This window comes from Oxyura jamaicensis, chromosome 17, assembly GCF_011077185.1.
Source record: "Oxyura jamaicensis isolate SHBP4307 breed ruddy duck chromosome 17, BPBGC_Ojam_1.0, whole genome shotgun sequence".
NCBI classification, from domain to species: Eukaryota; Metazoa; Chordata; class Aves; order Anseriformes; family Anatidae; genus Oxyura; species Oxyura jamaicensis.
The window spans coordinates 8,659,378-8,728,742 of record NC_048909.1 but is presented as its reverse complement, the minus strand read 5'-3'; the positions used below and the strand labels follow the sequence as shown (position 1 = coordinate 8,728,742).

At 58.2% G+C, this 69,365-nt stretch overlaps 2 protein-coding genes across 9 annotated transcripts in view; both read right to left on the bottom strand.

Moving 5' to 3' along the window:
• Positions 1–6,430, bottom strand: part of SEC16A (SEC16 homolog A, endoplasmic reticulum export factor) — a 29,201-nt gene extending 22,771 nt beyond the window's left edge. For 4 of the 8 annotated variants that reach the window (XM_035341410.1, XM_035341416.1, XM_035341415.1 and 1 more), the window contains exons 1-2: positions 6,274–6,430; positions 1–2,614 (exon numbers count right to left, since the gene is read on the bottom strand). The exon at positions 1–2,614 is cut by the window's left edge and continues 1,229 nt beyond it. In XM_035341410.1, the coding sequence (XP_035197301.1) occupies positions 1–2,539 (2,539 nt within the window). In that variant the 5' untranslated portion in view covers positions 2,540–2,614; positions 6,274–6,430. Of the gene's footprint in view, positions 2,615–3,537; positions 3,671–4,327; positions 4,532–6,273 lie in introns of those variants that run through there. The other 4 variants (XM_035341418.1, XM_035341419.1, XM_035341412.1 and 1 more) reach the window with 3 other exon arrangements.
• Positions 6,431–10,945: 4,515 nt separating this feature from the next.
• Positions 10,946–50,741, bottom strand: NOTCH1 (notch receptor 1). Its single transcript, XM_035341672.1, is given in 35 exon segments — positions 10,946–13,703; positions 13,705–14,268; positions 14,593–14,690; positions 14,784–14,931; positions 15,263–15,558; positions 16,307–16,472; positions 16,749–16,839; positions 17,139–17,355; positions 17,956–18,104; positions 18,894–19,322; positions 20,024–20,595; positions 21,033–21,145; positions 21,247–21,504; positions 21,819–21,951; positions 22,132–22,316; positions 22,612–22,765; positions 22,934–23,135; positions 23,282–23,510; positions 23,897–24,049; positions 24,174–24,293; positions 25,151–25,264; positions 25,487–25,632; positions 25,734–25,926; positions 26,688–26,798; positions 27,132–27,365; positions 28,316–28,429; positions 29,107–29,220; positions 29,665–29,850; positions 29,956–30,111; positions 30,246–30,479; positions 30,643–30,765; positions 33,562–33,900; positions 34,208–34,470; positions 48,814–48,895; positions 50,458–50,741. Coding segments are annotated over 35 exon segments (7,653 nt in total). The 5' UTR covers positions 50,516–50,741; the 3' UTR covers positions 10,946–12,794.
• Positions 50,742–69,365: the final 18,624 nt, after the last annotated feature.

The following is a 69,365-nucleotide window of genomic DNA, read 5'->3' as shown; positions in this document are numbered from 1 at the left end:
AAGACAACAAACTTGCATAACCAGAACTTGCCTGAGACTGAAGTGCCTCCTCTTCTCCCATTTTGGGAGGATTCTCAAGATTTTCAGAAGATATATTTCCATCTTGGGAAGGGTGCACAGCAATATTCCCTGGTTTATTTGGCTGCTGATTAGGCAGGCCTTCTTCTGGTGGCTGAATGACTTCCACAGTCTGTTTGGCAGGTACGTACACCGCAGGAGCAGCAGGAGCTAGAAGAACATTTCCCCCAAAATTAGGTAATTCATTATGAGCCCACAAAGTTGTTGCTGGGCTATCACACTTCTTAATTGCTCCCTGAGCTCTTGTTGAAGACCTTCGCTCAGACAATGACTGCATATTTTCTGTAACAGATCCAGAGTGCAACATGTTTCCAGCTTCACCAGTAACTGCAAGAGGCAGTGGGTATACCTGAGGCATAAAAATAGTTTCCAGATTATCTGGTGGCTGTTCGAGATTGCCTGGTGATGCAGCTGGCACAGCTGTATTCTTCTTGGTATTCTTTTGGTTTGGGTGGTTCTCTCTTAACTCAACCACCATCTTTGCCTGGTCAATTTCTGCAGGTTTTATGCCAACTCCGTGGGACCTCACAGGTTCGAAAGAACTGTTCGCACTTGTCTGAAACACTCCTGTAGGCTTGGGAGGACTTGGAGTTGGAGGCTGGGAGAGGTTACTATGGTAGCCCTTGCTCAGGTTTACCTCACTTGAATCACCTCCCAGAGGAGAAGAGTCGATCTGTTTAAAGAAGCGAGCAGAAGATTCTTCATCAGGCTTCCCACTTTCTTGCTGAATAAACGTACCGACTTGCTCAGGAGGTCTCGCTGAGCTCGAAGCGCTCCTGTGGCTAATGCTGCTATAGTTTGAAGATACACTGTCGGGCCGGACAGGATGAGGTAAGGAATCAGGTGCCTCCAGATTTGGTCCTCCTTCAGCATGGCTCACAACAGCGTTCTTTGGAAGCATCTGACCTGGGAGGGGTCCATATCTGTACAGATCAGGGTGAGCAGAAGGCGATGAAGCAGTCATGTTGTGTGGCTCGCTTGGCAGCACTTCTTGATTCTGAACGCACTCCAGGTTCTCCACGTTTTCGTACTGTGACCCGCCGTTACCGGATGCATCACCTGCACACGCTTTGTCATCACCAATAAACATAGCGTGCTTGGCAGCCTGTGCCTCCTGCTGGCTTATCATTTTAGGGAAATACTGGACATCCATTCCTTTTTGTACCACCTCGTTGGCTGAACCTGTACCGATCTGCGCCTGAGACAAAACATTCGTTGCAACCCACTGGGGATGCACTGGCTGGTGATACAGGGGCGACGAATTTGGCTGACAAGCAAACTCGGTTTTCTCAACCACGTAATTTTTTTCAGATGAAAGTATTTCTTCATTTTCCGCCTCATCCCCTTTGAAAAACATAGAGACGGTTCCTGAATCTCGGTCTGCGGGAATAGGTCTGTTTGATGTTTCAGCCACACCTGGACATTGTTTTTTGGGGTTGTTTTCCTGAGCTGTGGGAATGGCAAAATTGGAGTCTTGCAAGGGTGGCTGTGGGTAAAACTGGTCCTGGTAAGTTTGATTTAACCAAGCATTAGTCATTTCTGCATTCTGCCTAAACACATTTCCAGGCTGGATGCTGTTGACGTGATGACCATTGTTTGCAGAGACATTTTTCCCATTCTTTTCACAACCGATGGATAAAGGCGCTTGCACGGGATTCTGTGGAATACCTTGATGTACAGGACCGTGCTGCAAATTCGTCTGCGGGGGAGGATGAGGAGGGCTGACTGAAGACTGAGAAATGTTATGAATGTCAGGCTGAGAAGACGGCTCAGAATGGGGCACAAAATTTCGAACCGGAGACTGCAGGTTACCTTGACCAGGTCTCCACTGAGACGCGGGCTGCTGAGGAGGTGGAGGGAAGACTGCTGCTGCAGCAGGTCCCGAAGGAACGTCGCTTGGATCTCTGTTAGCATCTTGCCTGCCTCCAGGTTTGTTTGACGTAGACACCATTCCAGGATGCACACCGAAAGAATTTTCAAGCGCTGCTCCTGTATTATAATGCAATGGTACCGCAGACCCATGGAGTCCCAGATCTGCGTTGGGATGTGCTTCTGTAGCGCTATTTATAACGTATCCTGGGGACGGTGAAGGAACTGGAACGTTAGAAAAGGTACTGGTGTTTATTCCTGGTTGAGATACAGGAGCTGACAAAGACGTATGCAGTCCGTGAGGATTGTCCCCTGCGTGTGATGGTGAAGGATGCAAAACAGCTGGCTGTGGAAACGCCGCCGGGGAAGAACTTGGCATGACCAACGCATTGCCCTTGGATGGATTATCTAAAGGGGAACCCTGGGGAGTTTGTCTGCCAAAGGCAAAAGGGTCTGTCACAGGCTGCACCGGGGCAGCTGCTGCATTTGCTCGTTTACTGAGCGAGGTGTTTCTCCAGTAAATGTTCCGGGCAAGGCCTGCAGGAGGTGGAGCTGCTGCTCCCGCTGGAACAGTCTGTGGAGGCTGCTGCATGATGGCCTTCCAGCAGGGTCAGATGCCAGATGAAAAGCTAGCACTGGATGCCGTAAACAGATTCCTTCTTCCACCCTGTTAAGGCAAAAAGATGTAGAGTCAGTTTGCTTTCTTGCAACACATGTAGCAAGCACTTCAGCAACTTGTATTTTAGAAACAAGATTACTCAAAAGACTTGGAATAAAAGATGCCTCTGTTCTCCAGAACCTAGGAGAAATTCACACTTAACATTGTATTTCTGAATCCAAGTACAGTGTCAGGGAAGCTTAAGGCTGAGTGGTAACTGCACATAGTTCAACAAACAGCTCCAAGTAAGAGTGACTGCACCACAGTTTGCTCCTGTACAAAATTTCAAATCTCAGACCCTCATAACAGCACCAATGGGATTTTACATTTCCCATTTGCATTTCCCAAATCTGTCTGAAGCAGAAGTACACTTCACAGAGTCAAGACACAGCAACAGCTGGTCTCCAACAGCATCCGCAATCGCCTTGGCAAGCTCAATTTAGTTAAGAAACACTGAGAAAATGTTAGAGACAATGCTTCCGCAGCTCAGCTGCTTAATGTGAATAGACCACGTTACAGGTAGAGTGAGAAGCACTCAAAGTACTCATCGGATGTTCTTCCCCTGAACAGAATGCACTTAGGGAAGAAAAGTATCATTTAGGGCAGCGGTGTTATTTATTTTGAGACTGGCAACTGTGTTTTCATCCCCAATATTCTCTCCTCCAGATGAGTGCTGCGTAACAGTAAAACAGCGTTTAAGAATAAAATACAATCAACTCCCCACCCATGAATCAATCACTACTCTCACTTTAGCCTTAGCAGGACTCTGGCACGGTGCCGCAGAGTTAAAGCTGCGCTGCCGGGAGGACAGGACGGGGACAGAAGTATTCCAACTCTGCCAACAAGAGCTCCAGACAACACCGGTCAGGAATTTGGTGCACATGAAGTTCAGTAATTAGAAACGTGTATTTTTCAATTTTATCATCCCTTACCATTCTGGGGGGGGAGGGCAGCTGACAAGATGAGTTCTTCACTACTTGTCCAGCTGAGCAAGGCTTTAGTAACACGCCATACTCTTGTTTTCTAATTGGATGTAATGAACTTGGTCTGTACCATGTAGGCTGCCATCAGTTCTTTCATACCAGATGCAGTTCTGTTGACACGAGACAGACAAAACCTGTGCAATTCTTTTTTTCTTATTTTAAAGATCAGCATCTTGTCAGTGACAGGAATAATCACTTGTTCCTAGTCAAGGCAGAATTTTCATAGCTATAGAGAAGTTTAAATGCAGAAAAAAATCTGGTTTTGGGTTTAAGAAAGACACACTGAGTAAACACCGCATAACTGTGTGCATTCCATGAAGACTTCCAAAGAAAAAACTCCTGTAAAAAGCATTCTGGCCAGCACACGCAGCACAATCTGTGCAGACTTTTTCAGCATCAGTACAGCTTAACCTCTACTGCTCATCACTGAGAACCCAGCAGCCTGATGTGTTATCGAGGCCCCTCTTCCAGGGGACCAGAAACATCAATCAGCAGGGACTGGCTCTCTCGTTTTCTCCTCCACATTTGTATATTTCATAGCCTTGGCTGACTGCGTCAATTCTTAAGCTTAGACTTCATAAACTCGTTAAAACTTTTCTCGTTAAAATGGGACCAGAAAGAGATTTCAACAGAAAAGCACTGAACAGAAAGCTTTGTTTGTTTCACGCATTACTTGCATTTGTATTTATTTTCTTAAAACCCACAACTGCCTGTTGAATTCGTCTCAAGGAACACTTACAGAAGGGTTTTAGTGCTGTGCAATCATTTCTCCTGTACTGACACCAAGGTGAAGCTTTTCCAGCTGTGCATGATTGCTGCCAACCAAGATGACACCAAGAAACCCTGCCTGGTCACCTCCCTCAGTTTCCACATGCTTAAGAAACCCCAGGGACATCTCTAAAGCTGTACTGGACGCCCCCATTTATTGTCCATCACGTTCTTCTGTGTATTAAAGGGCAAAAACTCCTCTCCCCTCCCTCTAAATAAACTAGTGCTTTTATGCAACACCTTGCAAAGTGGGAAGAACAATACGAAGGTAATAAAATCACCTGCAGGGACGGTTCCCTCTTGGACAGCACCAACTTCACTGGACAAAAGGTCAGTGGTTACCGAACACTTCAGTTATTAACAGAAAAATTATGTGAAGCCGTTGAGCACAAAAGCCAGCTGTTTTGTAACTTAAATGCCCACTTCCACATTTGTGATGTGGGCTTCACTGCTCACAGCATCTCATCAGACGTGCGCACACAACGCTCATGTTGGCCCCACTCTTGTAACAGCCTGAGCTAGTAATTAGCTAATTAGAGTCAGTGTAAAGTTCTACGTTTAAGCGCTGCCTTGCCATTCCTCTAACAAGACCTCTCACGGCGTTACAGAGGTTCAATACGAGGGCAGCAGGCTCCTTAGAGAAGTTAATATTAACAGGTTGCACTCGGCAGTGGAAGCATGCAGGATTTGAAGAATTAAGTCCAAATAAAATGAACGTGCCCATGTCAAGTAGGTTAAAAAGGAGATATCAGCTCCTAGACGCTGGCCCTCCCTGCCTCCAGTATTAACAGAAACGCTAATGTGTGTAAATGAGTAATAATTACATAACCTAAGAACAATCCATCTCTCTGCCTTATCTGGGTTGGAAATTCTTAACTTTCCGAAGGTTTATTAGCGGGTAATAAGGAGCAGCCTGCCAAACATCAGTCGCTAGAAACAACAACTGCAGAAGGTACTTCCAAGCACGTCAAGAAAACGTTACCAAAGAGGAGAAAAGCAATGAGAGCTACCCTCGAGACAGGGCCAGCAGTAAGTCCCACCTGACAGGCTCTGTGGTCATGACAGGTTTTAACTCCTCTGTGAGAACTTACCTATATGAATAATCGGGGGAAAAAATGTTTAATACCATCCCCATGTATGTATGCTAAATAAACTACTCTTAAACAACAAGTATGCCCACAAAGCAGGTTACAGAGCACTGATATTAACTCTCAAGTGTGCCCACACGTGTCTGTATGTACGTACACACAACTGTGCACGCGTGTGCCCATACCAAACAACAAACGTGTTCAGGTGCAGATATTCACAACAAACAGAAAGGAATAAATAGAACAAAGCACTGCAGTGCCAAAGACAGGAATAGCTGGGATATGTGACTTGTATAAAATCAGCATTTGGGCCGTTTGTTTTTATTTTTCCCGCTGCAGACAGCTGCACACCAGCACGCAGGCGGACGGCCCTGGGGCTGAGGGCATTCAGCACTCGCTGCTCCCTGCCAGCTTTCTTATAAGTGGGACCTACAGGTGAGAATGCTGTGCTGTGAGAAGAACCCTTCCAGCGCCAAAAAAATGAAAAAAATAAGACTTGTAGCCGGTAGAAATAGAATAAGCCAGCACCTTCCCGAGGCTCTGCCAGCCGCCGCGAGCCCCTCGCTCCAGCCCCAGCGTTTCGGGGGCCGTGCCACTGAGTCAGCGCCAGCCGCTGCCCCCGGAGCACGCACACCTCAATAATTTTGGTGTAGGGAAAATAAAAACCGCCCCCTCACCTCAGGAGAAGCGCCTCGCTACCAGCAATACGCGGTAACGACCGCCTCCAGCAGCACCCCGGCGGGCAGAGATCCCCCTCCCGGCCCCCCGCTCCCCCCGAGCCCCCCGTTCCCGGCTCCCCGGTCTCCCCCCCGCCGCCGCCCCGCGGTACCTGCCGCCAGCCGCCGCCGGAGCTCCCTCAGCGCCTGGCGCCGCCGCCGCCCCCCCTCAGCGCGGCCGCGGCCCCCCCGGCCGCCATCTTGGCACATCCGGCCCCCCGCTTCCTCCGCCGCCGCCGCTGCTGACGTGTCACGCCGCGCACGCGCAATGACGTCGCCGGTTCGTGCAGGGCGGGGCGCGCGCGCGCACGCGCTTGTTTATGAGGGCGGAAGCGGCCCCAGCATGGCCCGCCCCGCGGCACCGTGGCTCGGCGCAGGCGCAGCGCGGCTGCGGGCTGGGAGACCGCGGGTTCGAATCCCGGCTGGGGCGCCTCGCCGCGCGGCCAGGCGATCCAGCGGCTTCTCGCTGCTTTGAGGTCCTGCTCCTCCCGGCCTCGGCCGCGGGGGTCTCCCCCTTCTCGTCAGCGAAGCCCAAGCCGAGCCCGGCCCCTATGGGCAGGGCCCCCTGTGATCTCCCCTCAGGAGCCTGCGGTGCTGAAGGCGGCCGCCAGGGCGGGATAAAGGGCTGCGCTGGGGCCTTCTTCCCTCACGGCCTTCTTCCCTCCTGGCCTCCCTCTTTCTCTTCCTCCTGGCCCTCCTCCTTCCCTCCCTCCTTCCCCACTCAGCTCCTTTTCTGCCCACGGCTTCCTCCCGCTGCCCCCCGGCCTGAGGCCTGCTGAAGCACCCGAAGTTGTTTTGGGGGAGAACGAGGCAATTCAAGGAAACGCCTCTGTCCTTCGCATCCTTGACGTCCTGGCCTCACAAATAACATGTGGGCTTAATTTGTGAAGCGTGCCTAATTATGTGGAGGGGTGCTAATTGTGTGGGTGCGTGGATGGGTGGACAAGTGTCCGAAGTCTGTGGTGTCAAAGATGACACGGTTCAGCCCTTCTGCACGTAGCCACCTCCGTGCTGCATTAAATAAAAGACTTAAAAAGGCACTTCTCTAAAAAAAAGCATGTTCGGTGTTCTTTTATTTGAGATAAGATGGGAGCATAATATCGATCAGTGCAGGCCTCAAGATTTTACTCGGCTCTCCTTTGTGTTCCAGCGCTGCTCCGAGGGCCTGTTTCATGTGAACACAAAGCTTTTTGGGGTGGCATTGTTCGCACGTGAGAACGGTGTCTGTCATTTAGCAGAGTTTGTACACAAGCGGTGGTCACTGTGCCCACAGTGTCGCACTCCACGCCGAACAACGGGCCCCGAAGGGGAAAATACAAATGACCTAAACAAACATCTTAATCAAGGGTCATTATCAGTGCAAGAGCTGTTTCTGCACGCTTGATCATTAAAGCTGGGTAATATCCTCAAAGCCCAGTCCAAGCAGGGGGAGCAGCACTTTGATGCTGGTGTGGGAACCAGAGGCAGTGCTGTGATTTTTAAAGTGCCTTTCATCTCCCTCTTTTGTAGGAACATTCTTATAAAGCAGCTTGTCAAATACAATTTCCCTACACAGGCATGAATTGCAGATAAAGCCCTGGTGTCCCCTTGATATTTTCCCCAACAGGTGTCATCTGAGGAACCACGATTTTAATGAGCCTGATTGGCTTTTTAAATATATACACATTCTGTAAATACCATCATCAGCTTACACCTGTATCTATAGCTAGATATTTACATTGTATATCTAACCCTTTTTTACACACACAATGCAATACTAATGACAGGATCTCACCTTTTCTGTTCTCCTGCTAAATAAGTGACTGTAAAGAATTGTCACATTAGGGCATTTAATCCCTTTTTACCATGAAGCTTCCTAACTTACTTGCTGTACTTACGCAAACGCAGACAGCTCTGCACTGGAGTGACACGCTGCAAATAAAAAGGCATGTTGAAGGGAAGAGGACAGTACACACCTTTCTGTCCCCCTTCGTCATCTTCCTTGGGGTACAGCACAAGCGAGACTGACCTTTTGCTGTGAAGTTCTGATAACTCGGCCTTCGGGTTGCAGGCAACCGTAAATACAGCACCACCCCAGAGAGCTTACTATTAAAATGTTTCTTCTGAGTTTAGAAACAGGAACAATGTCTAAAGGAGAGTTTCTGTTATGAGAATTGGTAATCTGTATCAGGTTAGCCAACTCGGACAAGCTGAGTTTTATTTACTTGCTGGTTTAGTTGCTGTGCTTATTCAGGCTACCCCAACCACATTAACCGATGTGTAATTCGAGAGGCTGCACCTTAGATGAATTTGGCTCCTTTTGTACATTCTTCAGAGGGTGATTTGAGCTGCAGTAACAATTCTGCAATCAGGGTTCAAGCAGCTGTTAGCAACTGTCTGAGCAAACACCAATAGCCTGGAGGTAAAAGCAATACAGAGTAGCAATTTCTAAATGTCCCATCTAATTGAGCAGGAATAATGAAAACAAATAATTAAAAAAAAAAAAAAAAAAAAAAAAAAGCCCTCCAGCATGTAAATAAATAGTTCAGATGCACCCTCGTAGCAACAACATGTGTGCCATTGGAATAGCTCGGTTCTAATCTTGTTTTATGCAAACACTTCTGAACTCTTCCCTTGGCGTGGGATATAATTTTAGTGCTTCTCAGCCTTCCCCACCTGGAATCCTAAAACAACCGTGCCTGCCATGAGGCACTCACCTCTCGGCATCTTCTGTTGACATGAGGGCTTGCGATTCAGCTCCTGGCATCTTTACTGACACAAGGGCTTGAGATTATGGTTGGACAACATGAGTTGGTTGGAGGGGCCTGGAGAAATGCAAAACCTCCTGGACAGTTTGTGGGAAAGGTCTAAGTGTGGGGGGAGAAAAACATTCTCTGTGGAAGCCTTCTCTGACTTCTGGTTTTAATTATTTTGTGGCCAATTTATGAGTATATATTCACGTGCCAGTGCAGACCTTTTCCTTTTGCCCCTTTCAGCAAAATTTGCAGCATTCAGCCTTCTCTTTCCTCGTGCCGTCCCCCTGACTGACCCTCACGGATTCCACAGGCTGTGCAGCCACCTCACATCCTTCAGTGAGCCACGCGTTCAGCTGCCTCTCACAATGCCACCTTTTGCATATCCTCATAGCCCCTTTTCGTACCTGTTCCGGGCCAAATTCCTGCCTTGACCACGAGTGACCGGAGTGTTACACGCAGACAGGAGCAGGGGCAGGAGAAAGCTTTACTAAAGCCTCACACGTGCCCTGGTCTCGCTGCCAACCCCAAGGCCTGCCACGCTTGCTGACGGCCGTGGGCACAAGCTCTGGGATGTGTACGTGTGGGAGAAGCCTGGCAGGACAGGCTGCATGCGAGCATGCGGCTGGTTTTCATGGACACCACATGTTAAAACTGTGGTGAAGGCCGACAGCACCCTTCTAGCACTTCCCAGATGGGAGGTGATGAGACACAGCTGGGGAAAAGCATGTCTCACAAAAACCATCGCCAGGGTATCCCTAGTGGTAACGAAGCCCTTGCTGAAAAACCCCTGGCTTTTTTTTTTTTTTTTTTTTTTTTTCAGGGGGAAAAGGGTTTCTAAGTAAAAATTGCCCTTTCCACAATGTTTGCATGGAGTGCAGGCTGACAAATCGCCCCCCCCTTAAATCCAAAATTCACTGGTGCTGGATGGTGTGTAAGATGCTGTGGGGTGTCTGGGACTGGCAGAGAAACCTGAGCTCATTGAACGATGCAGATAGATGCTGGGGGCCACGAGCATTTGCTGCAGCAGCTGGTCTAGCTTCTGCAGACCGGCAGGGGACACTGGGGCAAAAAGTGCTCTGCTGGGGCTTCTGACCTGTTGTACAACAAATGTCTGAAGGCCCCGAATCCATCTGGGGCTGGGCATTCGGTACGTGTACATGCATGCCCGCTTCCTCCCCAGCTGCCGAGTGGAAAATACCAGCAGCATTCCAGGGGTACCGGGCTTATCTGGCTTGGGAGGAGGTCCGTGGCTCGGCTATTTATGTCCAGGTATTTGGGGACTTTGCAGTTGCATTTAGAATACAGGGTCCCTGTGGGAAAGAGAAAGGATTGAAATACACTGCCTTAAAGATCCGAGTGCAGCAAGCTCAGCGTTACGGCGTGACGGGCTTTGTGCACAGGAGTGGGACTCGCGCTCTGGTGCTGCTTCCCCTCGGCCGTGCCTTCAGACGCCTCCAGTCTGTGTCTGTGCAAGCAACCACATTTGAGAGCTCAGCCACATGCTCGGCTGTGTGATGTAGGAAGCGTGATACATAATTCTTATCACCACTCGTAGAGGGCTGTGTTTCTAGAGACCCCAAATAATTAAAGGCATGTGGCCGTGCTTTACCCTTCTCCCATCAGCTGGAGAGTTATCCTGAAAATCTGCTGCTAGTGATCAGGAGACAATGATTTTAAGTGACAGAAGAGTGCTTGGAATGGATGTGAAAGACACACGAAACATTTTCAGTGTTAGCCCATTGGGATCCTGACCTAACGGCAGAGGCAGCAGCAGACACTGGGGCACGCACAGCACCACGAAGGACCTGGAGGCCAAGCGCCTCGCAGAGCCCTTCCTGCCCTGCTCACACCGCACTTCTCACATCCACCAGAGTTTGGCACGAGGTAAGGAGAAAGCTTCATTGACCAAAGGCCCTCTCTGAGCTGTAACCTGGAGTACAACGTTAGGAAAGTGCCAGTTCTTTGTGCTGAGACAGCCCTGCAGCACTGAAGGACAGCGGGTATCAAGCCCAGATTTCAGTCGATTCGTAACAAAAACACTAAGTTCCAGTTTTAGTAAAATCTAGATGCTGAGAAGCACCATTTATTGCAAATCAGTTAACCAAAAAAAATACATCATTTTTGCAAACTACAACTTTGCATGTAGATAACTTTATTACAGAAGATATCTTTTCTTAAACTACACTCTAGTTTATAAAACATAGGAAGATTCAACACCACATGATGTTTTTATCACTCATTTTAGGGATGTCACAATAACGGTGGTCTGAAATGTTGCTAAGATGAGTGCTCAACAAAGCTTTGTGCCTTGAGAAATATCTGTTTTATTTGGCATTCTAATAAAAAGGAACGAGGAAAAGGAACCCTTTTCTTAGGTTTTCTGGATTAACTGCACTCTATTTGCCTGTCCCAAACACGTCTAGTCGTAGGGTGTCTGCTTGCCTTCGCACCCGAGCGAGTGACATTCCAACACCTCTATAAGGTGATATATTTATGATATATTTAAGACTTGCTCATTTAGATTTTTGAAACAAAATCCACCTTTTCTTAAAAAAAAAAAAAACAAAACATATTTACAAACATTAAATCTGCCACAGGCTTATACTATATTTTACATGATACACAGAACGAGTGCACATCAATATAAAAAAAGATGCATCACTCCAGACTAACAAGAACAAAATGTTAACGTTTCAAAGCACAGGCTCAGCTGTGCTGTCCTCGCCCCCTGCTCCGACAGCCCGGCATCCCGCGACACCCGGCCGTGCCCCTCGCCGAGCACCCAGCCAGGGAGCCGGGGGCACGGGCGAGCACGCGGTGGTGGCAGCGTTGCAATGCTTCGGAGTCTCGCTCAGGTTGTCTGCATTAATCGACACGCCTTCTTTAAGACAGGCAGGCCATCCTTAAAATAAGGATGCGGTTTACAAGTTTATATTGGCATTTATTTCTTAAACAGTTCCTCAAATGCAAACACAAAAACATCAACAAGAGAAAAAAAAAAACAGTAAAGATATTCAAAGTAAAATTAAGTCTCCTTTGTGTATAAACTCCACAGCTATGGGTTTGGTACATACTCCATAGTTATGGGTTTGCTGTCTTAGAAAGTTTGGCAGATACTCTTCTTTTTGGTGGGGAACAGTGTTCATGTTATGTAAGGTTGTTTGTTTGTTTGTTTTTTTAACCTTGGATCCCGTTCTTACAGGTCCATAATCCTGATTTTTTTTTTTTAAGATCATAAAAATCATTTAAATATATTTATATATATATATATATATATATAAAAAGAGAGAGAACAAAAATTTCTATTACCAAGGCAAATATACAACTATATAATACTGAAATTTAAACAAAGATTCATGACTGGTACCATAAAATGTCCTCTCAGATATAACAGCAAAGGAAACATTTTAAAGTACATTTTAAAAATCTGTCCATGCTTAATTTTTTTCCCCAAGAGGAGTGGTGTTTTTAGTCAATTCTTTTCTTTCTTACATCTCTTTCTGACTTGAAAGAGCAAAAAAATAAATTAATGGCATTTCAGAATCCCGAATGGTTGCTTAGAGCTTTACATAAACATTTTCTCTCAAAACAGCACAATGAACCCCCCAATCAAAAGAGAATGTCCTATAAAAACCTAATTTCTTGATTTCTTGAAACACAACTGGTGTCTCACATTGAGTTCTTAACAATAGAACATATAAATAAAAAGGCAGTGTTTTCATGTAAAATAAAAAGTACATAAATAAATACTAAAAAAAAAGGAATTAATTTGTCTTTTTATTCTCGTATAAAAACATATTTTAAAAGGATCCTTTAATAAAAGCATCCAACGTCCTGTTAAAAAAAAAAGATCTCCCTCCAGCTCCCACCGCGCGGCAGCGTCTCTGAAACCCGGCGTCTCACTTGAAGGCTTCGGGGATGTGTCCCAGCTGCGACTGCATGCTGGTCGGGGGGCTGGAGATGCCCTCGGACCAGTCGGACACATTGGAGTGAGGAGACGAGCTCGACCACTGGTCCGGAGACTCCGGAGACGGCGTTAGGAAGGGGTGGTCGGGCACCTGGAGCTGGTGGCTGGGGGTGTTGTCCAAGGGGGAGGAATAACTGTGCTGGGAGGGCGGCGTTAGGAACTGCGTGGTGGTCATGGGCTGCGCGAGGGAGGACGGCAGGGACGTGGGCAGCAGCTGCGAATCTTGCGGCAGGATGGTGTGCACCGCCATGGTGCTGCCGCTCACCGGCTGCAGGTCGGGCTGGCTCAGCTCGGTACCGAGGAAATTTTGGCCGATGTGGCCGCTGGCGTTGGAGCCGGCGCTGTGGTGCTGCTGCGGCTGCTGCGGCTGCGGCGGCGGCTGCGCGGGTTGCTGCGGGGGCTGCTGCGGCTGCATGCCGGGCTGCTGCAGCTGCTGCTGCTGGAGCTGTTGCAGCTGCTGGCTCTGCATCAGGTGAGGCTGGGAGGCCAGCCGGGTGTTGGGCATGGCCTGGTAGCTCATCATCTGCGACAAGCTGGTGGTGGGCAAGCCGTTGTGCAGGGAGGTCATCATGCCGTGCTGCAGGTTCTGCGGCTGCTGGTGCGCCCCCGGCTGCATGTTGCCCCTCAGGGGGTTGTACTGATTCTGCACCATGCCCGTCTGCAGCCTGCTCAGCCAGTCGCACTGCCCGTTCAGGCCGGCGGCTCCGCCGACGGAGAAATTCATCGGGGCGTTGCTCATGGCTGTGCTGGGGCTGGAGACGGGGAGGTGCGAGAGACGTGGCGGCACCGAGTCGAAGGCCATCCTGCTGGAGTTTCCCAGGGCCATATCCTGCTTCCCCCCCCATGTTGAGGTGGTTGATGCTCATGTGGGCATCGGGCATGCCTGGCAGATGATTCAGAGGCATGGAAGGGGACTGCTGAAATGGAGAGGTCATCAGCGGAGGAGAGGCAACATCTGACAGGTACCCGTGGGGCGACTCCAGGGAGTCCACGGGGGACAGCACGCTGGAGTTGTCAAGCAGACAGCCTTTTCCATCTTGCGACTTTTTCCTCCGGGCTTTCAGGTCTTTGGCATCCTTGCCGTTGCAGCTCAGGCCCTTGGTACTGGGCTTCCTGGCCTTCTTGCCCTGGACGGCGGGTTTCAGGTTGCCGATGTAGCTGTTGGGGGAGCAGAGCGGCGGGGACAGCGTGGGTGCCCCCAGGGGGCCGTTGTGCAGCGGCGGGCTCCGCACCAGGTTGTACTCGTCCAGCAGCCTCACGATGTCGTGGTGCATGCGCTCCTGCGCGATGTCCCGCGGGAGCCGGTCCATGTGGTCCGTGATGTCGCGGTTCGCAAAATGGTCCAGGAGGACTTTGGCCGTTTCGTAGCTCCCCTCTCTGGCCGCGAGGAACAGCGGGGTCTCCTCCTAGAAACCCAGCAGAGATGATTAGGTTCGCGTTCACAGATTCTCCTGGCTAACGCTTCAGCTGGGTGCAGAGGCTGTAACTACTCCTCCTCTTCTGAGGCTTTGCTGCTGCCTGTTTTTATCCTGCTGAGCCACGGCGTTGTACAGATACCAAACCGGGAGCCCCACAAGTGCCCCAGAACACGCAGGGGGATGGCTGCACTAACACTGTACCAAGCACTGCACAGGCCATCAGCATCACCCATAATACCAAATCCCACCTCGCTTCCTCGAGCTGAATACCGCACCCTGAGTCACAGCAGAACAACACGGTAAGCCCCCTACCTTATTGTTCTGCATGTCCTTGTTGGCACCGTTCTTCAGAAGGACGACTGCAGCTTCAATGTTATTCACGGCCGCTGCCCAGTGCAGTGCTGACTTGCCTAGAGAGGAAGGCCAGGAAACACACCGAGTGTTAGCGAGAGGGAAGGGGGCCAGAAAACAGCCCTTTTCTTCGTTTTAGTTGCCTGCAGTACCTAGATCATCCACGGCGTTGACGTCTGCGTGGCAGTTGATGAGATCCTCCAGCATGCCCTCCACAGCCAGGCGAGCAGCCAGGATCAGAGGGGTGGTCCCATCGTGCATGCGGGCGTCCAGATCGGTTGCCCTGTTCCTAATAAGGATCTGCCGGGACCAGGATCGAAGCAGGAGAAGCACAAACGTCAGGCAGGGCAGACAGCAGACACCCCAGAGACACCCACGGCTCAGAGCCCAAAAGCCCCTTCCCGTGGGCTGGTCCCTCCCGTCCCTTCCCTGCCCCGGGTGCACATCGGGAGGGCAGCCCAGGATTGCTGCCTCGTGGGATCAGGGTGGCTCTGGTTTTCCAGACTTCCACCACGTTCCTTGCTGGGGTGGGCTGGTGACACTGGGATACGATCAGCCTCGTGACCTTCCCAATGTGCAGCACACGTACTTTCTGCAGAAAACCGGCGCTGAAGGTGAGGGGATCGGTTACCTGGAAGACTCCTTGGGCATCGGCGGAGACGGCCGCGTGGAGAGGAGTCCTGCCCATGTTATCCTGGATGTTCGCGTCGGCGCTGGCTTCCAGCAGGCGCTTGGCAGCGTCGGAGCGGGAGTAGCGGGCGGCCAGGTGCAGCGCGGTCTCGCCCGTGCGGTCAGTCTGATTGTGCAGGCTGGCGCCTTGGTAAATGAAGTCCGAGATGACGGCGGGGGCATCGTCCTCCTCTTCGCTGTTGCCAGTCTCCAGCCCGCCTCCGCTGCACGAGGCGATCATGAGGGGGGTGAAGCCATCTGGAAAGCACGGGGGGGAAATTAGGCTTTTTTTGTACCTTTCTGTAATGCAGGCGGCTCAGCGAGATGTTCTGCCTGCAATAGATGCTTATTCTCATGGGTGCGTAAAGACCGAGTTCCTGACTGGCTCTGCACATCAAACGTGAATATCCTTCCTCTGATATGGATGTGAAATTCCTTAGTGGTTATCTCACCGCTCGCTGGTTTTCCTGTTTCATCTGCCAGCCTGCACACTGCAACGTGCAAGGTGCAATTTCTACGGGAGGCTGCTCAAAGCAAACTTCAGCGCACTACAGCGCAGCCTTAAATGTTTTCAGTATTTGAGAAGACAATTTCGCAGAGGTGAGGAAGACCAAATGTTTGAAATAATTTAGAAGTCCAGTAACTATTAACAGAGTTAAAAACCTGAAAAGAAAACCGTTAAATGTGCAGTTCGGAGGGAGGAGAGGAATCTTGGAGTGGCAGGGAGAGAAGCTGGAGGATTTAATAGGTGCTTTTCCTGTATCCTCTAGTTTCCCTCTCTGTGACTGAATAAAGAGATGTATGGAAAGCAAAATTTGTCAGGGTCCCTCTCTCATGCAGAACAGCAATCGTGCGATGCAGAGCGGTGAGCAGTGACCGTGACATGGGGCTGAGAGGGCAGGGACAGGAGCATTAGGAACAGAGCCGGGCAGGTCTGTCTGGGACTGCCCCTCTGCAGGCAGGCAGCGAGGATTTTGGATTAGCCGAGGCAAGGAATCCGCCTTACCGGGACCTCTCACGTTGACGTCCATGCAGTCTGCATCGATTTCACCCTGCGGTGGAGTAGGTGCCATGGAGGATATGCGGAGGTCGGCAGCATCCAGGTGCTGTTGGGTCCACTGCCTGTGGTCCGTCTGGTCATCTGAATCAGGCAGCATCGCCTGCTCCTCAAACTGAGGGAGGACAAAAGGGGATGAGCACCACGAAAAACACACGAGGCAGGTGTGGGAGGGGGGGGAGCTGAGCTGCAACATGGAAAATTCTGCAAGCCACAGAGGTGGGCTTGCCATACACGCAGGCTTGGAAAGCAGCTTTCAGAAGAGGTGAGCAGCACGGACCGGGCCCCGAAGGGGAATCCGTTCTGCTGCTTTCCCAGTGCTCTGCCCTTCTGTGCCACAGCCGAGTGAGTGACTACTTGCAGAACAGAGGAAATCCTGCAGGTAGCTTACCCTGAACTTCTTGGTGTCCAAGGTCTCCTCATCACCCCACTCATTTTGGTTGTCATCCATCAGTGTGCCATCTGAAGCATTTTTGAGGGGTCTTTAAAAATAAAACCATGCAAAAAATTAGCTCCTCTGTAGGAACTGATCCATCATGGGCTGTGCTTATTTATACACATGCACAGAAGAAGAATCAACAAGAAGATTTTGTATTTTTTCATATTTTACCAAGTGCAAATGGATCAAGAATCATTTAAAAACCTCCTCCAAACTAGAACGTGGTTTTCCCCATGCAGAACAATCCGAAACCCAATTTTTCTCCTCCCAGCTCCTCTGCTAGAGAGCCCCCAGACAGCCCCGCTCCGCTGTGTTTAACAGGCTAACACGCAAATTACTCACTTCAGTCCAACAGAATCCTCCCCAAGCGGCTCTCGTCGCTTCTTCTTGCTTGACTCTGTCACTTTGAAGCCCTCTGGGAACCAAAGCTGCCCATGCTCCCTGCGCCGCTTACGAGATACCAGTACTCCCACTCCAATGAAAGCAAGCAAGACCAGCACAGCTACCACCACGTACATAGGATACAGCTGGGAGTTCCTCGTGGGTTCAGCCGTTTCACCTGAAAAACAGTGGGGCACAAGGAGACGCTGAGACATTAAGCTGCATAGCAAACCAGTGACAGAGTGGGAATGAAGCAAAATTAGTTAATAAAGGTACCTAAGGCTGATCTAAATCAGCCCCCCCAAAATAAGGTCATTTTATACGCTATTAATCAGAATTGCAAACTATCGGCAAATTCTCCGCTGCACAAGCCAGCCTGCATCAGGAGACAGCTTTACTTTTTTCTCCTTTAAGGAAAAGGATTAGCAAACTTCAAATCATTGCGCTCGCATTGAGCTGTTAAGACAAAAGGATTTAGGGGGGATTTTCGAGATACAAACTTCAACTCCTTGCATGTCACTGATTGATTGGAGCTGGTTGGGCTGGGTTTTTTTAAAAAACTTTTATAGTGATAATGATTTTGAAATAAACCAGGAATAAGCAAAAATAAACAGTTTTTTTTTGTATCATTTTTAAAAACAGACTTAAAAACAAGGTGCAAGGTTTTAAAACCAGGCTGTGCTCAACTGTGGCATCTGAGCCAGCTGACAGAGAACGAAACACGGGTGAGACTGGGAGGTTTCAGTGCTCTCTCCCCCAGCCGACCAGCCCTGCTTACTTTTAACGGCTTCTATTTTGTAGGGTATGTTCAGGTTGCCAAGGGAGGCCAAGGCACCCAGGAACGCCGCCACGTCGGTTGCACTCTGGAAGCACTGGGAAGACGACTGGATGCACTGACGGTTATCAATTTCCAAGTAGACGATGGATCTGCGAGAAGAGTCAATGAGGAATGAGGTGCGATGATCACACTGCAAAGGCAGGCAAGACCCGTCTCCCTCCCCTCCTTAACCCCCCATCAGTGGGAATTAGAAGGTGGGAACCCATTTCCTCGCCTCTCCGTGGCTTCCCTGAGCTCACACTGGTGGTCTATTGGATTTATCTCAATGAACACGACAAAGCCTGACTCCTTATCCACGGGAATGCAGGGCAGTCTCTGCTTCACAGTGCTTTTAAGACTACCCAGACGCCAGAGTGCCTTAAATCACGCTGTTTGGGAGCCTTAAAACCTTTCACATCAGTTTCTCCGCTCGAACTCCTTTGGTTTTGGTGGCTTTTGATTGAGCCCACAGAGAGGGAGAAGGTTAGATCTATATGTTTATACCAGAGGTCTCCAAACACGGTTTGCAGCGATTGAGCTTTACAACAAAGCTCTAGGAAGCATTTCCCAGGGAGAAACTGAGGCTTAGCTTAATGACTTCCTGCAGTCAGACAGACGGTCAGGCCAGCCTGGGCTTCCAGGTCCCACCCAGCCCAGCCCGGCTCCCAACAATGCACAAGACTCCTTCAACCGTGAGAGTCGGCGCAGCATTGTATCAGCGATTCCTGAGCGATCGCTCGCTTTTCCCACATGAGAGCAAAATCCGGTTTCTATTCACACAGAAAGCAACATCTAAATACAATTATCTGGCCTACATCCTCTTCTTTATAGCGTGTTACTATTATCAACACACAAAACAAACGCTGCTCGGCGAAAAGGAACCCGCTGGTCCCCCTTACCCTCTGATGTCCATCTGGTCGAGCTCTCTCTTCTGCCTCCTGCCAGCCCGGGAGTAGAGGCTGGTCTTTACTTTGTTGATGACAGCACTGGGCATATCCGACCAGTCCTCTGTTGACCTCTTGATGTAATGCTTTTTCAGCTCCTCCTCGTTGCCGTAGTAGGGGAAGATCATGTACTCTCCCTTGGAGTTCTTCTTGAAGACGACGTTGGTGTGCAGCACGCGGCTCAGCTCCCGCAGGAAATTGAAGGAGTTGTTCTTCAGGTTCTCGGGGGTGATCAGCACCACCACCACCAGGGTGCCGTCTGCAAGCTTCTCCGGCATATTGTTGGCACAGTCCAGACCATCCCATTCGCACTCAAAGTTATTGCAGCCCTGGTCACAGTGCCCATCTGAGAAGTGGTCCTTGCAGTACTGATCATACAGAGGGCTGGGCAGGAGAAAAAGGAAGGCAGAAGAAGGAATTAGGCCAAGTACTGCGCATAGTACCTGTCTGCTAAGAAAATAATTTGTGCTTCACAAAGACCTCTCTTTTGGGTCAATACTCTTAATCCTAATGAACGTGAAAGCGATTTACATAGAAGGGATCTGTTCCATGCAGGACTGAAAAGCATTCACATCTGGGGTGATAGACAGCAGTTATGAAACTGTAAGTCACAATTTAGATGCCTGAAAATGGGAACAAATTACAGTGACTCAGAAAAGACGTGGGGACATGGAATAGTTACGTAGACCTGAATTTGTCTGGAAATCTGGGATCAAGTTCCTGCTGTTGCCAAAGACAACGTTTGGTAAATGCCTGGATGTTCATACCATGTTTTGTGGTTGGTCTTCTGTCTGAGCTCTTGCTACCCTGAAACTCCCCGTGTCACTACTGCGAGCTGCAAAATTCGCTTTTGTGGCACGCTGCAGGCCGTGGCAGGGAAGCCAAGCACAGAAAGCTTCCAAGCATACATAAAACTCTGTAAGACCACGGGCAAGCGTGGTCGCCTGAGATGCAGCCCCACGTGCAGGAGAAGAGAATGAAGAGAGCCAACAACAGGTCTGCACTGAGGAGCTTTAGCAGATACAACCAGAAGATCACAGAGATCGGGGCGTTAAAGCAAGAGGGTCAACGAGCAGGTCACTTACTTGCACTGCCCTTCGTACTTCTGGCAGTCGAACCCATCGTACAGGCAGCCCGCGTTATTGCACTGGGAGTCGCACTTGCCGTCGTTGAAGTACTTCCAGCACTGCAGCGACTGCGAGCAGTTCTTCCAGGGGTCGTTGAAGTTGAGGGAGCAGTCGCCCCCGTCCCAGCCGCAGGCGTGGTTGTTGCACTTGCCATCGCAGATCTTGTTGCCGGCATACCCCGCGCAAACCGCGATCTCGCACTTCTCCTCAATTTTGGGTGGGATGATGTCCTGCCCGAACCCACCTTGGAAATCGAAGTCGAGGATGTGGCAGTTGAGGCCGTTGAAGTTGGCAGGGCAGTTGCAGTGGTAATAGGGGGGAGCGTCGCTGAGGAACTCGCAGGTGCCCCCGTTGTAGCAGGGGTTGGAGGTGCAGGGGCTGCTGGCCGGGTACTGGCACTCGGGCCCCGTGAAGGCCGGTGCGCACATGCACTTGGAGCTCTTGTGGATGGAGATGCAGGTGCCGCCGTTCAGGCAGTGCAAGTTCCCGCAGGTGCGGGAGTCGTTCTCGCAGGTGGCACCCACGAAGCCCTGGGGAGGTGACAGCACAGAAGGAGTCAGAATAAAGCGAGGCTGCCCTGTGTCCTAAACCATGTGTGTGTTCTGGGAAACTGAGCGCAAACCAGGGGTGATCGGACAGAGCTGGCCAGGGCACAGCGCTGGTGCTTCCCCTGAAACTAGTGATGGGCAAGAATAATCTGGGATGTGAACCCCGTTAGAGCATCCCCCTGAAAATGATGGGAGCTCTTCTCCATAGCTGCCTGCTCCACCTTTATGTGGTGCAAATCATCATCCACCACATAGATGGCAAGGAGCCTGTCCTACAGAGCTGGGTGTCACAGTGCTGAGCCTCCTCCTCCTCCCTGACAGGCACCAGATCCCCATGGGGGTGAGGATTCCTCCTCTCTGCGACCTGCAGGGCCCATACGATGCCCCGCGCTCGGAGCTGGAGAGCAGCAGGTACCTACCGGGGGGCACTTGCAGATGAAGCCGCGGCCGGTGTTGCTGGCCACAGCGCAGGTTCCACCGTTCCTGCAGGGCTTGCCCTTGCATCCGTCCACCACGGTGTCGCAGCGACGCCCTGCAGAGGGAGAGGAGGGTGTAAGGGGCGGAGGGAGGCGTGCGAGGTGCTCGGGGTGGCCAGGCGCTGCAGGGAGCGAGCGGGAAGGACGCGGCGCTCACCTGCGTAGCCAGGCCGGCACTCGCATTTGTAGTCATTGACCCGCTGCACGCAGTTCTGGGTGCCGCGCGCGTCGCAGGGGTTGGACAGGCACTCGTTGACGTCTCCCTCGCAGCGCTCCCCTACAAAGCCAGGGGGGCAGATGCAGCTGTAGCCACCTACCCGATCCGTGCACTTGCCATTGTTAAAGCACTTGGGCCCCAGGGTGACAGGATCAAAGAAAGGGCTGCAGTCATCCACATTGATTTCACAGTGCACCCCTAGAGAAATGGGGGAACAACCCACACAGCTCATCAAACAGTATCGGGGTGCCCGGTGGTCCCTCGTGCGAACCTTCCCTGCAAAGGGGCTGAGCCTGACCAACTCAATGGCAGTCTGAGCCACCGCTCTGGCGGGAAGCACGCAGCACCGTGCAGCTCGTGTCCAAGGTTGCGTGGCCTTGATGGCTAAGCTCGCGAGCAAACACAATCCTCTATTGTTGCGTTTGCTTCTGCTAGCCTGAGCAGCTAATGAGCAGATACCGAGGATATCTGCATTCAACCCGCTAATGCCCCAGCCTGGGGAATTAATTTACCTTGGGTTCCTCTGGGGCAGGAGCATTTGTAGGTATTGATGAGATCGATGCAGGTTCCTCCATTCTGGCACGGGTGGGACAAGCACTCATTGATCTCCTCCGAGCAGTTAACTCCATGATAACCAGCCACGCACTACAAGGAGGGAAGAGGGGAGCAGTCAGAGATGTTCACCCAATTGCCACGCGGTGCCTGGGACATACAAACGGCTGCTCTATTCTTGCCCCTGGAGCTACCACATCCCCCAGAAAGGGCCCAGCGCAGCCCTTGCTGCCCTCTCCCTGCCCCATGGCACCACATGAGGACGGCACCCACCTCGCAGGAGTAGCCTCCCAGGTAATCCGTGCAGGTGGCTCCGTTCTGGCAGGGGTTTGGGGAGCACTCGTCCACCTGCTCCTCGCAGTAGCTGCCGGTGTAGCCGGCCTGGCAGCGGCAGAAGTGAGTGTTGCCGGTGTCCACACAGAGCCCCGAGTTCCTGCAGAGGTGTGCGACGTCGATACCTGCCGGGGAGAGCAGCGAGAGACACGGGGACCTCAGCGACACCCAGGCACTGCAGGGCCAAGTCCTGGCCACCCTTTGCGCCACGTGTCCCACTGGGAAATACAGCCCCTGGCGTGGTGGGTGCACATGACAGCAAACCCTGAGATCGCTCTGTGTTGTGCAAAGGTCCCCACTAAGAGATCCGAGCGTGGTCCCCACCAAGAGACCCCGCTTGGAGCCCAGCACGGGAGGCCTTGGGGACCCCCCAGCCCTGTGAGACCACACAGGGCTGCAGGAACGATGGCAGGGACGTACCTTGCTGCTTTGCAGCCACCTCGCAGGAGACGCTGGGGACGTCGCAGTAGAGCCCGGTCCAGCCGCTGTTGCACTCACAGCGGTACAGGTTGTTGGTCTGCCAGCATTTCCCCCCGTTCTTGCAGGGCGAGGAGTCGCACCAGCGCACCAGGTTCTGGGAGGGAAGAGCAGGGGATGGAGTCAGGACCCAGCTGGACTTCTACAGGACACAGACCCGGCCCTGCACCCTGGGCAGAGACCACAGAGACCCCCCAAATCCCCCCGCTTGGCATGCACTGAGAGAACCGGGGGCAGTGCCCATGACCACCCAAGCCTCCTCTACCTGGCAGTTGAGCCCGGTGTATCCCTGGGGACACGTGCACTTGTACGTCCCGTAGCTGTCCTGGCAGGTGCCCCCATTGAGGCACGGCTTGGAGTCGCACTCATTGATGTTGTGCTCGCAGTAGCTGCCCGTGAAGCCGGCCGGACAGAGGCAGGTGAAGGTGTTGATGCCATCCACACAGGTCCCGCCGTTGAAGCAGGAGCTGGGAACACAAACACAAATCCGTGTGAGCCAGTGCCCCTGGCTGACGTGCTCCATGCCAGACCCCAGCCCCAAAGCCCCTGCGGACCCGCAGGGCTCGCCTGGGGCCATAGGGCAGCACGGGGACCCCGTCGCACAAGGCAGTACCTCTCGGTGCAGTCGGGGGTGTTGTTCTCGCAGTGGATGCCGCTGAAGCCGGAGGGGCAGGTGCAGGTGTAGCTGTTGACGCAGTCGGTGCAGTTGGCCCCGTTCTTGCAGGGGTTGCTGGCGCACTCGTTGATGTCCTCCTCACACTTGGGGCCGCGGAAGCCGGCCAGGCACTCGCAGAAGAACGTGCCCACGCTGTCCGAGCAGGAGCCGCCGTTGTGGCACGGATCTGGACGGGAGAGGACGTGCACGTTACGATGCAGTGGGTCCAGCCCTGGTGTTGCCCACACACATGCCCCCCAACCACGCAGAGGGATGGGACAGAGGCCAGCCCAGCCCCAGCTGGGGACTGGGAACGCAGAGGGCACGTGGGACACGCTTGCTCACTGCCTGCACGTCACTGTCCCCCCCAGCCTCCTTCCTGCCAGCTACCACCTGGCCCGGATTGACGCAGCTCCATCGGGACGCAATGGAGACGTTCCCAAAGGAACGGGGCTGACCCAGACCCACACGGAGGGCTCCCTGTGCACGGGGCAGCTGCCCCCAACCCCAGGAGTGCAGGGGAAGCCGGGGGGCTCAGGGCTGGGCTAAAATCAAGATGCCCAAGGCTCTTACTGGGCTGGCAGTCGTCGATGTCGGTATCGCAGTTGCGGCCGGCGAAGCCCGCCCTGCAGAGGCAGCGGTAGCTGCCGTTGGTGTTCTGGCACGTGGCCCCGTTGCGGCAGGGGCTCTTCACACACTCGTTGATGTCAATCTCGCACGTCTGACCTGCGGACACAGCGGGTCGGGTACCGTGAGCTGGAGGCGCTGGCAGAAGCCCTGAGGACGGACACCTTGCCCCGAGCGCCCGCCGCAGCCTGCAGCAGGGCAGCGCCCCCGCAGCAGCTCCCACCTTGCCAGCCGGGCGGGCAGCCGCAGGAGAAGCTCTCGTAGTCCTCCGACTCCCGGCACTCGCCGCCGTTCTTGCAGGGGCCGCCGGCGCAGGGGGCCAGCACGTCCTCGCAGGTGGCACCTGTGCAGGCACAAGTGGCTGCTGATGCCCTCTCCCAAATAATGGGTAGCCCAAGTCCCCATGGTCCCCATTCACCCCCCTTAGGCTGCTGCCAGCTCTAGGCCCCCCCATCCCACCTTTGGGCAGCCTCCCCAGGGCTGTCTCCTCCATCCCTGAGCCCTTTGTGACCCCTGCCCCCCCACGAACCCTTTAAACACTTTAAATCTGGGCTTAAAGGGTCACCCGCTTCCTTTGGAAGGGACGCGCTGCTTGGGGTGGCTTTCCCCCCTTGCGCTCCCCCCTCTCAGCTGCTTTTCCTGTTTACGTCCAGCCAAGGGACACGTTCCCTCCGAACCCTTATCTTCCCTGTCAGCCAGTATCTCCCAAACTGGCCTTTGCTATTTTCCAGAGCCTTCCACTCCCTGCCTGCCCCTGTCGATCCCCCCCCGCCCCCCAGGGGTTTCTATGGCCACTGCCGAAGGCAGGAAACGGCTCAGAGCTTCCTGCAATTGTGCTCCGGCGGCCGCTCTGCGCGAGCGGAAGCGGGAGGACGGCAAACAGGAATCGGCTCAGCAGAACCCCCCCCGGCCCCCGGCCTCTGCTCGCTTTTTCCAGCAGGGGCACCGGGGCGGGCGAGCGAACGGGCCCCCTCCGGCAACGGGGAGGGTTCCTGGTGCCAATGCCCAAGGCGCAGGCTGTGGCCGAGCCCCTGCCACCACCTCGGTGCCCTGGAGGAGGAGGAGGAGGAAGGAGGAAGCTCTGCCCGGCTGCCTCCCGAAGCTCCTTGGTTTTTCCTCCAGCTGTGCTGTGGCACGGGGAGGTGGAGCCATGGGCAGCCCCACGGAAGAGCTGGGGGGCACGGGGTGCTGCCCCCTCACCTGTGTAGGGCAGGAGGCAGTTGCAGGTGTAGCCGGCCACGTCATCGATGCAGGTGCCCTGATTCAGGCAGGGGTTGGAAGCACATTCGTTGATATTGGTCTGGCAGTTGGGTCCTAGGAAGAAAAACAGAAATGCAGGTGCAAAACTGGCAGTGATGGAGGCGTGCTCACGGGACGGGAGCCTCCTGCTGTCAGCTCAAGCTGTGGGAGCCCAGAAGCTGCTGAAGGCCCCTGGGCTGATGGCACTGCCACGGCTCCCACACAGACCGGGCATCCCCGTCACCCCCACAGTGACATCTCCCAGGGCTGCCACCCACGCCCCGGCCACGTCCTTACCGCTGAACCCTTCCCTGCAGGTGCAGATGTAGCCGCTGGTCATGTCCTTGCAGGTGCCGCCGTTCATGCAGGGATTGGATTCACACTCGTTATTGTTGATGTCGCAGTTCGTCCCGCTCCAGCCCGGGTCGCAATCGCACCGGTACCTTTGGGGAAGAATTAAGAGCGTAAAGCAGGGGATCTGGGGTGACCCAACGTTGCTGGGTCACCCTTCGGTCACCCTGCAGCCCCCGTGCCCCCAGCCTACCCGTTCAGCCCGTCGTGGCATCTCCCGTGGATGCAGGGGTTGCTGTTGCACTCGTTCACTTCGGACAGGCACTTGGGGTCATGGAAACCCTCGGGACAGAGGCAAGTGAAGCCGTTGATGCCGTCCTTGCAGGTGCCCCCGTTGTGGCAGGGGTTGCTGGCGCACTCGTCGATGTTGATGTTGCACATGCGCCCTGGGGAAGGGGCAGCGAAGCGTTACCTCGTGCGAGGAGCCTCCTGGGGGCATGGAGCACGCGGCTCCCCTCCGGCCGTGCCGAGAGTGCCATCGGAGCTCGCATCTCCAGGCACACGTGTGCCAGCCACGTACGAGCAGGCCTGCCCCTGGTGTATGGTGATTTCACGCCGCTGCATCGCCCTCCTGGCTTAATGAAATGCAGCTGGGAGGGGGCCGTGCCATGGGCTGCTTTGCTCCAGGAGGGAATAGCGAAGGGAGCCAGTTTCAGCCCGTAACCCTACCTGCCGCGGCTGACAAAGGAAGGCTTTATTGAAGGCTCCTGGCCAGCAGGAGCACAAAGAGCCGTGCGGCCCTCGCTGCCGCGAGCGGGGAGCCAGCGGGGTCTGCTGCTATCAAAGCCACTGGCTTTTTCCAGCGGTGATCAAACAAACCAGTCAGACAAGGCAGCAACCCGATACCCATGGGAGTGGATGCACCAGGAGTCGAATTCACGGCACTGGAACCCCTTTGATTTTGGCCTGAGCTGGAATCGCCCATTTGGACATGCAGGGGGTCCGGGCTGGGGTGGGAGTGCGCGGGGCTCCTGGCAGCACCACCGGCTGTAGGAGGCTGGGGCAGGGCCTCCCTGGGACCTCGGTCACCCCGGCTGCTCCCCCCGCAGAAGTCCCCCACTGGAGGACAGCAGTGCCATCCCTGTGTCACCCCGAGCGTCCTGACTTGGGCCAGGCTGCAAGCGGCCACCGCCGTGCCTTCTCTCACCTGTGTAGCCCGGCTCGCAGGTGCACTCGTAGCCGTTGATCTTGTCGATGCACTTGCCGTAGTCGCAGGGGTTGCTGGCGCAGTCGTCCAGGTTGATCTCGCAGTTGGGCCCTTGAGGAGGAAAGCAGGGGCGTTAGGTGCTTGTGGGGCCCCGGCTCTGCTGACGAAGCACAACAAAACCCGCGGGCAGGCCCCGCCGCGCTGCTCCCCGCTCCACAACAAAGAGCCTCCCCCGCAGGCAGCTTCCAGGCTCCCGGCTGGGGCGCGGGCGCTAAACCGGGAAAACTCGTCCTGGCTGAGGACACCCCTGCCCCAGGCCGTCCCCGAAATCGGGGTGGCTGCTGGCGGTGGCCCAGGGCCTCCCCGAGCATCACGGTGAACCTGTCCAGGGATGGGACCAGGCACCTCGCTGGCACGGCTGCCCCGGCTGCTCCCCTTGCTCACCTGTGGTCCCCTTGAGGCACAAGCAGTTGTAGGCGTTGTTCCTGTCCTGGCAGGTCCCCCCGTTTTTGCAGGGCTGGCTCTGGCACTCGTTGATGTTGATGTCGCAGCGGTGGCCCGTGTAGCCAGGCTGGCAGAGGCAGGTGAAGGCGGCAATGCTGTCCTTGCAGGTCCCGTAGTGGCACGGGTCAGGGTCGCACTCGTCGATGTCGATCTCGCAGTGAGCGCCCGAGAAACCTGGGGCAAGACAGGGGGACGTGGGTGAGGATGGAGAGGTTGTGGGCTGAGGATGGAGGATGCAGGACGAGGATGGAGAGGATGCAGGGGGAGCACAGAGGGATGGAGGATGCGGGCTCAGGATGGGGGATGTTCCTGCCCACCCAAGGCGGATGCTGGGCAGCACCCACCCTCTCCACCAGTGCAGCAGGAACCCCCTGGGGATGGGGTGCAAGGGGGTTGGACCCCCCCTGGCTGTGGGGCCTTTCAGAGCCCGGCTCGCAGGCTTTGTCCCGGGGCGCACAATGACCTGCATTAAGCCAGCTCGGCTCAGGAGCGGGGCCCCGCGCTCGCCCGCGTCTCATCCCAGAGCGTGCGGGGGGGCCGGCCGCATGCACCCCCGAATAATCACCCCCCCCCCCCCCCCCAGCAGATCCTATTCTCCTGGCCTGCTCCCTCCCCGACGGGCTGGGGGTGGAGAGCCGAGGACAAAGTACAGCTTTGACTAGACCCCGCCAAGCCCACATAGCAGCTTTTCATCGGGGCTTGGCATTAGCAAGACACTAATTAGAGGCCATTCAGCTGGAAGATTTCTGGCGGGAGCTGCTCCACAAAAGAGCCACTGTTTGCCACCAGGGCTCGAGTCATCGTTCTGTGCAATCGCTCCTTGGGTTTCGGTCCGCGAGCCCCCGGAGCCCTGCACCTTGCGTCCCCATAGAGGCAGCTTTATTCCTTCCTTCCTTCCTTCCCCCTCGCCGCCGCCTGCCGCAGCGGCGGGGAGCGCAGCGGGACGGGTGCTGCGGGGCCACACCTCATTAGCGCCGGGCTCGTTACACCCGGTGCGGGGCTGGCTGGAAGCAGGGATTTGGGCACTTTCCTTGTTAATAACTCGTTATTGCGGTTTTACGGCACTTTACGGGGCAGAAGGGGGGGGTTTTCCTCGGAGGGGAGGGGGCGTGGGGACCCCTCACCTTCGGTGCACTCGCAGCTGTAGGTGTTGGGGCCGTCCACGCACTTGGCCCCGTTCTTGCAGGGGGTGCTGGCGCACTCGTCGATGTCGAACTGGCACAGGTGCCCGTTGAAGCCTGAAATGGAAGCAGAAATTGAGTCCCTGCGGCGTGGATGGCCAGACCTGCCGGGGGCTGCCCACTGCCCCCTCCCTGTGCCGGGCAAGTCCCGTGCGGGCCCCCCACATCCCAGCCGGGGCGCCGGGTTTCCATGGGGACGGCTGCGCGGGGCCCTGAATGCGGGGCTGCGACCCGCCATTGAGAGCATCTTATTTACATCTCTAGAGGAGCAAAGTCTCTGAACTTCAAAACCTCCTTTCACAGATTAACCGTCTCCCCATTCTCTGCTCCACCCCGTGACTTTGACACCGCATTCAAAGCGGCTGGCGAGGCCCCCCCCCCCCCCCCGGCCCCCCCGGCCCTCCTTCCCAAAGAGGGGCCTTTTCAAGTGCAAAGCCGAGGGGTTTAATCCTCCTTCCCCTCTCCCATGGCTTGGTGGAGCATCGCCTGCATGGCGCTCAGCCCCTCGCCAGAATGGGATAAACCTCCCCAAAAGCTTCCGCCGGCTCTGCACCGCGCTTCCCGCGCGCGGGGAGATGCTGCTGGCGGTGAGGTTTCACCACCAGCATCCCACATCGCCGCGCTGTGGGGAACGCAGCCCCTTTTTCCCAAGCTGCTGAGGATCCCGAGCAGCCGGCACCATCAGGTGCAGGACATGCGATGGCTCGGTTCCCACCACGCCAGACGCCACGTACCGGTGGGGCACTCGCAGTGGAACTCGTTGATCTTATCCAGGCAGTTGCCGTTGTGCAGGCAGGGGCTGCTGGCGCACTCGTCCGTGTTGATCTCGCAGTAAACGCCCTCGTACCCTGCGGACAGACCCACCACCCCGTCAGCTCGACGGCACAGGGTGTCCCCTCCACACGCAGGTTAAACCAGGAGCCACTGGGATTTTATACAGACAGCCCAGGAGCCGTGCTCCAGCTGGTGGGAGCCCACCCAGCCTTACGCACAAGTTTCTGGGTGGCTATCCACCAGGGATTCCTCCACTTAAGCCAGCAGGGTTGGCAAGAGGAAAGGTGCGGAGGGCTGGTGGTGCCCAGCTCCCCGCTCCCCTGTCCCCACGGGGATGCTGCACCAAGCAAAGTGCGCTTCTTTTCAGTGGTCCCCCCGGGCACGCCGGCCTCTCACAGCTCTGAGTGCAAATCGATGCTGAGCTGATGCTCACAGGCACCTGGAGCCTTCCCCTGCCTGCACCCAGCACCAGGGCAGGGGGGCACACGTGGGGGCCATGGGGCCACCCGCCCACCTACCGGGCATGCAGATGCACTGGAACTCCCCGATCTGGTCCAGGCAGGTGGCGTCGTTCTGGCAGGGGTTGGAGAGGCACTCGTTGACGTCTATCTCGCAGCGAGGGCCCGAGTAGCCCTGCAGACACTGGCACTGGAAGGACCCCTGGGTGTTGATGCATTTCCCTGCGTGCTCGCATGGGTTGGCTCCTGCAAAACACAAGAGTTGCTTACAGGACGTGCTCCCAGCTGCAGGTGAGCTCCCTCCTCTGCTGCACGAGCTGCCCAGCCCCGGGGCCGGCACAAGGCACCCACCCAGCGAGCACTCATCCACGTCCTGGTTGCAGGCTGGCCCCATGTACCCCGAAGGACACGTGCAGATGGCTTTGCCGTTGACGGGGTTGGTGTCGCAGTTGGAGCCCTCGTTGCAGGGGTTGCTGATGCAGGCGTCATCGAGGTGGCACAGCAAACCTGGGGGAGTGAACGGCACGCGCACGTCAAGGTGCTGGGCACACAAACTGCCACGCACCGAGACCTCTGCCATTGTCGGCCAGGGGATGTTCGGGGAGCTGCCACCCCCGCACCCTGAGCACCAGGGGCCTCACCTGTGCGGCCGTGGGGACACTCGCAGTAGAAGGAGGCCACCCGGTCGTGGCAGGTGGCCCCCTGGAAGCAGGCGGCCATGGCGCAGTCGTCGATGTTCTCGCTGCAGTCCTCGCCCGTCCAGCCGTTGACGCAGACGCAGTTGTAGCCGCCGTGGTTGTTGTGGCAGGTGCCCCCGTTCTGGCAGGCGTTGGGCATCAGCTGGCACTCGTCCACATCCTCGGTGCAGTACTGGCCTGCGAGGGACAGGGACAGGGCTGTGAGGCTGGCATGGACCCACTCCCACCTGCTTGGTGAGCCACGCTCCTTGCACTGAGACGCGTGCTGCCACGCTCGGTGAAGCCACCTCCCCAGCCACGTCCCCAGCCCCCAGGACAGCCCTGCCACCCCCGGTGCTACCTGTCCACTCGGGCGGGCATTGGCAGTTGTAGGTGTTGACGCCGTCCACGCAGGTGCCCCCATTCCTGCAGTTGTTCCCCGGACAGTCGTCGATGTTCTCCTCGCAGTTCTGGCCCGCGAATCCTGCACGAAGGAGACAGCCGAGGTGACACCAACCTCCAGCCATGCCCCTGCCCTCGTCCCGTGCCCCTGTCCCAAGGGGGACAGCCCCGAAGCCCCCGCAGGGCTCCCTGCACCGAGCCTGGGGCTCGGGAGCTGCCCTCCCGCCGCCCTCCCCGCTGCAGCCGGTTGCTCATTAGCAGGCAGACAGCCCGCCAGGCGCTCTCCACCCTGCCGCCTTTGAAGCCAGCCGCCCGATTTCATCTCCAGCCCCATCCCGCCTCCTCCGGGGCTGCTTTCTGACAAGCACATTACCCTGGAAGGGAGCAATCATAGGGCCTGGCAAGGGGCTGCATCCCCTGCGTGGGGCAGACGGGCGTCCCCAGCACGGGGCGCGCCTGCCAAGGCCCCCGGCTCCGAGGATGCTCTCCCCGAGCGGCGGAGGCTCCGCTGGGGATGCCAACCCCGCCGACTCCGCGGCGAGCTGGGATGAAGCGGGGCTGCTCCCACCACCGCTCGCGGCAGCCAGCACTGAATCACCATGTTTTAATTTCGCATTTAAAGAGCCTAATAAGCAGTGCTTCCCCCAGAGGGGAATTCTTCGCTTCCAAGTCTCTGGCGGCGTGAATCACGGCCCCGCGCGCTGCGCTGATCCCGGCTCTCCTCGCTGCAGCCCGGCCGCTCAGCTTTGTTTTATCGCCTCCATCTGATGGCGCGGCACGCACTGAAGCCGCGCAGCCCCTGACCTCTCCTCATGTGCAGCAGAAACGAAACGGCCGGGTCCTTATCAGGAGATCTGTCGAGCCACCCTGTCCCCCTTGGACTGTCACTCGTCCTCGCTCCAGGGTTAGAACAAACGCAGGCCCTTGCTCTGGGGACCCCCCACACCCTCCCCAGTACACGAGCAGCAGCGGCAGTGATTTACGATCGCTGATAGGAGCCCAAAGCAGACAGCACTGCTCTGCCCCGTTTTTAAGCGGCTGGGCTGAGACCGAACAGCAACAACTGGCAACGTCCTGGCTACCAGGATTCACTCGTTCCGAACCACCTGAATGAGTAATTAGTACTGCAATTACTTTAAACTCCGGGTTACGATCTGCAGCGATGGCATGATAAACCAGACGAGATTGGTTTAACTTGAAGAAACCCGGCACAGCCGGGCCTCTCTGGAAATGAAAAGGGGACATTGTTTCGGACGGGGCGCGCTGCATACCAGCCTATCAATCACACTCTTATCATGAGAAACGGGCCCCCGGTTCCTCGTGCCTCTGCCAAAAGCCGAGGCAGCCCTCGCAGCGAGCCACGAGGTGCCGAGGGACCTCAAAGTCTCCCCGTTGGAGCCACCTTGCCTTTCCGAGGGGCCGTGCCACCCCGCGGGAGGCGAACCGGCTCGTGCAGCATGCAAATCTCCCTGCAGCCGCCTGCGAAGCCGCGGCTGGGTGTGAACGCGCCGGTTCCCCCCCCCCCGGCAGGGATGCTCCCCGGGGCGATTCCTCACCCTGCCGTGCCCGACACCCGGGCTGCTGGGGGTAAAAGTGCTTTGTCAGCGGTACGGCAGGGCAGGCCAGCGCCGCTCCTGCTGCCACCCGGCACCTGCCCAGCCCTGCGGCAGCGCCGCGCCGCCCTGCCCGCGCTGGGAGCTGCTCCCGTGGGAGCTGCTGGCTCGTGGCTCGTCCTGGAAGGAAAGGCTTCCTTCCCCGGGTCAGCCCCAGCACCTCGCTGCCTGTGAGGACGGGAGCTTTGCTGCAGCCTGGGCAAGCAGGCGTGGAGGGGAAGCAGGAGATCCTACAGGGCCCTGGGTATCTTTGATGGCTAAGTTACTACAGCCAGAAGCTTGGGAAGGGCGCTGAGCCTCCGGTTTCTGAGTCTGTCGAGGACCAAGATGACATTCCCCCACGCTACTTTGCTGTCTTGCATCTCTCCCCAGCACCACCAGCCCACACTGCTGGCAGGAGGCAGGTACCGGGATGGTGGTACCGGGATGCGGGTCCGTCTCTGCCAGCTGGGACACCCCGTCCCCACCTCGTGCAGAGGGATGCTCCACGCAGATGGGGCTCCCGTGGGAATGCTCAGCACCGCCCGGGGTGCAGAGCAGAAGAGCCGCTCACCCCTCATCCTGCCCCAACCCCTGCTGGGCTACGGGTGACACAAGGAGATAAAACAACCCCACGAGAAACTTCCCACCACTGCTCACAGCACCTCTCCCCGGGAGAGGGCACAGCTGGTGGGGCTGGCTCGGGTGACAAATTTGAGGACAAATTTGTCCTCCCAGCAAGCAAAGCCTGGGTTGAGCTCAGGCTGCACCGCGCTGCCCTGAGTGCAGCGAGCGGCTGGGCTGCTCCCGTGCTCGCCGGAGGGAGCAGCAGCGAGCACGGGCAGGGTCTCCCTTTCCCAAGCCTGCCTCCACTCAGAAACCTTCCAAAATAGCTATTCCGGGACAATTATTCCATTCTGGAAGTGGATTAAGCTAAAACGGAAAAAGGCACTCTTATTCTGGAATATGAGCATCCGCAGAGGGGCCTCTGCTGAAGCAGTTGTTTTGGAAGAGCTATTTTAGTGAATCACCGAGTATAAAAAGCCCCCAGCTGACCTCTCTGCTAAAGGCACGGCTGCCCAGCATCTCCCCAAACACACCCGGGCCGGCACTGCTCCGGCCACTTGGTTTTGTCACTCCCCAGAGCTGTGACGTGAGCAAAGGCTGGGCGCTACGTGCTTGGGGAAGCAAACTGGGGGGGGAAAAAAAAAGCTACAAAAGGGCCCCCGGTACCCTGGTTCCTGGTTCCCCAACCTCTTCGCAGGGAGCACCGTGCGGGCACCTACCTGGCAGACACGTGCACTCGTAGGTGGTGTCCCCGGTCTGGCGGCACGTCCCCCCGTTCTGGCAGGGCGAGGGGTTGCAGGGCACGTAGAGGTGCTCGCAGTTCTGGCCGGTGTAGGCCGGCTTGCAGGAGCACTGGTAGGTGCCCACCTCGTTGGTGCAGCTCCCACCGTTCTTGCAGACGGGCGGCGAGATGTTGCACTCGTTCACGTCCTGCTTGCAGTTGGCCCCGTGGAAGCCGGCCGTGCAGCGGCAGACGTAGTGGGCTTCGAAGGGGACGCACTGGCCCCCGTTGGCACAGGGGTTGGAGGCGCAGGGGTCGGCCTGCTGGCAGGTTTTACCTGGAGAGGGAGAGGGAGGATGCAAACCACGGCTCTTAGCGCTGGGAGTCCTGGCGCACAACCACGCTGTGTTCGTGTGGGTTGCAATTAATTCCCCCCACCTTTCCCCTTTTTACAACCCCCATCAGGGCAGGAGTTTCGCAGCTAACCAGCACCTCCACGCTCAGCGCTGCCAACCCTTTCCTCTCCTCCAGCAGCAGCACGGGAGGAAGCAGCAACCGGCGCCAGGAGCAGCTTTCCAGGAGCAAACCCCCCAGCGAGGGCTGTCCGTCCCCGGTCCCCCCGACGGCAACGCCGCCGGCCTCACCTGACCATCCCGGTGGGCAGCGGCACTTGTACTCGCTGAGCGTCAGCAGCTCGCAGGTGCCCCCGTTGCGGCAGGGGTTGTTGAGGCAGGCATTCTCGCGGGGCGTCAGGCAGAGCTCGTCGGTGAAGCCCAGGCGGCAGGCGCAGGTGTAGTCCACGGTGCTGCCGCGCACCACCGGGGTGCAGGTGCCGGCGTTTTTGCAGGGGGAGCTCAGGCAGGGGTTGGGCAGCTGGCACCGCTCGCCCACGTGGGCGCTGCTGCACCTGGGGATGGGGGAAAAAAGAGATTTCATTAGAGTGACCCGGGCCCGGGGGATCGGGGTGCCCGGTCGGGTACCGGCACCGGTTCCGGGAGCACGTGCGAGCCACGCGGGCACGCTGCCCGTGCCCGGCCCCGCAGCACGGCTGCTTTGGCGGTTTGAAGGCTCTACCCTGACGGCTCTGGGCCGAGCTGCACCTTGAGAGAAGAGGAAGATGAAAGAGGCGCCGGGAACAAAGGCTTCCCCCATCAAGGGGCCTGCACAGACTTGCAAAACCACAGTCTCCAGGGCCGACATCCTGCTTTCCAGCGCTAAGTGCTTTTTTCGCTCCCCCCCCCCTTGCTGAAGAGGAAACCAGGGCCCAGGGGGGGACGCGGCGGCTCACCCCACGCTTGCGGCAGGAGCACGGCAGAGCCGGGAGCACCGCACCCATCCCTGTCCCCCTGTGCAGACACCCCCAGACACAGCACAAGGGGAAGCCCGGCAGCCACCTCAGGGCTGAGCCGTGCAGGACGCCCGCGCTACATCGGCTCCTGTCTCTGCAGCGGGGTCCCTGCAGCTTTTACCCTCCCTGCATCCCCAGAAATCGGCCAAACGTGAACAAACGCGGGCTCGCCGTCGGCTGGTAGCAGGTGGGGCACATCCCAGCTCGGCGCAGCTGAGGTCTTTCCCCCAAGACAAACCCTCGCCAAGCTCCTGGCGGCCCCGCGTCTCCGCATGGGGGCCCTGAGAAAAGGCCCCGAGCGACGGCCACCGGCTCAGCCATCTGCCACCAGCAGCCACGAGGCAGGGACGGGGACACGGCGCACGAGGCCAAACCCCGCGGCGGTGGCTCCACGCCGCCTGGAGGGGCTGGGCAGGACGTGGGGCTGGGAAGGGATCACGTAGGGGGGGGGACCTGGCTCTGGGAAGGGGAGCACGGAGCCGAGCTGTGCGTGGGGAGACCGAGGGCAGCCGAATATTGAACGGAGAGCCCGGGGATGAGCCCTTCAGCACCTCCCTGGCACAAACCCTCTTGTGTTTGCGACGCTGCAGCCCCGTCCCGCAGCAGGGTGGCAATGCCACCACGCCACGCTCAGCCCCACGCCTGGCTGCCATGCTCATGCTGCCATCAGAGGCCTCGGGAGCAGAAATAAATGCAGGGTAATAAATAATAAGAGAGCTGATGCCTGGGGAAGGCGCTGCTCTGGCAGAGCTTTGGCAGGATGGGGCTGGGGCACCCGCTGCGTGCTTGCACCCTTGGCCACAGAGCTGGAGGCACCTCGTGTCCCCAAGGCACAACTCCCCCAGGGGCCCCAGGGACCATCCTGGACAAAACCACAGCCCCGTGCCCACACTACAGAGCGCCCGTCTGCAAAACCACAGCCCGAGGACCCCAAAGCCAGGACGCGGGGATCCCACGGGCAGCAAAACCCTCACCCGCCAGCCAGCCCCAGCCCTGGAGCCGCCGCACCGTGCCGCAGGCAGGACCACGTCCCTGCCCCGCTCCCCCTCTCCTCTCCTACTTCTTTTTTTCCTTTTTTTTTTCTTTTTTTTTTTTTTTTAACCCAATTCTGATTTCATTGTTGGGGATTGTGTGAGAATTTGTCAGGATTCGGAGACATTTTGAGTTAATGAGACGGCATTATCCGGGCCAAATGAAAAAGAAAATGCGTACAATAATAAATCAGGGCATCTGCTCGGCACACAAAGGGCGGCGGGGAGCAGGTGTGCATCCTAATGAGGGAGAGCAGCTGCCGGCGCCCGTGGACGGACGGACGGACCGACGATGCCCGGCTCGCCGGCGGCTCCGAGCCCGGGAGCGCCGCGGCCGTGGGGCGACGCCGGCGCTTCTGGGTGGCTGCGCGGGGGAATGCGAGGGCCGGGGGCTGCAGCAGCCTGAGAGGGGCCATTGTGCGGGGCCAGGCGAAGGCACGCCGCCGGCAAAGCGCTCGAGTGTGCAGTCATCTGTTAACCCCCCCCCCCTCCTGCGGGCCCCCGCCTGCCCGCACCACACACGCTTTTTTTCTTAAAACAATCCTCGGCCGGCCGGCGGACGGGGCGGCGGCGTCACGAGGTTCTCCGATGGGAGAGGGGGTAAGAAAAAAGAAATATATTTAAAAAAAAAATAAAAAGAAAAGAGGGAAAATAAAAGCGATGCCGGACAAAGAGCCCGGGGACAGCGCGGGAAGCGATGCTCTGCCCACGGGACCGCGGGGCCGAGGCCGGGTGCGCGGTGCCGTGGGGGAAGCCCTCCCACCCCATTAGGTTTTGGACCGTTTCCAATTCCAAACGCTGGCGGGAGGCGCTGGGAGCCTGCAGCCGGGAAGCCGGAGCAGGGCAGATCGCAGGCCGAGCTGCAGGACGGTGATTAGCAGGGAGGTTAATTAGCGATCCGAGGAACTCACCTGGGGAGGCGGGCGACCCCTGCCTGGAGGCAGGAGGGAGCTCTGGGGGCTTTTGCAGCGCTGCCTGGCTGCGCTGAGATGCACGCACACGCTTGTGTGACTTCCTTGGGGCCCCACAGGGCTCCCTCCTGACACCAGCCCCAGCTCTCACCGAGCCAAAACTTCCAGCCAGGCACGAGGAGACCAGGACGGGCGGGCTGGGGGGGTGCTGAGCACCAGATTTCCCTTCCGTGCAAGGGAAGCATTTCCAGGCACTCAGGAGCAGTGGTGCAGCCACCCTTCAGAAAACAACACAACACCGGCACCCTCGAAAGCCAGCCCTGGCCCTGTCACACCCCACGGAGGTCGCGCAGACGTCGTGCTGCTCCTGCCCCCCCGGCTGTGACAGCAGGTCTGGTACAAGGTCTGGTCCGAGGCAGGGCAGAGCACTGCTGGGGACGGATTTCACGGCCGCCAGCCCTTCCAGAAGCCTGGATCCAGGCGGTGCATGCAAAGCAAGAGATCAAACCCCAGGAGATGAAGGCAGCGAGCAGCTAGTGGCTGTTTTTCAGCTCTCCCAGGTCTGGGAAGCCCGGAGTCAGCAGCGCCGGGTCCAGCTCCCAGCCTCGCTCGGGCACGCAGCCTGGCTGCAAACCTCGTCACACCTCCACCTGCTTCAGGGGCTAAAAACCTCTCCTGACATCCTGCCCAGGGAGCAAAGCTTCGCTTTCTGCAAAAAAAAAAAAAAAACGCCTCGCTGGTGGTGCTGCCGGTGCAGGCTCAGCCCAGGGAGGGTCACCCCGTGGTTCCTCCTTTGGCATTTCCCAAGCAAGGGCTACCCGGTCCAAACCCAAAGCAGCTTCTGGAAATTAGCATAAGAGACATTAAAGCTAGGCTTTAATTAGAGATTTACGTGTTGGCAGAGGACGGGGCGGGTGCTTCGGCATCAAAACATCTCCGAAGGGCCATTGGAAACCGGCTTCAACCTGGCCGAGCTCCGTGGGTGCTCGGGAGCCTCCTGGAAGTCCCCGCTCCCACCCCTACAAACACCAGCGCTTCTCTGCCCTGAGCAGCAGCTGAGAAACGTTTCCGTTCACCCCCAGCCTGCTGGGGGTTGGAACACCCCAACCACAACCCTGGGCTTTTGGAAGGTGGCAGCGATGCACCGCGAGCTTCCCGGCAGAAGGAACGAGGTGGGGTGACGGCCTCACAACTCCTCCCATCCCAGTCCCAAGGGACCGGGGCTGTCACCTACACACCGGGCAGGACAGGGGACAGTGATCCAGTCCCCATCCCCACGGCTGGGGACGCTGAGTGTGCTCCTTGCAGGCACAAGCACGCTGATTTACACCGCCTGAGGGCCTGCAGCTCCTGCCCATCCCCAGGACTTTGTGCTTTGGGGGCGAGGCAGAGGCTGCAGGGGGAGGGGGATTCCCACCACGTTGGGCTGCTCCACGCCATCCCCCAGCACAGACTGCTGCGTGGAGGAGGCTCGGTTATACCACGCCAGGCTCCCGACCCAGCCATCTCCAGCACGATTCGCAGGCGACGCAAAGGGCGACGCGGAAAAGCCTCAGCCCGAGGGCAGGCAGCAAATCTCCTGGGACGGCCTGGGAATGGGAACAAGCGGCCCCAAACTCCCAGCCCGCTCCCAGCGCCGAGCCCAGGCCAAATCTGGATCTGCTCAGCGTGGGCACGTGCGTTTGTTGTGTCTGCTGGACATCCTCCGCGAGCCACGAACCACGGCAAAACGCTGCAGCGTTCCAGCAGGGCTCCAAAAAAAAACCGCCACGCCGCTCCCCGCGGTGCGAGCCGCACGCCGGGCTGGGGAGGGGGACAAGGGGAGGGGGGGGGGGACACCCGTCCTGCTCCCCCCCGTGCATCTCATCCCGCTGCCGCCCCTTTGTCCGCGGCGCGCGGGCTTTTCCCCAGCCCGCCAGCAACAGGTCCCGTCCCCGGCGCGCTCCCTCCGCAGCAATGCGGGCACTGCAAGCATCCCGAGGCAGATGTTCCTGCGACCTTTAACCCCCGCCTAATTCAAGGGGTTTTGCTGTTTTCCTTTCCGCGCTAAGCTGCCATCTGCCACCCCCGGCGCAGATGACGCTCGGGCGCTGCCGTAGCCCTCCCCGCCCCAGGCACGCTCGCGTCCCGCGGCTTTGTTCGAATTCGGGACGCGCCGGCCCCGCACGGTGCTTCCCTGAGCCTTGGGGGCCCGAGGACCGGGACCAGGCTGCAGGTAACCCCCCCCCCCACCCCGGGCTTAAAATGCACAAAAGAAACCAGAGCACGGCCCCCCAGATGCACGCAGGGGCTGTCCCCGTGTCCCTGTCCCCATCCCGCGGGCAGCCCCAGCAGGGAGAGGATGGAGGCTGCGGGGCCCCGCGTCCAGGCGGCCCCTTATCTGCGCTGCCATCGCGTAACCTCTTCCTCACCCTCATCTGCTGGAAGCATAAACGGCCGCGGTTGTTTTCCCCAAGGTAAAAGCACCGTGGGAAAGCCGAGGAGGGACGGCTCGGGTCTTTGCTCGAGCCCCGTTTTGGGGCGATTGGGATCACGGGGCCGGGCGAGTCCCCGCTGGGGCTGAGCAGGATGGAAATACCTCCAGGGAAGGGCCAGTGGAGCCCGGCAGCGCTTCAGTGAGCGCCCAGGGCTGGCCTTGTGTGGGAAGGGGGCCAGAAACCACCACCAGGACCTCGCGTGGTGCAGAGGGTCCCCATCCAGGGACCTGCGGAGCCGAAGGGGAAGCACGGCCGCCTGCTGCTGCACGCTTCCGTATGCAAACGGAGCAAACCCGGCAGGTACGGGCCCTACGTGCTAAGCCCATCAGCCGCCCGCGCAGAGGAGTCACTTTTCCAGTTGTGCCAGTGTTTTCTCGCCTGGCGCAGCCTGGAAGCAACTCCCCAGCTGCTCCCCGAGTTACAGCCCTCGCCCCGAGATCCGCTGCCACCACTGGGGACCCTCAGCCCCCACAGCTCCCACCCGGGCTGCTGCTCGGGGGGATACATCACCGTGCCACGGAGGGAAGGGAAGTGTTTCCACCTTTCTCCTGGTTTTATTTTCATGCTACCGGCTAAAGGAGAAAATCCTCCTGCTGGCAGCAAGCAGCTCCCAGCCACACTGCAGCGCCTGAGCTGTTGGGGCTGCCTTTCCTTGAGCTCCTCTGGCACGGAGCATGACCAGGGGCCGTGTGGGCGTAGGGCCGGCCACGGGACGGCTCCCCAGCAGCCTCATCCTCAGGAACACCCCGCCGAGCTCCCCGCAGGACGAGGGGAAGGAAAACCTCTCCCAAAGGCAAAGCAGAGCTCCACATCCCGCATCAGCTCCCACCTCACCCTCAGCTGCCGCCCCAGCACTGCTGCACGGCTCGGGGACCTGCGGCACCACGCAGCTGGCAGAGGATGGGCGCAGGGAGATTGGGGACATCACAGCTGCAGCGCGGAGGAGGCAAGGACGCTCCCTTTGCCCATGCAACCCCTCGGTGTCCACCCTCCGCTTCCACGCGGGCACGGCCGGGCTCGCGGCGCCGCTCCTGCAGCTCGCCCTGCGGTTCCTGGCACACGCACCCGGGAGGAAAGCAAAGGCTGCGCCGTGCTCCCAGGAGAGCCGGGGCAGAGCTGCCCGGCTCCTCCTCGCCCGGCTGGGACACGGCGTGCCGCGGCACCCAAAAGCAGCGCTGGGCTGAAGCGGCGGTTTCTTTACAAAGTCCCATCCAGGTCTGGCTTTATTAAACACGCCGGGACACCGGCCTGGGAAAAAAAACACAGAGTTTCACACAGGGAGGGTGGTTGGCAAAGCAGCGGGTTACTTCGAGTGACATCAGGTTAATAAAGCAAGAGCCGATCTACGGTCTCGTTTAATTAAAAAAAAAAGCATGCTGCAATCCAAAGTCTTTGATGTGTTTTGTTTTTTTTTGTTGTTCCAGTTCATTTTTGACCTAGCCCAAGCCATCTAATTGGGATTTTAAGACCCAGACTTTCATCTGGAGAGAAACTCAAGGAATTCCCAAAGCTGGATGCGCTCACGGACAGGAGCGGGGAGGGACGCGCTAGGGCCGCTGTTCCTCCTACCAGCACGGAGCAGTGAGAGGAAAAAAAATATATATGGCTTTGTTTCTTCAGCAGACATTAGTCAGGACAGTTTGGGAATCCAAGTTCCCATTGTAATGAAAAACAATCTAATCCCATTGCTAAGCACAGTGGCCGGGCTATTCACCCCGAGGTGAGCAGCTACCTGGGAAGGAGCCGCTTTTCAATGGGGCTTCATTCACAATGCACATGAAAGACGGCTGAGGAAGAGACCAAGACAAAACTCGCTTCATTCCCACCCTCAACAATGGGTACTACGAGCTTTTTGTTTTTTCCCCAGCTGATGCTTTTTATATCCTCTGCCGGTGTAACTCCGCACAACCCTATTGTTTGTGGGGCTCCACCACAGCAACCTGCTCGTCTCGGTCCGTGCTGGCGGCAACGTGCAGCTCCAGGACATCGCGAGGCTCCTTCAGCAGGGTGAGCTGGGAGGAAACGCAACGCAGCCTGCACCGGTGGCACCCCGGGGGAAACACAGCCCGAGCACACACCGCAACCGCGCCCAGCTTGGGTTTGATTGTAAAAGCCCCGGGGCAACCCTGAGCACGAGGCTGCCCTGCGTCCCCCGTCCCTTGGGGAGATGGAAGCCCTGGCACTCGTGGCAGTGCCGGTGTCACCACCGTGCTCAGCGATGACGAACGAACTCTCTTCCTTTCTTTTTTCCCCTCCCCAGCCAAGTTTTGGCTAAGCGCTGAGCTGCCCGATCTCCCCGTATATGGAGAACTCCCCCAGGAACACACGCGAGCCCTCCGTCCCGCTCCTCTAACCCTGGAAACAAAACCTGCGATTAGGATCTGAACAGCTACCGAGAGTTTAAACAACCTATATTTAGCTCTGATATTTAGAAATAGGAGGAGAGGAGGGGGTTTGACGGAGCCCAGCAGTGCCCCTACAGCGCAAAGCCCCGCTGAAAGCCAAAGCCGTGGTGCTGGAGCTGTTTTGGTGAGGTGGAGCAGACGGACAGACAGGAGGCAAAGAGGAGGACGGCCGGACAGTGACGGGTCCAGCCCCCCCCAAACTCACACCGCTTTCTCTCCGCAAGCAAAGCCCCCTGAAATAGTTATTAAGAACAACCCCCCTGCCCCTCGAAGCAACGCCGCAGAGGCTCGGAGCCCGCCCGAGCAGACGGGCATTCCCTGAGCCCGGCATCGCTGCCGCTGCCGAGTTTAACCAAGGAAACAGCAAGGAGGGAGGGGAAGGCGCTGCCTCCGACACCTTTTGCCGGCAGAAATCCCTGTGTCAACATGAAGCCCCATTGAGCCCGGGGGACAATAGGGGCGGCGCTGCCCTCCGGCCGGCGCCCGCATTCCTGCCCGGCGTCCCCTAGAAACCCCCTTTCATGAGGAGCAGCAGGCCCTGTGAAAGGGCCGTCTGTCGCCCTGCCTTTTGACTCCAAGGCCTGTGTCTAACATTTTAATAGGGGCTGGGGGCTGGGGGAAGGCCCCCCTGCTCGTCCCCCCACGGGGTCACTCTCCCAGCCCGCCCCGGTGCGCGGGGCTCTCCGTGCCGAGCGGCGCGAACCGGCAGCGCTGGGCATGCCTCTGTCGGCGGCCAACGTTCCTCCACTGGCCCAGGAGCGGCCGTTCAGTGCTTTAGCTGCCCACAAATGTCTTCAGGAGGGGCTTTTTGGGGGTTCTTCCGTGAAGGAGGCACCAGCCAGGCAGGACTCTCGGCAGCGGGGACTCACACAGCCGGTAATTCCCACCTTGACATCAATCACCTCCAGGAACACCCAACTCGTGCACAGCAATGCCAGCGGGGAGTATGAACTCCAGGAGGTCCCCATCGCCCTGCCGGCATCTCCTGGCACGGGACAGAGCCCCCGTGCTGTCCTGTTTCTCCCTCGGGAACAGCCGTAGGTGGACACGGAGCACCACGGCGCGCCAGGTGCCGTGGAGCTGGCAAGGCTCAGCCCTGCAGGCCCAGCCCGGGCCCGATCCTGCACAGCCCTGGTGGCCCAAGCAAAGCTTGGCGCCGCTGCCCGTGGCCACGCTGACTTTTCCTCAAGCCCAAAGCCGGAGGCTCTGCAGCCCCGGGCACCTCCCAGCTCCCAGCCCACCGCCACCTGGCCGCTCGCCTGCAGCGAGCCCCGTCTATTAAGCAAGGGCGACGTTATAGCGTCATTAAAACTTAATAAATCCATTTCCCATATAAATACCATTAAATTCAGATTTTGGGGAAGGGAATTAGGGTGAAAACTTGTTAAAAGAAAATGACTTAGGCGCAAATAAATTTCTGCAACTTGACTGAGCGTGAAAGTTTCCCATTAAAATGCAACTCCGCTCCCTTCGCTCGAAGTGTGCAGAAGCCTAATAACCAGGGCCTAAACATTAACTGTTTAACCGACTTTTTCCAATATTAACTCCAGGCTGCCGTGGGGGAAGGGGAGGACGTGATGGGTGAGAGCTGGAAGGAGGTGTTGCTGCTGTGCGACCCAGCCCTGAGCACACGCAGCCCGCGCCTCGCCGCCGCGATGCTCCCAGCAGCGGTGCCCAGACACACGAGTGTGCCGGGGGGGCTGCGAGCGCAGCACGAACCCGTGCAGGATGCTGCTTGGTCACAGGAGCCCCCCTGAGCCCCATGGTCTTGGTCATGATCCTGCACCGCTCCTGTTGAGCGCCTCGGGTGCCCAATTCGCCTCTGCTAGCCGCGTTCCTGTGCTGGGATGCATCGTGCAGAGACGGGTCTCGATGCTCAGATAGGCAAGAGCAGACGGGGGAAACTGAGGCACGCGGCAGCACTCACTCGACAGAAAACCCTGCGGGGTGAGCCCACCTGCTGGAGCTGTCCGTGGAGACCCTGCCGTGGGTCCAGCTGCTGCCGTGCACCGAGGAGAGCAGAACCCAGGCGAGGTGTGCACATATAAATGGGCACCAGTGCAGCTCAGGAGCCCCGCCAGCTGGAGCAGCACCCAGCAGCTCCACCCGCGAGCCTCGCAGGTGTCCAAGCGAAGAGCCAGGTGTCACCAGGCGGGCATCTCTCGCTGTCCCCTGGGAGCTGCCTTCATCTGGAGTTTCTGAGACCTGCTGGGGTGCTGCAGAGTTCCCAACGTCACACGCTACAGATGCGCACCCAGCCTCTGCTCCTGGGAGCCTCAACGCAAGAGCAGCATTTCGGCCGCTTATTCCACACGTTGCTTACCAGCATTTTTGGCCAACGCAACCAGCAGCCGTCCTGCCCCAGACCAAAGATGAACTCAGCCCTGGCATGGTGAGGGCCCAACACAGTGCCCACGGCTGGGGGTCCTTGGGATGGGGGTAACCCGCTGTTGCCAATCCCCACGGAGGTCTGACCCTGGTTCCAAAACAACAGGAGGCCAGCCCCACTGCGCTGCTCCATCCTGGGGGCAGCAGGAGCTGGGCAGTCCCTGGGGCTGGCCAGACACAGAGCCACGCTCCTGCCCTTACGCACCCCAAACTGCACGGAGGCACCTGCGGCACCAAGAGGAGCAGCCAGACCCCACCAAAGGCAGAGAGGTGGCTGGTTGGCCCCTGCTGGAGGCAGGAGACGCAACCAAGACCCCTCTGCAGGTCTCCTGGGACTTCTAAGGCCCATCCCAGAGACGCTTCCACTCCGTACCCACATGGTCTGAAACCATGGTCTTTGGGGACATGTTAACCGCGGAGAACTCTCCATCCAGATCCAGAGCTTACCAGCTGGTGGTAACTGCACCCCGAGGCTACTCCCTCGTTAAAAACACCGATGCTCTATAAATTTCACATTCCCCTCATGTACACACGCGGTTACCACTCAGGACACCAACAAACATGAGAAAAACGAGGGTCACCACACCTCCGGGCCTGGAAAGAGCAAGTTAATTTCCAAACAATGTTATTTTAAAACTTGCTAACTGCCTACTGATTATGTTATCCAAGCCCTTAATGGGTGAATAGCTTGGTCTTGCAATCACTTAGACGTGTCCCCTGCACGCTACATACAATAAACCATAACAGCCCCGGAGGTGAGGCCAGGGAGTGTGGCACCAGCTGGAACAAATGGGCATTTGTGACCACAGGAGACCACGTCGGTGTGAAGACCTCATCCGCTCTGGATCCTGGGGAGCCCCCGAGCATCTTCTTCTCAGGCACCGCTGGGGGCCCTACCAAGACATCTCCTCTGGTGCTGCCGACCCCTGCCCAAATGCAGGGCAACCCCTCCGGCCCAGAGAAATCCGTCACGGGTATCCAAGCCATGAGAAAAAATAAGCAAAACGGTCCAAATGGTAAAGTCCCAAGGCGAGTTATCAGCGGGCAGCGAGACCACCTGAGTCAACTGATAACCACGGCGGCGGGGAGGGACGCAAACAGATTCTTCTCGAAAAGAGCCACACAATGTCCCTGCTGTCCCGGTGACCTCACCAGCTGAGCTGCTCGGCTCAGTTTCTCTTCCACTGGAATTTGCAACAGGTGATGCTTTTGTGTTTTTAATCTCCCCTCTTACCCATTTCCACCTTGTTCTTTTCCGAGAATGAGATCAGACTTGAAACAGCCATCGAGAGTTCTCAACATGGCTGAATCACCGCTCGGCTACTTCTTTAAGAGCTTCCTCTGCTCGATTGTTCAACACTCCACCCTCTTCCTCTCCAGCGCGGAGACTGCATTTTTTCTTTGTTATTATTTCATGGAAATAACGTTGGGTTAAAGCACATGAGAAAAAAAATCAAACCAGAAGGAAACTTCCGCCCTTTACAACGAGATAACAATGACTGAGCAGTTGAATAACTTGAAGGGCACGGAGAGCTGCAGGACTCAGATCACTCCTCTGCCTTCCTGGTTGTCTCCAGAAAGAGTTTTGAGCTAAAATAATCACCTCTGGCTGCTGTGGTCCCTCTCTGAATGCTTCTTCCTGGCACAACCAGCCCTGGTCCACCGTCCCTGGAAGCTGGGGGTGCAGTGGGCACGGCTCAGGACCCATCTCCCCGACTGCACCACAGCACTACGCCGATTCATAAACAGAGGAAGTACTTTAGCAAACTGACTTTTCCCCCTTTTCAGTGCAAACCTAGCGATTAATTTAACTTATTCTTTTCCGTTGCAGACTGTTTGGCTTCTCTGCACAAGAGTATGACAACCCAGACACAGCTCCTCCGACTTTAACAGGGAAACGCTGGTGGAGCAGGGTTTGAAATTCAGCCCCCTTTCATGCCATCTGCTTTTAACTAGTGGAGCAAGGGAGGTCCTGGGAATAAAAGTCACATGGCACAGCCCTCTAAAACGAGCCCTGCTCATTTGCAGGGATGCCAGTCAAAAACACAGTTATCCAGCGGTCTAATTAGGAGCTACCACTAGAAGTCGGAACGATTTTTTTGGAAAACCTTCTCATTTCGTCTGGGAAAACGTCTCAGTCACAGGCGAGCGCCTTTTTGGAAAGCCACAGCTCACCAGCACCGCGAAACCACACTTCAAACACCGCAGCCGCCAGCCGCCGCCCCCGGTCCCGGCCATCCCTAAGGCAGACCTTGAAGAGCTACAGGTCTGTGCCAGTGCCACGCGTGGGACACCAAGCTTTGCCACGGCTCTTACAGCCCTGGCAGAGCCCGCTGCCCCTGCCAAGGTGGAAAGCAACTCCAAAGGCGGCTTAATTAGACCGCTGCTGCCGCAAGCCCTCCAGCCGATCAAATGCTCAGCGCTCCGCGTTCAATTAAAGCTCTGTGTGCCCCGACTGCCTGGCAAAGGGACAAGCAAGATAAGGCACCTGGAGCTTTACAAACCAGCACTGTAAAATAATAAAGGCTGAGAAAGCTCCTCGTTTCACACCGGTGACTTCCTTTCCGCCGCAGAACTGATAACTGGGGTTTGGAGTTTATCAGAGTCGTCTTCAAGTAACCCAGCTAGCTCTCCGCTGCGACAAGCGCCGGGACGCTCGTCCACTCGAGGAGCGTCTCCCTTGCACGCTATTTATTTCACTCCACTTTCTAATTGGATTTGTGGGGACAGCACAATGGGGCTTTATGGCCAAAACTTTGTTAAGTGCCAGGCTGAGCGGAGATGTGGCCTGCAGCCAAAATGGTGCATTTCACGCAGGCGCCAAAGGGCAGTGCCAGCTTTTCTGCGTCTGGTATCTGTGCTCTTGGCTCTGCTTTGTTTAAGAAGCTTGGAAGCAGAACTCCTCGTAAAGAGAGATTCAAACAAGTGAAAAGCGGGATTTTGCCAGCTGCTATCGGACACCTCGGAAAGTTGCATCTCGTCCAGTCTGCCAGCACCTCTAAAACTGCCTCCGTCGCCCACGAGATGCCACGGCACGGCACAAGCGCTGCACCACACCGAGAGCGCACCTCAGCTTCCTGCAGGGATAACTCGCACGTACTTGCGAAGCCATCCTGGTGTCTGCAGCCAAGGGAGAGGAGGTTGTTCACAGATAGCAATGAAGTTCTGTAGTTCTGCAAACCTAACTTTTTCTCTTAAAAAGAAAGGAAAAAAAAAAAAACACACCGGCAACCCAAGCCTACTTTGGAGGCTTCTCCTCCACACAGAGCTTGCACACATCAGATCTAATTAGATTCCATCACCATCTGCACATGAAATGTAAATCAGGAGTTGCAGAGACTTAAGAAAAAAAGGAAAGAATGACCACAAGGAAAAGGAGGGGTGTAAGGTTGGGGAGGGGGTGGAGGGTTGGGCATTCTGGGAAGCCATACATGATTAGTCACACAGCATTAATCTGCCTCCCCTAACAATAGCTGCCGAATTTCGACCGAATCCCAGCTGTCGCTCTTTGAATGAAAGAAAACAAGATTTAGAGCGTCAAGCGTTGGTAAGGGCTTCTGTGCAAAAAAAAGTGGCGTGCATTCATTAGTGGCTCACAAAAGGACCCAGCCTTTGTCCATTAAATTGCTCATGTGCCTGATTGATTTGCTGATTTATTTTCACCAAAGGGTTGGGGGGCTCAGCTTGGAGAAGGGGGCGGGAGGTGCCCGGCTACTGGGCAGAGTAACGGCACCCAGGCAGATTTGCAAAAAAGCAACACACATTGTCAAGGAACACTGCCATTCAACAGGTCGGGATTGGAAATGCCTTCGGGTTCCTCCACCGAGAGCTTCCTATTGGGAAATTTGGGGTGGGTGGGAACGTCTCCCTGCCTGCTCTCAGCTCAGGCCGTGTTTAACAGGCAGAGGGGAAATCTGGCCGGAAAACAGAGCCTTGCCCATTCAGATTTCTTTTATGGAATAGATTTAAAAAGGGAGCTGCAGCCTTATTCATTTCTCTTGCTTATTGTTCCCTGGGAGCCTGGAGTGAATCGGCCATCGCTGCGGTGGGTCGGTTGGTCCTTCAAAGAGTCCCAACGCTTCTCACATCCGTTTCCCCACAATCAGCTTGGAGAAGGATCCTGCCCGCGTGCCAGGACCCGTGGGTAGTGCCGGGCTGGACCGTGCCGTGGCACCGGCACCGTGGGGCCGCAGGAGAGCGCAGCCCCGCTCCGCCACCTGCCCCGTGGACACACGGATGTCCGTGGGGCAGCTCAAGCCACGCCACGCAACTTCTCTTGAACATTTATTGGAGAGGTACTGGAAACCACAACTGCCAGGGTGCCAGGGACTGAAGGGCAATGTTTTGGGGACCATGGGGAATAGCTGGAAGGCAGACAGCCTCCCTCCCCTCCTGACAGGCCCGCGAGCGCCGCGGGCTGGCCCTACCTCCTGCTCCATCAGCAGGGCAGTCTGCATAGGTTAACACCAGCAAAACATGGCCCTTTGCCCATGTTTTTCCACCCAGCTAGGAACAAAGACCGATCCTGCCAAACTCGCGGCGACTCCTACACAAGCAGGTTATTCTTGCCACTCAAGGAAAAGAAAACGCATGCTGCCCTATTAAATCCAGAGCCTTCAAAGCAAAGTCAACGCGCATGGCAATGCTTCGGTCGAGGGAGATGAAAATCCTCTGGCTCCTCCATACTTACTGGCACACCTCCGTCCCATTGAGGAAAGTTTCGCACTTGCCCCCGTTGAGGCAGGATTCGGCCAGCTGCGTGCATCGCAAACCTGCGAACAGAAGCAGAGCGTTAGCCACAGTGCAGGGCCCGGGGGCTGCAGGCCCCGGCACCCCCCGACACGGGGACGGGCTCACAGGGCTCGTGTCCTCCACACCGGGGGTGATGGGGGGCCTGCGCGGTCCTGGTACGAGAAAGACAGCCTAAAAATATCCTCGGGGTGTGCTGGCGCTGCCCTCGCCTTCATCAGGGCTGGGAGGGAAGCAGCGGGCCGGGCCCTGAGTGACAAACGCCATTTGGGAAAAACCATCCTGCCCGAGGGCCCGCGAGTTACCAGCAGCTCAGTCCCGAAATGAGTGGCTCCTCGCAACTCGCTCTGAGTAAAGGTTTCATTGTCTGGCCCTCGGAGCCGAGTTCTGCGCAGTTACCACAGCAACTCGCTGAAAAAGTACCAGAATCGCTTCCGATTTCCACCCCGGGCTCGCTCTTCCCCTTCTCTGTCCCCACCAGCTCCTCACGGTAACGGGCTCCGCCACGCTCGTGTGCAGCCCTCATAGTTTTGCACCGAGCGAACGCAGCCTCGCGCCGCCACAGCCCGAACCCAACTTCTCCCCGAGGGGCCCCGAGCCCGAGCTGCTGCCAGCCCGGGGCCACCCCACACCCTGGGGGCTCCCTCCCCAGCCCCCCCCCGGGCCCTGCTTTAGGGACACAGCAGGGAGCTGGGGGTGCACCCCGCTCCGGGATGGGGTCTCCTGAGGGACCCCCGTCAGGGTGTCCCCACTGATTGCGTTCCCCAAAGGCTCCTGCCCACCCCCCCAGCTCCGGTGGGGGTTTTGTGCTGCTCCCCGGGGGCTCTGCATGGCCCTTCCCCCGCCCCCCCCCGGCCGGGTCGGGATGGGACAGGACGGGCTGTGCCCCCCCTCGCCCCCGGCCCGCTGCCACCCCTCGGGGCCAGCCGCCCCCGACGGTCGCTCTGCACTTTTTGCGGCCACCAAACACCCGCGGGGTGGGGGGGGGGGAGGGGGCCGAGGGGCACCCGGCTGACTTTCAAGAAACAGGAAACCGAAAGAAAAAAAAATTTGCAAAACGGTCAAAAACTCTCGCGGAACAACAAGCAGGAGCGCGGCTGCTACGCGCACCTCTACGGAGCCGAGCCCCGTCCCGAGCTCCAGGCCCCCCCGCCCCCCGGCAGCCCGCAGCACCGAGCTCCGGCTCCCCCCGACGGCCCCGAGCCCTGCTGCCCCCCGACACCGAGCTCCGGCTCCCCCCGACGGCCCGGAGCTCCGGCTCCCCCCGGCCCCGAGCTCCTTCCCCCCCCCCTCCCGCGCCGCCGAGCTCCGGCTCCCCCCGACGGCCCCGCTCCTCGCGGTGCCCCGGCTCCGAGCTCCGGCTCCCCCCGACGGCCCCCGAGCGCCGCTCCCTTCCCGGGACACCGAGCCCCGGTCCCCCCCCCCGCACGGTTCCGTCCACCCCCGGGGACCCGGCCCCGCTTCCCTCGACGTCCCCGAGCCTCGGTGCCTCCCTCGGAGCCCAGCCCGCTGCCCGCACCCCCGGGGCCGCCCCCGCCGGGCTCCCCGGGGCTCTCGGGGCCAACTTCCTGCCCGCGGCCCTCACCTCGCGTCGGGGCGGGCAGCAGGGCCAGCAGGAGCCCGGTGGCCAGGAGCCGCTTCATCCCTCTCTGCTCCCACCGCTCACAGCCGCATAGATCCGAAGGGGGGGGTGGGGAGGAGGGCAGCTGGGGGGGGGCGCTCCGCCGGCCGAGCCGGGCCGGGCCGGGCCGAACCGAGGCGAACCGAGCCGAGCCGGTGCTCCGGGAGCCGCAGACACAGCGCGCCCCAGCGCCCAGCGAAGCCTCTCCGAGCGCCGGCGCCTCCCGCGGCTGCTCAGCCCCGGCGGGCCGGGCCGGGCCGGGCGGAGGGCGGAGGGGGGGGGCGGGACGGTGCGGGGCGGGACGGCGCGGCTCGGGCACGGCACGGCTCGGGACGGCAGGGGACGGCACGGGACGGCCCCTCCCTGCCCGGCCCTCGGGGGCACGGCGCTGGGAGCACCCTGAACGGAGAGGGGAGGGGGTCCCGGAGTGGGGTGGGGGTCTGGGGGAGCTTCGGGCACCCCTGTGCAGCCCCTTACCCCGTGCAACCCCCCCCCCCCCCCCCATGCAGCCTCCCCGTGCAGCCCTCTCCATGCAGCTCCCCTCAGTCCTCATGTAGCCCCCTCCCAGCACTTCTGCAGCCCCCCCGCACAGGCCCTTAAACAACCTCCGGACACCCCTGTGCAGCCCCCCCTCATCCCAATGCAGCCCCTCACCCCCATGAAGCCCTTCACCTCCATGCAGCTCTCGTCATGCAGCCCCCCTCAGTCCCCAGGCAGCCCCTTCCCAGCACTAGTGCAGCCCCCTCACAGACCCTTAACAACCTCCAGACACCCCTGCTCACCCCCAGTTGCAGCCCCCCAGCCCCCAGAGCTCTCAGCCCCCCCTCAGAGCCCACACGAGGACCCAGGCCCCCAGCCCGAGCCGCAGGGCAGTGCCCACCCGGCTGCACAGGGCTTGGGCTGAGCCTCCCCCGGGGGTCGCAGGCCCAGGAGAGCAGGGTGAGGGTGGGATTCCTGCTCCGACCCTGTGCAGGTGGGTGCAGGTCCACCGGGACGTTTCCCACCCGCGCCCCCCCCCGACCCGCACGCAGCTACCCATGGAGCGGGGCAGGATGTTGGGCCGTGAACTAAGGCACTCGCAGCCCTGGCCAGCCCCATGTGCTGCAGCAACAAACAAATAAATCAGGGGCACCAGAGAAGCCAAACCTGGGAGACAGCCCCGCAAATCCCCCACGCGTGCAGGCTCTGTGTGCCCTCAACCCGGTGCCCCCCGTGTCCCCCCCTATTGCTCCGCCAGGCTTGAGCCCTGCGTGCGGAGCTGCCCTGGAGCCTGTGGGATGGCAGCATGGGGATGTCCCAGCCGAAACCCAGCCAAGTCCTGGGCCTGGGGACAGTACCGGGTGCTGCCACCGCCACGGGCTGGCTGCGGGGCCTGCTCCCCCCTGCGGGGTCACCCCACGCAGCGCACGCGGTTCCCACCGCGTCCCGGCACTTCCAGCAAATTGAAACCAGGCCGCGAGCTCAGCAACCAAAACCCAGGCTCGAGCACTTAAATCTCCCGTTTGCACGTGTCGCCCTGCGGGGGAGACTGGGGGGGCTCAGTGCCTGCACCCACCCAGCACCTCCAGGAATGGCCGGGGTGCCAACGTGTGCCCTGTCCTTGTGGGGTTCGGGGTCCCCCTCACCGTGACACTGGTCCCCACTCTGTGGCACGCACTGGGTGCGTGCAGAGGTGGAGAATACAGGGGTAAAACACTGGGAGCACAAAGAATTTGGGAGTATTAAATCCCACAGGGACCCGGGGGCCTAAATCCTGTTCTGGCCCTGGTCCCCCCGGCCTCATATCCGAGCCGTGGCAGTAGGAGGCCATCAGGTGGCCCGTTTACAGCTGTGAAAGCTGCGGGACCGGGGACGTGCGGGGCTGGCTGCCCTGAGGCTCCAAGCATGGGAAAGAGGAAGAGGCGCGAGGGTCGGCAGCGGGTTAATGAGGGGGTGACACCGTCAGCTGTGCCTCTCCTCACAGGGCACCGCTCCGCCAGCCCCCGGGCTCATCCCGTCCCATGCCAGGCCTGGTGTTATCCCACCGCTTCCTGTTGTAAATTATTTCCAGAGCAAGTGTGAAACAATTAAACAAACCGAAGGGCAGAGTCTGCTCATTAGATCAAAGCCGCGAGCCCTGCAGCGTTCCTGCGCTGCTCTTTCCCCTTGTTTCCCTGCTGCCGCCTTTTGCTTGAGATCGGGCTGGGCTCTGCGGTGCCCTGCTCCGGGCAGGGGGAGCACGGAGCCACCTGGGGTTTGGGTGACACTGGGAGCTCGAGCCACCGTGTGAAACGTTAAATTGTCCCAGGACCGTGCCCTGTGCTTTATTCCGCTGGCTGGGCCATTGCGGTGTCCCAAGAGCTAAGAGCAAAACGATGTGAGAAGTTTGGTTTCGTGCCCGTCTTTATGGTCCTTCTCTAGCCTTGGTAGGGCAGTGGGTGTCCTTCAGTAGCATCCTACCTGCAGGCACGAGCAGGACGGCAGTGGCTGGGCAGCGGGATGCAGCCTGCGCCCTGACCAAGCGACGTCCCTGTGCCACCAGGACCGTGCCACCGCCTCCAGCCCTACACAGCTCGAGGTTCCCACCGCCCGGGCTTCTTTTGCCATGGGTATCTCCGTCCCGTTCCCCTCCATCTCACCCCTTTCTCTCTCCCCGCTCGGGATCTGGGAGCATCTCTGCTCTACCTGCCTGGAAATCGCGGCGGCACCTTGCCCGGGCTTGTTCCCCGCGTGCACAAAGCACCACGCGCTCGGCTTGGCTGCGCTCGGGAGCTTCCTTCCCAAAACTCCAGCGAGCCCCTCCCCCCCCCCCCCCCCAGCCCTGCTGGGCCATCGTGGCTGTGTCTGGGAGCACGGGGCCACCGAGGTCCCCTCTGTGTCCCACGCTGGGACAGCAGCGGGGTGGTGACACTGGCTGTTGAGCAGCGTGGTGGGATGTGGTGGCAGGGCCAGGTGGTGGGGACACCCATCCAGGCAGGGACTGTGGAGAACCCGGCACCAAATAGCTCTGGAGCAAGGCAGGATCTGGCCCGGACAACCACAAGCTTGTGGCCAAGCCTTGTCCCCTGCTTCCCTCTGCGGTGGGAAGGGTCTGCCGGGGGGCAGGCTGCGGGGAAATGCAAACAGCCCCGTGTGTGCAGCCACACGGCTGGGCTGGTTGGCTCCCTGAATGCAAAAGGTCAAATACAGATATTTACTGCCTTCAACCCGAGGGCCGGGGCAGGCTTTGCTCTGGAGGAGGCAAAGATTCCTCTGCGGCTTCTCCACGGATGGGGACACGAGTGTTGACACCTCCAGGTGCCCCGCTGCCACCCAGCACAGCCCTGCTGCGCATCCCAGTCGCTGCAGGGAACCTCCTCGAGCTCCCTCCTTCCACACACGTCTTCCACGGACTCCTACCAGCAAAAGGAAAACCAGGGAGGAAGGCGAAAGCCAGGGTATGCATAAATCTTTTTGCAATAAGAGGTGAATGTGACATAAATCCAAAGAAAGTTTTCACTTTGAGTGGTCTTTAGGGGTTAAAGGCAGCGGGATTTTAGGTACTTTTAAAAACAGTGTTCATAAAAGGCTTGAAAAGAAACCTTGGCAAATGGCCATATGATTAGTGATGTAAAAACATAAAACCTCCACACATGTTTAAAAGTTTTAATAAGTCAAAATTAAATGAGTGAAACTCTGGGAATATTTTTTTGTTACTGCAAGCTAAGAAAATTATGTCCGTTAAGCAAAACTTAATACAAATATAAACAGGTAATGCACATCTGTAAATTATTTTCATGTCTCCAGGGGCTGGAAAAAAACCTAAGTGAGACCAGCATTCTTATATATATTTTGCCTTGACAGCTCAGGAAAAAATTTGCCAAAAACCAGAGTTAGAGCACTGGGCTGGCGTGGGAAAGTTGGTTTAGTGAGAAATTTGCCCTAGGCTATTTAAATAAAAACAGGCGTTTTTTAATGGCAAATGCCTGCTAAATACAAGCAACACGCTTCCAATCGCCTGAGTAACTGGTGTGCCTATTCCTTCATGCCACTTTCATCTCTTTATCATCGCAATCAATATTTTGCTCTTATGCACGCAGCGCAATAAAAAGAAGACCGATAAGGCAGACAGCAAACTGGATCTTGCCTGCTCTCCCCGTGGTGCTTAGCTTGGCACTCCTCTGCCAGCTGATGTGGGGAACAGCAGGCAGCACGGAGGGCTCGCCCTCCTCGTGACGATACACGCACACGCACACTTGCTCCCGCTCTCGAAAAAAAAAAAAAAAAAAAGGCAATTTTAGTAATTAAGCATGAATCAAAGTGGGTAGGTCATCCTGGAAAGCCTAAGCAGATAAAAATACCACCGGTGGTGGAGCCTGTGATGTAAAACAGAGCCAAAGCTGCCCCGTAATGGGATTACGCTGCAATTCCCAGGGGCTCCAGGGAAATGAGGATGGATTTGCAAGAATGGGATAAGTCCCGATTCTTTTTTTTTTTTTTTTTTTTTTTTTTTTTAAAAAGCCGGGGGGGGGACTTTGGAGGGGCCCCCCCCCGACAGCCTGCTGCTGGCGGCGGTGACGGCACAGCCCGCGGCAGCACGTGCCCGCCGAGGACAACGTTCAGGGCTGTGGGTCCCGCCAGCCCCGGAGCCCCGTGGTGGCACGTGGCACACGGGGTGGCTGGGGACGGGAGGGGACAGCGGGGACAGCGAGCTCTTACTGCTACGGCCCTGCCCCGGCACAGCGGGTGCACCCGGGCATGGTCCCCGTGGGGTTTTCCTCCTCACGGGCTGCTGAAACTGGTTTGATTTGCAGGGTTGCTTCTGGCCATTATTTCTCGGTGTGTAAAGTGAGCTTAGGAACAATTACCCGCAGGATTAGCGACGGGCGGCGGGACATCCTGGAGGAGCAGATTTCCCTGCACGGCTTGTACCTGGGTGAAAGGTGCTGCTGCGCTATTGCGCTATAAAAATCTGTGTCACGTTTAAAATGAGATGCCTTTATGGGTCAGGAGGGGAGAGCAGGTGTTATGCAGGCGCCTCTCAGCCCATACCTGGCCTCTCTGTCCCCTGCGCTGCTCTTATCCGCCTCCATAAAACAACTGAAACATTCTCTGTTGTGTAAACAGAGGTGGATCGGGAGAGGGTTTATGGAGCTGCGGGTGACGGAGTGTGCCCGGCGCCCGGCCCCGTGCCGAAACGCAGCCGTGCGGGTGCCACGGTGCGGGCGCTCCTCCACCCCTCCGACTTCTGCTTTTCATCTCTCATTTGCTTTTCATTGCTCGTGTGCGTGAAGGGGCCAGGATCGGGCCTCCTGCGATATTTACATTTAATAATTGAAAACCATTGCTTGCAGCAGCGAAAACCCAAGCGTGATTCTCCGCGCAAGCCCAGGCACGATCCCGGCGCTGTGTTTCTGGACCGCCGAGCGGTGCCAGGCACATCTGAGTTACGCTGGCATCGCCGCAGTTTCGCTCGGCTCCGTGCGGCTGCGACTCACACGCCTCCTCCCCTGGGGCGAGGGCTCAGGGAAGACATCATACCATGTGGACACTCGCCTCGTGCAGGTTTCTGAGTATTTTGGGGTGCAGATATTGCTCCCGGAGACCCAGGCATGGGGGTGGCTCCTGGGGTCCTGGGATGGCACCAGGTGTCGCAGGTAGTTTCAGGGGCGGCTCGGTGCCAGCTCTGTTCTCACAGCAATGGGATTTGAGAATCGGGAGCTTGTGCAATGGGCTGAAGCCAGTGAAAATTCTTAAGTAATTAAAAATAGAGGGTAAAGAAGTGCTGTGTGCACCGCAGCCCTTCCCGCTCGCTCCATTACCTAGCACTCCCACCACCCCCTGTGTCCTTCCACGTGGAAAAGGAACATTTTGAGATGTTTCATTTGGCAGAGCGGCTGTAACGCAGATTTTCAGCCCCAAAAAAACACACCTGGAAATGACTGTGCATCTCCTGCGCTGCTGCAGGTCGGTGAGGCTGCCTCCCTCTATGGGCACCCGGCACGGCTGCGCACACCGCGCCCGGGCGCATGTGTCGGGCTGCCGTCGCGCAACGCTTCCCACCCAGCCCTGACCTTGGTGCCTCCGAGCAAAAACACCTCCTGGAGAGGGGCCAAGCACAATAGCCGGTTCCTTCTACTCCCTTCCTTCCCAGGCAGCCACATTATCACAGGGCTCGGCCGTGAATCAAAGCCAGGCACACGGGGATGGGGAACCACGAGGAATTGGCCCAAAGATGCCGTTTCCTCTCGGAGGAGTTGGGTGGCAGCAGGAGGAGGGGGCTCCTGGAAACCGTCTGCTTTATCGCAGGGTGCCCATCCTGGTGGGTCCCACGCCCAGAAGGGAGGGAGAGACCTCCAAAGCCCGCTTGGGTGCAACCAGGAGCCCCAGGAAAACCCCCTCGTGCCCATCGCACCCAAGCCCGGTGCCCCCTGTGCCCTCCCAATCCATGTTCCCGGTTCCACGGCAGCTCCCGGCTCCCTGTGCCCAGAGGCTTTGCCGTGCTGTAAGGCTTTGTGGTGCTGCGGCCGGAGCCAAAGGGTTTGGAGCAGTCCCAGAGCCCATTCCCTGACCTCTGTCCATGGGCAGCAGTAGATAAGCGATTTATTTCCTGGAAAATCATTGTGGGTTTGCTGTAGAATTAGGCCAAAAAAATAAATAAACCATGAAAAAATCCTGGGGTGCCTCAACCCTTTGGGGGAGACCCATCTCTTGGATGGATCCTCGCGTGGCCCTGCCTGGGTGGGGGCAGCATCCCAGTGTCTCCCACTGCCAATCCCCCCCCCCCCCCCCAGGCTTTTTTTGGGGGCAATTTTGCTCACTCAGCAGCCCAGGAATGACTGCGGCTGCGGGGCTGGATGGAGTCATCGCCTTCTCGTGCCCGCAGAGGAAAGCACCCCAGACACCGCCGTTTACCCTCGCTATTTCCTTGTGCTCCTCCTGCCTGCACCTCCCTGCTGCCCTTTGCCATCACCCCATGCTCTCTGCGGATCAGGGGCTCATGTCCCCACATCCAGGGACTGTCCCCAGTGCATTGGGTGTGGGGCAGGTGGCACGGGTCCCATCGTAGCCCCCGGCGGGTGCAGGTCCCCAGCACCGCGCTCCCGGCACGGGCCGGCACAGGCAGCGGCTGGGAACATCTGGCACGGAGGTGTGAAACCTCCCCGGCACTCGTGAGCTGCCACTTCAAAGCCCGGGTGACCTTTCAGATGCAGCCGCTCTTCCCGGGGCAGTGACTCACGGCCGGGAGGAAACGCCTGCCCTGTGGGGCCAGGCACACGGGGACGGGGACCTTGGTGGGGCGATGCTGCCGGCTGCCACCACTGGCTCCCCGCTGTCCCACGGCTACGGTGTCCTCAGCAGCACAAAGCCAGGCCGTGCTCCTCGCTGTGCCTGGACTTTGGAGCGTGTGAGCCGTGCCCACGTGCTGCCCAAGGGAGCGAGGTGCTGGCTCCCGAGTTGTGCCGAGCTGCCGCATGCTGCCTGCTCGCGTGCCCGGCTGGCAGCAGCACGGCACGACACGGGCTGGCGCAAGCAGGGGCTGCGCACCGTGGTCCCCCTGCGCTCCCCGACACAAAGGGACACGCCGTGGGTGGCTTGGTTGGGAGCACGGCTGCATGGGGGAAAGTGTCCCTGCCTTCGTGCTCCGAGAAAATGCCTTCTCTCCCATGGACGTCCAGCAGCAAAAATACATCAAAGCCTGTCTGATGGCAACGAGTAAACAGGAAGGGAGAGAAAGACAAACACGGCGACTTGCAAACGGCCGGGGGAGAAAAACAACTCGCTCTCCGGGAGGGAGGAGGTTTGCTGCAACCCCAGGGAGAAACGTGGCAAATGAGCCAAATGAGCCAAATGAGCCAAAAGGGCTGGGGAATGCCGGCTCCAAATGTTGCTGCGGGGAGGCTGAGCCCCACTGGGTTTGGGGGGGTCGGGGATGCCAGTGTGGATCCTGCTGCCCAGATGTGCTGGCACATTGTGCCCAGCACCCTGCGAGCACCCAGCAAAGTGGCTTTGGGAAACCTGGAGGAGATGGGGCCAAGCAGGATGGAGGCCGCGCTTGGTTTTGCTGCAGCAGCGGAGCACATCACGGCCGTGCCCTCGCCTGCCTTAACGCCGGTGCCTTGCAGGAGGCCAATTCCCAGGGCAGGGGTGCGCCAGGGTCTGGTTAATAGGATTAGGGGCCTCCTCGCCTGGTCATCCCATCCTAATCCTGCTGGGAGGGGAAAAGTCAGGCTGGGACAAAAGGCATCAGCCATCCGTGTCTGGCCGTCGCCCGCTGACCCCTGCGCAGGCGGCGGGGACGGGGCAGCGGCCGCAGACCCTCGCTGCCACCACGCGGGTGGTCACAGCCGCCGTCGGGTCCCTGCGTGTGCTGCGGCATCGGGGCCCCGAGCCTGCAGGACGCTGGGCACGGGAGCGAGTCTCTGGCACGGCTCCGCTGGGCGTCAGTGGGACGAGCCGATTCATCGCCTCGGAGCAGCTGCTGTCCAGCAAAGTTCCTGTTTTTCAGTGAAATCTCCAACTCCGTGCCTGGAAAAAAAACAAGCGAGAGTGGAGCAGGTGCCTGGCCCTGTGCAGGGTGGCTGCGAGGGCTTGGCCCTGGTTTTCTGTTGAAAACACGAACGCCGGAGCTGGGCCAGTCCGTGTGCACAAACCGGCAGAAGCTCCAAAAACTCCCCCCCCCCCCCCCCCCTAAAACAAAGCGAAAGAAAACAAAGCAAAAACTGAAATTAAGGGGTTGGGAGGGAGTCAAAACCTCCTGCCTTAGAGCACGAGCCAAACACAAAAGCTGGGAAAATTAAAACGCAGCTTTCCCTGGGCAGGGATTATCCCCCGTGTGCTCACTGCCCCCCCAGAAGCTGCCCACCGCCCCAGCTCCTGCACCCCCCCCGGGGTCCCAGCAGCCAGCACACCGCGCCGTCCCCATCCCCAAAAAATTGCAGCACCCAGGGGAGCCCACCCAGAGGGCTGGATGGCTCCGGGCTGTCCCTGTTTTAAGCACCTGGGGGTTACGAACACGTCTTTTAGGACGGGCACGATGCAGGAGCAAAGCCTGGTGCCTGGGGAAGGGGCGCGCATCCCCCCCCCCACAGCGCTCGCAGGCAGCCGGCACTGGAGAGCCTGGGGGCACCTCCTGCAAAATGGGCTTCAGCGACATGGACGTGGAGGAGCAGGGCCGTGGGGGAGCAGCAGGATCAGGATTGTGTCCCTCGCTGCCACCGCAGCCCCTCCTGGGGGGCCGGGTGCCTCTGCCCTGCGGGGGCAGGCGCGGGGGGGAAACGGCACCCGAACCACAACGGCTTGGCTCGAACCGGCGCGGCTTCGGTTTGCTGAGCGGGATGTTTTCAAATCTGCACTTAAGGGAGGAGGTTTGCCAACGGAAATATGTAACTGACTGTAAATAATGGCTTTTATCTGCTGGGGTTCCCGTGAAATGAATAAGCACCCAGGCAGCGGCGGGGCAGACGGAGCAGAGCGGCGCAGGTGACAGCGGAGGTGTTGGGTTACCGGCTCCCCGTCACCGCCGGAGCCCCCTGATGCCTTGTGACAGGTTCATAAGCTGAGAAATGCGATGCCCTGCAAGGTTCAGTAAATATTAGGACTACTCCTCCCTCTTTCTGGTGCGGGTTTAATTGCTAGGATAATTCAAAAGAGCACAAGGGGAAAAAAAACATCTGGGAAAATAGGACCTGTTAAATAGAATCCATTAATAACGAAATAATTGTTCCTCTGCATGTGATTCAGACAGCTGCCTAATTGTTAATTACCTCGATATGAGAATAACAGGTAATTACGAGGCTGCACTATGAGGAGCTTTATTTCTGCTTGCTTCTTTGCTTTCAGCGGATGCCGGCACTGGAGCGTGCCCCAGCAGGTCACGCCGGGACTCGGGGGAGAGCCGTGCCCCGGGGGGATCCTGCGGTGGGTGCAAGGTGGGCTCCGGGTCCCAGCCCCATCCCGGGGCTCTCGCTGCTCCTGGACCTGGAACCCAGAGCCCAGCCGTGTCCCTGGAGGCAGAGCCGGGGCTCTGCCTTGAGCCTCTGGGGCCAGGACCCGCTGCTGGGTTCCCTTCCCTGGAAATGGGAGGGTGAGAACACAGACAGGGACCACTGGAGGTGATGACAACGTCTGTGCAACTCGTGCCACCGCTGCTAACAATTTGCCAGAGCTGGTTTGGTGCAACCATCACCTCCGGCTTCCTCCAAAGAGGAGCTCCGGTGGCGAGATCGCCAAGCGAGGCAGCGGGCATGGAGAGAGCTGCCCGAGAGAAGAGGCCCCATGGACTGAATCCAGTGATGGATTCTGCTTCTTCAGTCCAGCGTGCTGCCTTGCACGGCGGATGTGCACACTTCAGGGGCCTGATCCGGAGGCGGTAAAGCCGATGCTGTTTCCCACGTGCGCAGGGAGCAGGTCATCCGTCAGCAGAGATCTCCGCAGGATGCAGAGCTGATATCAGCCCCGGGGAAGGCGACACGTTTTTGCTTAAGCAGCATGGCCAGCGAGCGCTGGAGAGCGTGAGGGGGCTCTGAGCTTGTCCCTGGCTCTGCTGCAGCCTCTGAGCACAGGCAGGGACAAATCTTTTTTGGGGAGGACATCACACCTTCATGCCTTGCTTTAGATAAGACCCCATGCTCGAGGCGTGTCCCCTGTGCACCGATGCAGGCTCCATGGCCCTTCCCATCACCCTGAGGTGCTTGCACCAGACTGGGCACCCTCTTGCAGAGCTGCTTGTGCCCAGCAGCTGCCCTGCAACTCCTCTTTGCCCTGGGAGGGAGAAGGCTCCGCTCTCCTGCTTGCGTTTTCTTGCAGCAGCAACGTGCAAGCAAAGAGCTCGGAGCCAGCGCGGGGCAGGACGTGCCCGGCCTCGAGGCGCTGGCCCTGGGCATGTCCTGCTGCCAGCGAAGCACTGGGAGGGAGGGAGGGAGGGATGCTCTCCTCATCCCCAGCTTCCTGCGGGCAAAAATAGCAGCGTAGGAAGCCCTGCGCCGCGGCCCCGGGTTCCTGTGCATCTGGTGTATTTATAGCGTGAATGGCCCCGTAACGCTCTGCCCTTCTGGCTCTCACCTGGGTTTTGGGGAGGAAATATCACCTCCCTCCCATGCCTTCAGCTCACGTCTGGCACACCAGCGAGGCCTCGGGCTTCCCGCGGGCTCTGAGTCAGTGAGGTCCCAGCGGTGAGCCCTACGTGACCGCGTCCCCCTGCGCTGCCGCAGGGCACGGGGACGGTGCCGGTCCCCGACACGGGCACCCCGACGGTGCAGCATGGTGGGAGGTGTGCCCGTGTGGATGCAGCCAGGGGGAATTCTCCAGGACAGAGATGAGCAAGGACCTCGCCAGGATCAAAGCCAGCACCCCCAGGCTGTTCTCCAAGCCCCCCAGGGCCGTGGTGGCTGTCCCCATGGCCAGGCGATGCCCACGAGCTGTGCGGTGCTGGTGAGGGCAGGGCTGGCCCAAATCACCTCCCACAGCGGTGGCAGTTTATTTTTCTAAGCAGACAGCCAAAGAGGCTAAATATATATTTTCCATTCAGATCCCTAAAGCAGTGATAGCTTGGAGCCTAAAAATAAATCCCTTTGGATTCTGCCTGCTCCAGAATTAGATTGCTGCTGGACCGAGCCCTCGCTCGGCTCCGTCCCACATGGAGACTTCTCTTTGTGCTCCCAGCCACGATGGGACGAGTGGGACAGGCTGGCCCCGCACCCCTCGCACCATTCCCAGCCCCGAAGTGCCATGGGGAGTGGGAGAAGGGCGCTTGTGACCAGCCCCCGTTGTTGTAAGAGCTCACATTTTCCATGGCTTTCCCTAGCCCACGGCACTGCTGCCGCAGCTCCAGATGCCCAGAAGCTCACAGCCCCGCTTTTGGCCCCCAGGATCCTGCCCCGAGGGTTTTGCCCATGCCCACGCCGGTCCGAACACTGGTGCCCAGGCTGGGAGCCCTGCAGCAGCCCCCACCAGACCTCGTCCCTCCCGCTGCTGCTGAAGTCGTAACCGTTAACGTCTCAGCGAAATAACTCATCCGAAAGAAACGGGAGAAAAAAAACACCCGAAACCCTGTAAAACTGAGCTCGTCGTCCTCCCGGGATGCAACATCTGAAATATTCCCACAACCTTTGCATAATGCATTGCTCATGTCAGACCTCGGGAGACAGAAATTAATAGCTAACAGCAAGCAGGCATGGCACACACGTGGGTTTCCTGCGCTCCGCACTCCCAGGGGCCGCGCTCTCCGGGGATCCTTTTCCTTTACATTCAGCTCCAATAATTCTCCTTTAAAAAACACGTGAATTAAAAGAGCATAGAGAAGTAAAAGAGCGTTTGTGCCAAACAGGAAATATTCAATAAATGTTTACGCTCCAGCACAATGGCGGGGTTTCGAAAGTTTTCTATGTATAGGTTTGAAGGTTGCAGGCACGGCGGGGGCGGTTCCCCCCCCTCACCTCCAGCCCTTGGACGAGCAGGAGCTGAGCTCGGGCTCTGCCTGCAGCAGCTCCCAGATGATGGGGATGGGATCTGGTGGCACCACTTCCCCGTTGGCACCCACAGGGTGACGGGACAGGAGCTACAGACTGTGCCATCAGCAGGGATGGTGCCTGCGCCGGGCTCCGCAGGGTTGCCCCGTGCCTCAGTTTCCCCACCGAGCTCCACCACCGGGATCCCCCTGCGGAAACGGGGCTGTGCTGAGCATCCCCCCCTCGCAGATCCGCTCCTTCTCGCTCCTTTCCCGGTCCCGTCAGCTTTTTCCAACCCTTCCTCCCCTCCCCCAAGAAAATGTTCAAAAAAAAAAAAAATAAAATAATAAAATAAAACAGCTCCATCTGGATGCTGTTTCCACCCAGGCACAGGCCCCGGGGCCGGGAGCCAAGAGTGCAGCGCCTGTGAACGGCAGACGTGGGAGCCGGGGAGGATGTGACGGGGAAGCTGTGAGAAAAGCCTGAGGTCGGCAAACCTTCGGCCTCGCCGTGGGATCCTGCTCTGCCTCGCGGGAGAGGGCTCCGCACCCGCAGGCGCGGGGCGACGCCAGCCCCCAGCCCGCGGAACGGCGGCGATCGGGGCTGGGGGACAGCGGGGAGAGGGGCAGGGGGATGGAGGGAGAAGGGACACCTCCTGACCACCGGCTCCATGCTGAGCAAGCCCTGCAGCGGGCCCCGTTTCCCTCCCCGGGAGCATCTCGCGGGGCCGTGGCTTTGGGGACGCCGCGTTGCTCCTCCGGCAAAACCGCGGTGTGCTCCCCAGCGCCGGCCGCGGGAGGGGACGGGCTGGCTTCCTGCTTCCCAGACTTCCCATGCCAGCACGTGTTATTTATGACCCTCAGGTTTTCAAATTAAACATAAATTATGGGAGGCCGGGGGCGAGCGGGGTCCTGCCGCGTGCTCAGGCACCGCTGGCTGCAGGGGCTGGGACGTGCGAGCCCGGCGCGGGAGGAGTTAAAGCTGCCTGGCGTGGGGAAGCCACCTCCATCCTCCAAAATACAATCGACCAGGAAATAAACAGGAGCTTGTGTTTGTTTCAGTTCACAAGTGAAAAATAAAAGGATTTCCTCTGGGCCCGGAGAGCCCGGGGTCCTGCAGCCCGGCCGCCGAGCTGCCTGCCGCCCTGCGCCCATTGTTCGCCCCGGCTTTGTGCCTTGGGGGGACATTGTTCCCTAACGTCCCCTCTGATAAAGGGGCTGGAAACGGCTCCCTGGCCGTGGCGAGAGCAAGATGGGGCTGCCCATGGGCTTGAACCAGAGACCCAAAGGCTCCGAGGGGGTCGTATCCTGCCCTGTGCCCTGGGACGTCCGTGGGTCACTTCCCCACCTGAGTGGGGCTGCACCCACGGGGACAAGGTGACCAAGGGTGGCAGGACAGGGCTTCGAAATCCCTCCCAGCACATTTCTTCCTTCCCTTTTTTATCAGCTGAATCTCACTGCGGCAGTAAAACCTCACGTTTCCCACTGTTCCGTGGTATGTGATGACTGCAGTGTCACAGCAACCGTACCGGATGAGCGGAAAGAAAATAAAGGCCAGGAAAACAACGCGGTGTGGGGACTTGTCGAGAGTCCCGAGCCCTGAGAGCCGCGTGGCTCCTGGCTGGCACAGACCCCTCGCGGGTGCTGAGCTCCTGGAAAGCCGCTGGAGTCGAGGGGAAACCTGCAGGCGCCGGCCGGCCCTTGGTCCGACCTCCTCTGAGCCTGGCTCGTGGAATGAAGTGGGCTGGAGAGGAGCCAGTAATGGGCGCAGGGCGTGAATTGGGGACGCACAAAAGGTGGCCCCTGGCACAGGGACGTCCCCGAGGTCTCCTGGCCATGTCCGTCCTTGCACAGCTGGCACAGGTAAATGGCATCACCTTTCCCCCTTGCTGGGAAAGCAAACCTACCTTATGGGCTTGCTCCATGCTTATGCCAGAGCTCTTGGGGGTGCTGCCTTCAATCCCCATCCCCTCGGGACTGGCACACAGGATTTGGGGTCAGAGTGCCGCGGGGGAGCAGCCCTGCGTGGCTGCTGAGCGAAAACCCCGTCTGCTCTGCACAACGGGGTGCTGCTGGCGGCTGGACCTGACCCGACCTGCTGCTGCTCCTCCCGGTGTCATGCCGGGGTGTTAAATCGGCATCAAAACCACAACCTGGAGCTGGGGGAGCTCCCACGGGACAGGGAAGGAGCGCTGCAGCCCCACACCGACAGCCGCGAGGGCAGTGAAGTGTCTCAGGCAGAGTAAATATAGTTCATATATATCTATATTTTTTTTTTCCTCGGGCTGATCCCGAGCCAGTTTGTACTCTGGCTTTGTTTTGTTTTGTGTTTTTGGCCGTGTTTTTTTTAAGCAGTTCTTGATGGCAGCCTCCCAGCCACACGTTGGGGCTGCTGAAAGCGCCTCGCTCTGCTGCGGCCGGGGCAGCAGCTTTCCTTGATGGCTCCCATCACCAGGCAGCCTCCGGCTTGGAAAAAGGCAACAATGCTACAACACTCAGAGGTTTTCCAGGGCTGAACTTGCCAAAACGGGGATTAAAAAAAAAAAATAGGATTTTTTTTTTTTCTTTTGGTTTTTGACAACTGTAAGCTAAAACCTCTGCGGGTCGGCTCAGCACCCCGGCTGGTGGGAGCGCGGCTCCGTAGCCGAGCTGGGCAGCGCCAGCAGCAGGCTGTGACCGGCCCCTCGGGCTCCAGCTCGCTGAACCAAGTGGCCCAAGCCAGGACACAGGTAGCCAGTGCTCAGCCAGCATTTCAGGAGGGCTGTGCTTCACACCCAATTGTCACGTTGGAGCCGACAGTGCAGTAACTGCTGGGTCTCACCGTTTTTAGGATGCGGACAGCTGTTTCTCCCTTGAGCTGGCTCCCTTTGGGGCATTTTCCCCTCCCTGCAGCATCCCTGGGGGTGTTTGTTGATTTTCACGGTCTGCAAGGTTAAAAATCAAAAGGTAAAATTGTCTCCTACATGGCCAGCAATGGGACACGCAGCCCCTCCGAGCACTCCTTGCTCTTCTCCCACACCCTTGGCTGCCCCCCGGCAGCTGCCCCTCCTTGGAGCCTTGTCCTGGGGGTGCCACGAGATTTTTTGGGTGACAGCCCCCAGCGAGCCCCCACCACAAGGCTTTGCTCTGCCATATTTCAGCACAAAGGAGCCAGGAGTGTTCCTGGGGGGGGGGATGAGGAGGGGATGGCCATCCCGGCTGCTCCTCGCAGGCAGCCGAGACCTCTCACACCTAGCGGCCAAGTGGGGCCAGGCTTCAGTGGGAAAGTGCCATCCCCTGGGCCACCAGCCCCGCTCTGCTCCCAGGAGGGGCTGGAAATCCCTCCACAAGCCCACGGGAACACAACCCATAGGGGGGGCAGAGGCACTACGAGCCTACGTCTCCCTCACCCGTCCCACAGCCGGCTGGGTTCCTAGAAAACCGCCTCCCAGCACGTCCCAGAAGTCAGATTTTGCCCAGTGCAGCTTTGCAAACAAATCTGGGAATGATAATAACGAAGCGGCCAGCGTCGCTTTGGTGTCCTTGTGGTTTATTTTTCTTGCACGCCGCAGCCGGAGGTGGCCGGGGGGGGCTGTGACACACGTTGGCTGTGCTGGGAGCGGGAGCATCGAGGAGGGACCCAGCTCGCAGCTCCTCCTGCACAGAAAAAAAAAAATATGAAGTGATGCTCTGGGAGCTGGTGAGGCCGAGCCTCTGCTCCTGCCTCCTCGGGAGGCTGCCTTGTCCCCGGCTGCGTCCTGCAGGGCTGGGGCACATCCCAATGTGCAGGTCCCTCCCCACCACGGCCGTGCTCCCCAAAGGGATGCACCCGGAAGGTGGGAAGCGGTGCCAGGTGCTGAAACGCGTCAGGAGATGCGGCGTGGCAGGGAAAAGGGAAAAAGCAGCTCCAGCTGTGCCTTAACACGTACCTCGGATAAGGGAAGAAATCTCCCAGGAGAAACTTTGGGGAGAGGGGGAGAGGAAGTGAGGGGGATCCCCATGGGAAAGCACATACATGTTCGGGCAGCGAGAACAGAAGTGCTCATTACTCACGAAAAACACAGAAGTCCTTTTCAGGCATCAGCTTCCAGTAACAAAGCCAGATTGATGGAAAAAAAAAAAAAAAGTGCTTTTATTTTTCATTCGCCAATGGTGAAGCTAAAAAAAAAGGATGCAAAGAATAACTGGGGGAATGTAAAGAGTCAGCTGAGGGAGCTGGGTCCCAGGAGCCTTCAGACAATGCCTCCTGCCCCCGGGGTTTTTAATTATTGTGCTCAGGAAATCAAACAAGTGTGCTATTATTTATTCGGAGTAGGCATCGGTTTCCGTGTGCTCTACAAGGCTGTGCCTGGGCGCCGGGCTCGGCCCCGGCGGCAGCGCACGGCTCGGTGGGGATGGGGGCCAAGCCTGCTGCCTGCCGAGGCTGCTTTGCACCAGGATGCGGCCAAATTGGGTTCACACCTGGGGGCGTGGGATCGGGGTGCTGCTTTTGGGGTGCCGAGGGGGTGAGCAGAGCCTGTTCCCGGCGGCTGCTGGCCGTGGGCTGCGATCGGGGAGCAGGAGGCAGGAGGATGCTCTCCGGGCCTGCGCCCGTCCCCGCGCCCGCCGGGCGTCCTCCCCTCACCGTCCCCTCCTGCGCCCTCCTCCCTTCCTCCCGCTCCCCTCCTCCAGCCCTTGGAGCCCCAAGAGGAGCCCTCGGGATGCTGTGTGAGTTGCAGCTCAAGTGAGTTTTATTCAGCTCCGCTAACCTTGGCAGACAGACCCCAGGGAACGGGACAAAAGGACAATTGTTTGCAGCAATTTTGCCCTCAATTGGTTTCCCCATCAGCTTTCAGAGCGGCACAGCCAGCCAGTTACTGGCTGACTAACATCATTAAATTCAACTCGCGCCACTGCGAGCGGGAGGAGGAGGAGGAAATTAAACTTTTGGGGGCCTCTTCTTTCCTTTCGATGCCCCAAATCGCGGGGAGGAGCAGTGGGGAGCCGAGCTGTGCCTGTGGCCGCGCTTCCCCAGCCAGGTTGTGCGAGGGTGGCCGTGGTGCCGGTGGCTCCATCCATGTCCCCGTGAGCCGTGCTGGGTGCAGCTCGGTGCCTGGGGCCGGCTGCCCGCACGCTCACGCTCACACCCCGGCTGGAGCCGGCACAACGCCGGGCACCGCTCGTGCCAGCACGGCCCCCCCCCGGTGCTGCCGTCCCCATCGCTGCACCCACGTCCTCCTCTGGGTGCAGCGGCGCTTCTGAGGCACCCAGGAACCTTTTGAGCCTTTGCTCAAAAAATTCATGGTCGAGTCTGTAGGAAACCCTTGGCTCTGGAGAGGCTTCCCAAACTCTCAATGAAGGGGCAATTTAACCCCTTGTACCCTCCTGCACCTCCACTGCTCGCTGCCCCCCCTTTGTGCCTTCCCACCACCACGGAGGTGCTTGAGCAACAGGCACGTCTCCGCCAGAGATGCTCATTTTGAACCATGGGATCCCAGTGGAGGGAGGGTTCGAGTCCTCTTTCCCAACTGCTAATTACCGCCCTCATTCCCAGCCTGAGCTTCTTCTGATTTTTCTTCCCAACCGTGCCGGCTGCCCCGTCAGATCGCTGGCAAACGCTGCTCCGGAGGTGGCTGGCACCGCAGGGACAGGGGCAGCGGCCGGCTGGGCTCGGGCACTTCTCTGCCCTGGGATCGCGGTCGTCGTACAGCCCAGTCTGAGATCCGGAGGATAATGAACGGGTTGGTTTTGGCCGGGCCCCAGCTGGAAACCTGCCTGCCCCCAGAAGCCACCCGTGCCTGCCGAGCAGCCCCTTGGGCCCCGTCCTCCTAGCACAGGAGGGTTTCCACTGCTCCCGAGCACGGTGCGAGGACCCCACATGTGGGTGACATCTCAGTGCAGGTGGCATCTCTCCGGTCCCCTCTGCGTGTGCCCCAAGACTTCGCTGCACATTTGAACTCCACGCGGGCGAGCTTTGGGTGGCTGCAGGGAAATGTGCCCAGGCGCATCCCTGTGGTGAGGGGAGCGCACGAGGAGCTCCCTTCCCTTCCCAACCACCCGGTGCTGCTCGTGGTGGGATGGTTTGGGGTGCAGGTCAGAGGGGGGAGCACCTGCCTGGCCCCCAGCCCCATGCTGGAGGTGGGTGTCTGCAGGCCTGGGCTGCTGCTCTGCAAGGGGAGCCGAGAAGGGATCATAATTAATGCAGCCCCGGAGGCCAAATTCCTCTCCGAGCTCTGGCGGGGGGAGCTGGGGTGGGAGGCGAGTGGGGGCACTGCCCGGTTTGGTGGGAGCCCCTGCAAGCAGGAGGTCGTGCTTGAACCCCAAAATCGACCACAAGCACACCTGGGCTCCAAGGCTGGAGGTAGCCAGATGCCAACAGACTGAACAGGCCCAGGAGCCTTGCTCTGTTGTTTATCTCCCGTGTAATTAAGTAATTAACAAAGCAAATGAATTTCGGTTTCTGTCTTCAGGCTTGGATTTGGCTTTGTCGGGGTGCTGTGAGGAGCAC